General features: G+C 40.6%; 1 protein-coding gene across 1 annotated transcript; it reads right to left on the minus strand.

Annotated features, from left to right (window-relative positions):
- Positions 1–14,531: 14,531 nt before the first annotated feature.
- On the minus strand, positions 14,532–39,067 carry rtn4rl1b (reticulon 4 receptor-like 1b; the record flags this gene model as incomplete). The annotated part of the gene is made up of 3 exons (XM_083886388.1): positions 14,532–15,425; positions 18,328–18,779; positions 39,007–39,067. The coding sequence occupies 3 exons, from the start codon at positions 39,065–39,067 to the stop codon at positions 14,532–14,534; spliced, it is 1,407 nt and encodes a 468-aa protein (XP_083742514.1).
- Positions 39,068–72,089: the final 33,022 nt, after the last annotated feature.

The raw sequence follows: 72,089 nt of genomic DNA on the forward strand, positions 1-72,089 counted from the left end.
TTGACCAAAAAATTTTGGTCCAACATTTGACAAAAACGTCATACTATACTATGTCGACCAGAAAAAAAAAAAAAATTGACCAAAAGTTTTTGGTCCAAATTTTGACAAATTGAGTATAGCATGTTATAATAACCTAAGGAAGTGATTTCAATGAAAACAAAGTGAGGACCGGTCAAAATCACTCACTCTGTAAAAATGACCTCACTTTGTTGGTTAAAAACCCTCACTGGTCCTCAGTATGCTGCAAGTACAAGAACACACACACGCACGCACGCACGCACGCACACACACACACACACACAGTAGTTAAATAATGCAAACATCAACAGCAGCAGGAGGTTAAGTCTAACGCTGACTTCTCACCTGACTGCAGTGAAGTGCAGAGGTTCTCAAAGGTGGGGTCAGGGCCCCACACATGAGTCACAGGAGAGTTAATTTGGGTCCTTTGCACAATTTGTTCTTCATTTCAATCTTAATTTGAGCTCCTATCATTCAAAGCAACCTGCAGCAACCTTTGGAATTAAAATTACACATAAGTAAATTTTGGAATTGTAAGTAAATTTTGAAACTTTTAGTAGAATTTCAAATTATAAGTTGATTGAAATGATCCATTTACCCTGATGCACTTTGACAGTTAGCTGACTTTCTTCTCAAAAACAAAAAGTATCTCAGAATGACTTGAAATTTTCAACCTCCAGTCCATCGGTTTTTGAATGTTCTCGACATCACAAACAGAAGATAAGTGAGGTCAGGACAAACGACACAAGAGTTCAAAGCTGCCGCGTCTTTCACCAAAAATATAATCGTATCACACAAAAAGGTGACGACAGACGACAATAAAAGTTTCCAAATGTAATCACGACATAAGAAAAAGGTAGAACAAATAAACACAGGTGGATTCATTAAAGAGTCTTCAGTGCAGCTTAGGAAACTCCCCGCAGCACCTTTACATTTCCTCAGTCAGGTGTGAAACCTGTTTGTATGAAATTCCGCCCACGGCGAAACTCGCTGATCGCGTTTCCCTCGACTCTGCTGAAGCACAGATGGCCTTCGCAGATGTGCAGACAACATGTGGGCGAGTTCTCCGGCTCCACGATGTCCGTTTTTTCCGATCCAGTGCGAAGTGTTCGTCGCTCGGGAGCGGAAAAGATCGGCCGCCCTGTGGATTTGTAAAAGCAGCTGGCAAATCCTCGACTTCAGCGTTGACCTGTTTTCCAGCGCTGCTGTGAATCTGCATTCACAACAAACATTCACACAAACACAGCAACATTGCGTCCAGTAACTCGTCTGGTCAGGATTTATAAATAAAAGTGAGTAGAAGCGACTGAAATAAAACTGACTGACAGAGGAAATGTTAAAAATGAAAGCTAAAAGCTAGTTTTCGAAGCTCAGAGTGGAGACAAATGTTTGTCCGTGGAAGAGAGAGTTGACCATATTTCGTCTCACCTTCACGGCTCCATGATTCTCGAGCATTAGCATTGTTTTTGGTACTTTTTCCCCGACAAATCTGCAGAGCTCAAAGTTCTGGAAGATTTTCAGTGGATGTCAAGGAGAAGAGGATTGTCCCAAAACAGAAGAACTTTACAGAGCTTCTGATTTTATTGGCTGGAACGGATGAAAATGACGAAGAACTTCTTCATGAGCCTTTAGATAAAAGCAAAGCTCGCAATTTTATCCATCAGTCTACGTTCTCCAAGTCTCACAAGATCGGATACAATCGGCCGGAATGAGTTTCCTCTGCGGGGAGTCGGAGGTTAGAGTGAGGATCCTGGACATCTGGGAGAAGCTCAGGGTTAAGGGTTAGGGTCCGCATTCAGGAGAACGATCACCAATCTGTTTGCAAGAATATAGAGCAACAGGAACTTCTCTGGAAGAAGGAGGAACCTTGAACTGCGATGGGAGGCCTTGAACTTCAGTGCCGAAGAATTTATCCGAAGAAGAAGAAGAAGAAGACTGGTGGTGGAAATCAAGAACTTTCAGCTGTGATCGAGAGCTCTAAGCTGTAGAGGGCAGCATTACACCTGAAGAAGAGAGTAAAGGACGACTTCAATCCATGTTGGAGAGCTTCAAGCTATGGGTGCGATTGGGTCTGGGAACTTGGAACTGTGGGGGGGCAGCGTTAAGCCTCTTCCTCTAGTCAAGATGTCTCTGGTCTGGTCGTCTTCCTCTGGAGGTGATTCAGAAGAAGAAGAAGAAGGACCCAGGGCCAGACCAAGGACATGCCGGAGGTACAACACCTCAGTGTCCCACCTGGTGAGATGTTTGAGGCTCAGGTGAGGAGCGTCTGCTGCCTCCGTGATCTGGACCTGGATAAGCAGCAGAAAACGAAACCCACATTTGTCCACGTTTGCTGTTTCACATGTAGGCCAGGGCCCGCGGTTGGTGTGGTGGTTAGCAGAGTTAGCACTCTTGCCTTTGCAGCAAGAAGACCCGGGTCCTTCTTCTTCTGAATCACCTCCACAGGAAGACGACCAGAAGACATCTTGACGAGAAGCATAGAGTAATTTCCATCCGTCTGTGCAGTAAGAGGCGTAACGCTGCCCCCCACAGGTCCAAGTTCCACAATCGCACCCATAGCTCGAAGCTCGCCAACGCGGATTGAAGTCGTCCTTTACTCTCTTCTTCAGGTGCAACGCTGCCCTCCACAGCTCAAACTTCTTGACGACTTCTGATAAATTCTTCGGCGCTGAAGTTCAAGCCCTCCCATCGGAGTTCCAGGTTCCCCCTTCTTTGTCCAGAGAAGTTTCTGTTGCTCTATGTTCTTGCAAACAGATCAGTGATCGTTCTCCTGATCATTCTCCTTTGCAGCAAGAAGACCCGGGTTCCTGGGTTCGAGCCCCGTTTGGAACAACTTCGGAACAAGGGCCTTTCTGCAAGGAGTTTGCATGTTCTCCCCGTGTGCGCGTGGGTTTTCTCCGGGTTCTCCGGCCCAGTCCAAAATCATGCGATATGGGGATTAGGTGAATTGGTCCAGGGTGTGACCCCGCCTATCTGAGATGGGCACAGCATCCCCCGCGACCCTCTGGTGGAGGATAAAGTGGTAGATGATGGATGGATGGATGGATGGATATGTAGGCCACTTTACGCTCTTGCTAGCTGGTATAAGTTAGAGAGAGAACAAAGAAGCAAACAAAACAGAAATGTAGATTTCAGCCATGCGGTCTAAAAATACACGAGTATCTTCTACCGTTTCTCCCTGAAGGCTCGTAGCTGCAGAGTAAAGCTCCCTCGTCTCTTCCCCACAGAACTGACAAAACGTTGTGTGCTGCTCCATCACAGGGGAACTCGCGCCGCCGCCGCTGCTCGAGTTCTCTAAAAATATCCCTGCACTCTGTTTGTGCTAAGTTGTCTCCACGCCGGAGACTCGGAGTTTTCCGCGGACGCCCCGCAGCTTTGGCACAACTGGCAGAGTCTGTGGGGAGGAAGCTGTCAGAGTCTTAAAGAAAGGGGTTAAGATTATTCCATGTGCACAGCTTCACATCAGTGGTGGTGAACCAGCAACGAGATGCATCTTTAGAAGATGGCTTCACGCACGGAGGTCTGTGATCAAAGACTCGTCAGAATATTTGATCAGACGGTTGACGATGCGGTGATCTGTGAATCCCAGACCAGGAGAACCCTGTGATCGGCAGCTCCAGATATTCAGGCTCCGAGGACACGCGGGATAAACGTGATTTCACACCTTTGTGAGCTAACGTCGGCGACGCACACGCCGCCGCTGCTGCTCGTGTTCAAACTGACTACAGACAAACTCGTCCTCGCACGATTCTCTCACGTCGCCAGGATGAAGGGAATCTGGTGAGACTTCATGTTCAGGACTGTGTGAACACAGAAATCCAAACGGGTTTTTGGGGTTTGAGCCACGTTGGCAGGCGGAAAATTAACGGAACCAGTGGTGGATTCAAACTGTGGCTTTAAATCCACACAGATCCATCAATGTAACGCAAAACGTGTACTTTTCAAAATACCTGGATTGATTATACATTGATTTTGGAATACTAAGTAGATTTTGGAACTACAAATAGATTTTGGAATTTTAAGTAAATTTTGGAATTCTAAGTAAATTTTGGAATTCTAAGTAGATCTTGGAATTCTAAGTAGATTTCGGAATTCTAAGTAGATTTTGGAATTCTAAGTAGATTTCAAGTTGATTTTGGAACTATAATTAGATTTGGGAACTTAAAGTAGATTTTGGAATTATAAGTAGATTTTGGAACTATAAGTAGGAACCTTCACATTTTCCATATAAAGTAGAACCTCAGGGCTTCTTCTTCTTCCCCTTTATCCTCCACGAGTGTCAATCTCAGCTCACATCAGTGCTGGATTAAACCTGCCGCTTTAAATCCACAGAGATTGACCAATATATCACAAATACTTTTCAAATGCCTTGATTGACAAAAACACTGATAAACACATCACTCATTTTTAGCATTTTCTCTTGAATGCTAAAGACGAGCTAAAGAAGAGAATTTTCAACAGAAAATTCAATTGTTTATCATAGTTTTTGTCAATACAGGTATTTGAAAAGTGCAACGTACGAGTTTTTGCGATATACAGCTCAAATCCAGCGCTGGTACCATTAATTTTTTGCTGGTATATTCGCCTGCCAACATGGCGGCTCGTCACGTGACGTCTGGTTCAACGATAAAATGTGTTAATGCGGCCACTTTGCTCGTCTGTGATTGGCTGATACTCTGTGATTGGTTGTAATGACGGCTCATTTGTTAGCGCGTACACGTCTTGTACTCGCTCAACAACGTGGCACTAAAACGCTGCCATAGGAAGAGAGAAAAGTCTTCAGTGTTATTTGAAGCTTGTTAATTTGACGGCTCGCGTGGTAACGCTCTGCCGTCGCTCGTGAAAAACAAGACGAGCTAATCTCCGCCGATCAAATTAAAAACCGGCGTGATTGACAGAGCGCGTTTCCCTCTGTCGCTCACGTCGACGTCCTCGTCCCGTTTGATGTATTTTTTGTTTGCGTTGCTTTCGACGTTGTCGTGTGATCGGAGCGTCGTCGCTTCAGACGATGAGGCGTCGCGTTTAAATGTGTTTTAGGCGTCAGACGGCGTTGTCAGAAGTGGCAGCAGCAGCAGCAGCAGAGAGGCCTCATTAGCTGCAAACACTCACTGCGGCGGCTGCTCTTCCCTTTCTTCTTGTAATGGTTCTGAAATTGAATCGTCGCTGCGGCTGACGCTCGGGAAGTGTTTATCCCCCCCGTCTTTGTTTGGGTTTTATATCGTACAATAGAGCGACGTAATCCTTGAAATTGAGTGTGGAATATTTGACAAAAGCAGAAAGAAAGAAAACTCTCCCCTTGAATATTAAACTATCTTAGCATTGAGCACAAAAACATGAACACATTGTGCTGTTGATAATTAGACTCTGCTGGTCCACGATTAGACTCATCAGCGACTGACGGTCTTCACTGAATCTCAGGGACTGAGTCCTGTTCTGCAGATCGGTGAAGGTTGGCCTAACCCGAACCCCAACGCAGAAATTAGATGATCGTTTAAAAAAGGGTTAAATAAAGGATCTTAATTTATAAAAAGTAACTTTATTATTATATAATAAAGCTACTTAACTAGTCACTTACAAACCTAGTCACTGACCTAGCTACCAACCTTGCTAGCCACCTACCTTCCTACCCAGCTACTTATCGAGTCACCTACCTACCTAGCCACTAACTTGCCTATCTATCGTACTTTGTCAACTATCCACCAAGTCACTGATCTACCTACCAAACTACCTATCTAGCCACCAACCTTCCTAGCCACCTACCTACCTACCTACCTACCTACCTACCTACCTACCTACCTACCTACCTACCTACCTACCTACCTACCTACCTACCTACCTACCTACCTACCTACCTACCTACCTACCTATCTAGCCACCTACCTACCTACCTACCTACCTACCTACCTACCTACCTACCTACCTACCTACCTACCTACCTACCTACCTAGCCTCCAACCTTCCTAGCCACCTACCTACCCACCAAGCTACTTATCTAGTCACCTACCTACTTACCTACATAACTAACTAGTCACTGACCTAGCTACCAACCTTCCTAGCCACCTACCTTCCTACCCAGCTACTTATCGAGCCACTAACTTGCCTTCCTACCGTACTTTGAGTGACTGCAATTTAGTTTATCGCTTAATTGTTCCATGTAATATATATATTTAAAGTAAACTGAGAGGTATTTGCAGGAAGTCATTCCAACATTTATTTCTTGCCTTGTTTGTCTTTGTTCTACAGCAGCGTTCACAGATTTATATTTCACACTGAGTAATGAGGTAAAGTAATTATATTTATGTAAAGCACATTAAAGTGTTAACACAGAGTGGAAATAACACATCAGGAAGAATTTAAACAACTATGGAACATATTGTAATTAACGCAGTATTTAAATCCACGAAAGAACATTGTAATACAAAAGAACACACTTTAAAATCACAATTATGAATAAATGAATAGATTAAATTACAGTGGAAATAGAAGAGTTGCTCAGTCTTAAAATGTAGAAACACTTTATCATATAGATTTGATCAATTCTTAGTCGATTATCTGTTGACGATTATGTTTATTGTCACATAAACGTCAAATCATAGATGTGTGTACTGACATCACTGAAGTCAAGGCATTGCAATTATAGAGGGTGCCCCTCATCTGGTGTGGGCCTTTTTTTTCTCCACACCGCCCCCTGCTGACTCTTCTCTCTCTCCTGCATTGTGTGCAGCTACAGGGGGGCTCTGCATATCCAACGCAGAATGGATAATTCTATCCGTGCCGCATGTGGCCGCGTGTCTGAGACTACTGATCTACATTCTACAGTTTTAAATTACATTTCTGAACTAAAAAGTCACTAAAATACAATCATTATCATTATTATTATTATCTTTTTGTGCTCATTGTCTCTGACTGGAGGTGAAACACGGCGTCTCTGGTCCACAGACGGTGGACGTGTCCTCGAGCGTCTTCAGTTTTTAAAAAATGCAACGTTTGTAGAAGTGGTCACGTCTTTCTGCTCCGGGGGAACTTTAAGCTAAATAAATAGACAAAATAAAAGCGCTGGAATCAGAGAGGGGTTTTAGAGAAAGAGGTGATATTAGCTTTGTGATTGAGCAGGGACGCGGGGACTCACAGGAGGCGTGAGGACGTCTTTTCGCCTCTTAATTATCGCGTGTCCTCCGTCCTCACTTTCCAGCTCAGCCACTTTTCCTGCGGCTCCTTTTCAATTTTCTAATTGCTTGGTTTTAATTAAAGCCGCAGAGTTGTGACAGCGAGTCAATTAAAAGGCAGGAAATAGCACAGATAGCTCTGCTGCTGCTACTGCTGCTGCTGTTACTGCTACTGTCACACGCTAAGTGTTTTAGCCACTGTCCTGTTTGACACCTGAGGACGACAACACAACACAACACAACACAACACAAAACACAACACATTAAAAAACACCTAAATATACAACAACAAACCCTTAAATCCAGAAAGAATTGAAAAACACCGGTGATCAAAAGTGTAGAAAACATAAATCTGTGAATGTTTAGTTTTCTGTTTTAATAAAGAGAAGAAGAAGAAGAAGAAGAAGAAGGAAAAGTGGTGGAAATCAATCACGTTAAACTGTGATGAGAGCTCTGAGCTGTAGGGGGCAGTATTGTGCCTCTCAATGTACAGGCTGCTGAAAATGATTCATAGAAGTAGAATAATTATTTTTTTTCTCATCTAAATTGCACATATTTACAGACGCACTTTGATGATAACAGAATTAAATTAGATAAAATTAAATTAAATTAGATTGGGTAAGATTATATTAGATTTGATTAGGTTATGTAAAATTGGATTGGATTAGATTAGATTAGATTATTGCTAAAAATACAAATATCAGTTTATAATGTTTTGTATAAAGATTGTAGATTGGATTGAACTGGATTGGATTAGATTGGATTAGATTTGATATTATTGGATTAGATTGGATTAAACTGGATTAGATTCAATTGGATTGGATTAGATTTGATATTATTGGACTGGATTGGATTAAATTGGATTGGATTAGATTTGATAGGATTGGATTAGATTGGATTAGATTTTATATTATTGGACTGGATTGGATTAGACTGGATTAAACTGGATTGGATTAAATTGGATTTGATTAGATTAGCTAGGATTGGATTGAATCGATTAGATTGGATACAACTGGGTTAGATTTTATTGGATTTGATTGGATTGGATTGGACTCATTTGGATTAAATTAGATTGGGTTAGACACAGTTATTGACACTCACACAACATTGATAATTACAGCGAATAACAATGTTTATGAAGTTGAGTAGATGTCGTAAAGTAAAGTAAATTCAAATCACGACAAACTGAATTTGGAGGGAGATTTAACTGAAAATGAGCAAAATAAGTGTTTTAAACTTCATCAGTGACTCAACATTGATCAAATATAATGTACATATATATAATACAAATATAATTGTGTTCGTGTTTTCTTTTTATTTAAAGGTTTAACACAATGTGATGGATGTCGCTTTATTAAATGAAGAATATTGAACTTGTTTTATTTGAAGTTAAATCCACACAGAGACAGAGTGTTCGTTCCAGCAGAATCCAGAGCACTTTTTTAAATTTAAATTTAAATATAATTACACAGGACGCTCATCCATATAATCCACATATAAACGCAGTGAATTCACTTGCTCATTTATCATGTAAGTGAATTTGAGAAGAAGGAGAAGAAGAAACTCTGTGTAAATCAATTTCTATCACAGTGAAGGATATTTAGAGAAAAGGAAATAAAACGATCCATTAATAATAATCAGAGTAATAATAAAAGCTGTGGATCTTTCACACTTTCTCTCTGACACTTTCATTAATATCCTGATGATTTATCGAGCTGCACTTTCTCTTCTCTCTGGTGGTCGGAAATTAGTTCCTGTCACACTTTTATTTTTTATTTTATTATGAATTTCTCTTAGTAGAAAACATTTCTCCACTTATTATTTGTTGTTTCCTTTATTATGTTTTATGTTTTGTTCACCGTGTATTTAAAGTGCATAGGAACTCTAAAGACTTCAAACCAGCGTCAAAGTCACCTTTAAACACACTTTTGCCTTTTCATTTCTGCAATATTTGATCCTTTTAATGCATATTGTTGAAAATGTGTGGCAGGTTGTGCAGTTTTGAGTGTATTTTTAATTTTTTTAGTCTATTTAAATCAGCGTTAACTAAAATACTCACACTAAAGTCCCTACGGACAAAAACGTCCTCATTGAAACTCATTCAAATAAGAGTTTCTTTGATGTATCGTGACAGAAATCTTGGTATTTTAACAGTTAAAAACAACAAACGTCATAAATGTGTGACGACTGATCATTTATAATATCTGATAATAATTATTTTATGCAGTTTTTAAATCTGCCTCCAGTGTCTTTTTACACCAGTAAATTAAACAATATATATATATATTTTGCTATTATTTATTATTCAGTAACACACAGGTGGAACTTTTGTTTTTCATCTCACTGATGTTTGTTCTGTGGCTTCATTATTTATGCATTTGATGATGTTTTATTGTATTTTTTTATGAATTCCTTTGTTTTGGAGGCTCCACATGTGTCTGAATTAAACAAAGACTGACGATAAAAGAGTCAGTGGATAAACTTTATGGATTTAGCCTTTAACATCTTAGTCTTTGTCTGGACTTTAAAAAAAACCCAACGTATTTTAACCAGAAAAGGAGCAGAAAATGTCCTGTAACTCAGTGTTTTTGTCTATTTTTTACAGAATAATGTTCAATATCTGGCAGCGATTATGTTAAAATAGTGCAGTAACATTTTTTTCAAATGAAGAAAAACAAAAAGTTTTATTTAAAAACACTGTAGTTGTACACAAACACCAGATTGTCAAATCGGAAATTTGAGCAGTTTAAAACCTAACATTTATTTTCAGCGCAAGTGAAATTACCGTAAAAAAAACAATTCTTGACCTGAGTTGTCGCGTTTGTAACGTTAACCCTTTAACGCCTAAGCCTCAAAATGATCGTCTGGACTTTTTTTTGTGCTCATTTTAAAGAGAAAAGGCCCAGAAAATGTCCTTTTGTCTATTTTTACAGAATAACTTTCAATAAGTGGCAATTATTTACATTTTACTGCATGTTAAAACAGTGAAGTAACAATTTAAAATGAAGAAAAAGGTGTTAAAGTGTTAAAATGTAATTATTGTGAATATTTATGACTGATATTTTAGTTATTTCTTTCATTTCTGATCATTTTTATTCCAAATATTACAGTTTAGTGTCAACAAAATCAGTATAACTTCACTGGCTTTTTGTTGATTATCGTACATCATGTATTTACAAAGAGAAAATCATACTTTCTCATAATTTATGGGATTTAAAAAAATAATAGAGTAAGTTACTGTAAATGTAGGTGTTTTACTTTGTAGACGGTCCCTGCCTTCACTGACTGCTGTTTAGATGATTGTTGACTTTAAATTGGTGGGAAAAGTGTTAAAGTTGTAATAATTGTGAACAATTATAACTGATATTTAGTTATTTCCTTTCAGTTAAATGTTTAATTAAATGTCTGAGATCTGAAACAAACACCAGACAAAGTGGAAAAAAAAAAATCAGAATTTTCTGACAAAATCAGTTTCCGGTTTAAAGGAACGACCTTTGACCTGAACCCACTTTTTATTTCCTACCAAATAATATTTATAATAATAATAAAAAAAACACAAAATGCAGCAATAAACAGACTCAGACTTCGACGGTCGACATAAGAAGATATAGATTTTAATATCTTTATAAACATTTTGTACTGATTGTGTACTGAACATTTGAAATATGGCGACAACAAATATGAAAAAAATCAAAAGGGTAAATAGGTAAAGTAAATAAATGTTGGTGAAAAGTCAAAGAGAGGGAAGAGGAAGAAGAGAGGGAGGAAGAGAAGGAGGTGAAGGTTTGTGTCTGTACAAAGAAAAGATGTAAAAAATATAGCATGAAAAAAACGCAGCAGAAAACCCTGTTTTTGTGGTAGTTTTACAGTCGATGATTAATATCAGCTCTGCAGTAAGAAGACGTTTCCTCTGTTTGAGACACAGAAATGTCCTCCACTGTCTCACTTTGTCCTCGTCCTTTCACGAGCGATCGTCTCGCTCTCAGATCCGCGGACCGTCGCTCTTTTCTCCGTGCTCCGTTCAGAGTTTGTTATTTTTTTTAGTTGATTTATTTTTAAATCTTTTATTTTTTTTTTTTAAGTCATTGACACATTTTCCCCCCGTCGTCATCGTCTTTTTTCTGTCCCTTTGAAGTTTGAAAGTTTAAAGTCAGAGACGAGGGGGAAGAAACAAAAAAACGGTTCCTCATCAGTTCACAGTCACGACCCCCGTGACCCTTGACCTCTAAAAGCTCCCGTTGGTCCATGTTGTGTCTTAGAAAGAAAAACAAATCGTCGTCAAAATTAAGAAAAGAACAACATTTGACACGAGATATAGAGACGGACTCGTGGATATTCACAGCTTCATCATCTTCTTCTTCTTCTTTGTTTTTTATTCCAAGCAAAAACAAAACAAAGGAAAATGGCTCCTCGTCACTCGTCGTCGTCGCCACGGAAACAGAAACAAAACAATGAGCAGGAAATGAATCGGTTACACAGAAGAAGAGACGCGACGTCTGTGTTTATTGTTGTTGTTGTAACGTAAACAATCAGCAGTGGAGCCAGGGACCGTCTACAAATTGCAACACAGGAAAAAAACAAATGTTTAATATCTTTTTTTTACCAACGGTAAAATATCATGAACCTATTGTTATATAATTTACAGCCATATTTTATTTGGTAAATGATTTAAAACGTACAAACATAAATTTAATTTGTTTGGGGACCCAAAGAACTTCTCCCACGACCCATCTGTGGGTCCCGAGCCAGTCTTTAGGAAACCTATTTGGAAGAAAATCGTATTTTTTCGAATTGTTTTGCTAATTTTAATTCAGAATATGAACTAATATCGTCACAATAATACAGAGAAAGTGACTATAAAATCACTATAGACGTCACTTATCACTTATCTCCTGTAGATTATACGACAGCATATTTTTTTAGAAAGTAAAACATACTTTTTCATAATTTCTTAGAATTTTTATTGATTTTATTTTATTATTAGTGTCCATAAAATCTGTATAACTTAACTGGCTTTTTGTAGATTATCGTACGTCACGTATTTACAAAGAGAAAATCATACTTTTTCGTAATTTTTTGGTCATTTTAATTGAGAATATTAACTAATATCATCACAGTAATAGAGATAAATCACTATAGATGTCACTTATCTCCTGTAGATTATACTACAACATATATTTTTTTAGAAAATAAACCATTCTGTTTCATAATTTCTGAACTTTTATTCCAAATATTAAAATTTAGTGCCCTGAAAATCAGTATAACTTTTTGTAGATTATCGTACATCGTGTATTTACAAAGATAAAAACATATTTTTTCATAATTTATGGGAATTTTTTTTATCATAAATTAGTGCTTATAAAATAATTTTTCCTGTAAATGTAGATGTTTTACTTTGTAGACGGTCCCTGCCTCCACTGGCTGCTGTTTAGATGAAAACAAGGTTGTTGCTGATTGTTGTTGCTTTACATTGGGCGGGAAAAACAATAACTCTCATTATTAATGTGATATATTATGGTTTCTCCCACAGATGTCGCCTCCCGCGCTCCGTAGGAAACAGAGTTATACGAGATATAAAATCAGCTTTTACAGTTCCGGGGGAAAAACAGTGATATGTTGAGAGAAGTTGTTGTGATTTATTTTACGGCTTCAAACCACGGAGCAAAATAACTGGCTGCTGCTGCTTTTTACGGCCTCGATACGTCTAATAATTACATTCGTACTGTTTTGTCTTAAGCCGGATTTATTCTCCGTCGCTCGTCACACGCCTGGTGTTGTGGACGCCGTCGTCATTTGACGCAATTTTTTTTTTAATGCTATTTTAATTATATTGTCATATTTTCTTCAGTAAAAGTCACTTCCGCCTCGATTCAATCAACAACTTCATCGAATCCCTGGCTTCAATCGAATTAAAAGAGAAGACGCGGCGCAGATGTGGAAACAAATAAAGACGTAAACTGATTACGGTGACACGGGAGCTGTTTGGTTGCCGCGGAGACGCCGCCGCCGAAACTTAAGCGTGAAGTGAAAACGTCGCCGCGTTCAAGTCGTGAAGTTTTGTGGCGTGACAGAGTGTAAACAAGGCTTTTTTACGGTTTTCCTTTTCATGAGAAACTGTGGCACCGGAAAATACATTTAACAAAGAAATGTGAAGAGTTTTCAACGTTTGTTTTGCCTCTTTTTCACAGACTGAGGTCAAAACTGAAGCTGACGACCAAACGTCGCGCGTTACGTAAAGCGCCGTCGTCGTATTTTAGGCCTGGTTCACACTGGATGCAGGTGCAACGCTTTAAAAATCATTAAAAAAAATACTTAAATTAGTGCCGGGCACGTAAATGGGGGTTAACGGCATTAACGTTAACTCGCGTGACGCGTTTCCATGACGACTGACCGGAAAAATGTCATGTTTCCGTCATGTTTGCGTGACTCCTCGATTGTTAAAATGAGTCTCTAAAGCTAACGCTAACCTTCAAAAACAGAGGCACACATACGCAGTGCACAGGTACGCTAGTTATTTGTTTATCTTTAATAAACAGACTGCTCCAGTTCCACTGTAGGCTAACGCTAACAGCGCTAAAAGGAGCTTACGGAGCTAACTGGTAATCGGTGCCTGGACTCTGGTGCCGCGGCACGTACACATGACGTCACATGTCTTTTTCTGGTCAGTCGTTGTGGAAACGCGCCATGCGCTAACGTTGACGCCGTTAACGTGCCCAGCACTAACGTAAACATGCTCCAAATACTCATCTGTGCTCGGCTAAACACAAGCGTTAGCGAGCTGTACATTCACGGAGCTTCGACTCTGAGCGATTTTACTTTGAAATGTCTTGCGTTTGTGACATTTGGGACGGATTCAGAAGCTAAAACTGCGGCGAAACGATCATTTTCACCGAAACAACAAGCAGTAAAAATAGTCGAGACGTCCGTTAGCCCCCTGAAAACACCTCGGCGCCTGAATGTGCGTCTAAATCAAATGTGTGACGTTCCCGCGGCGCGGCAGCATCCAGCGTAAACCTGGCTCGACTATTTTGGTCTTTTTTCTTTTTTTTTTCCTCCACCTCCGTGTTGTTTATCTGTGCTCAGGAAACAGACGATACATGAAATAAAAAATAAAAGCAGACAAACGCAGATGGAATCTCTCTCTCTCTGTCTTCGGTGGCAGTGCGAGCTTGGTCCGTGTTTCACTTCCTCTCTCGACCTCCAGGTCTCGAGCTGTGAACGTTTCCCACCGTTTGATAACGCCCTACACAACATTTACACATAGAAGCACATTCACACACACACATAAGACACAGGCCTCGAAGTGCGGGAGCAAACAGAGTCCGAGGGTCTTTGTTTTTGTGACGGTCAGCGGAGGATGAGGTCCATGTTTGTCGCTATCAAGGCCACACAGAGGGCGTAGGCGTGCAGCGAGGACCGGGCCGGCGTCGCCCCGTTGTTGGCCTGCTGGACCCCGCTGGGGGGGCGAACGGTGGTCCGCGCGGCGCACTTGTACTTCCTCCTCGTGACGGTGCCGTCCGGCGACGTGTGGTCGTGTTTCCCGCCGTCGGCGAAGTCCGGCGAGGAGTCCTCCTTGTCGGCCATGACCTCCTTGGAGTGGTGGACCTCGTTGTCGCCTTTGCCCTTGCTCGCTCTGCCGCGGGGCTTCGTGCAGTTCCGCGGGCGGCCGGGCCTCGACGGCTGCACCACGTGGGTCCGTCCCCCGGAGCCCGCCGCCACGCCGCGGTTCATGGACGGGTTCGCCGTGCCGGACAAATTGTTAGTCTGCGCTCTGGACTCGGAGCTCGGGACGGTGGGCGAGCAGTGGGGGAAATCCTCTCTCTGCAGCTCCTTGACGTCCTTCCCGATCATTTCGGCCGGCGACTGGCAGCCTACCGACGACGTGGAGCCCCGGAAGCGTTTCAGCCACTCCCACAGCGACAGGGCCTTGCAGTCGCACGCCCACGGGTTCTTGTTGAGGCGCAGGTACTCCAGGGCGGGCAGCATGTCCAGGCACTGTCCGGGCAGCTGCACGAGGGAGTTGTTGAACAGGTAGAGGGTTGTGAGGCGCTTCAGGTCGTGGAAGGCCTGGCGGTCCACCCACTCGATCTGGTTCTGGTGCAGGAGCAGCCGGTCCAGGGCTCGCAGGCCTCTGAAGGTGTTCTCGTTCAGGCTCCACAGGCGGTTCCCGTGCAGGAAGAGGTGGCTCAGGTTGTGCAGGTCCATGAACGTGTCGTCCTGCAGGAACTTCAGATGATTATCCTGACGAGAGACATAAACATCGCACAGTCATCAGCGTATCGTGTGATCCGTCGGTCAGATACGACCTCATTCGAATAAATGTGGGAACAAACTAAACTTTTAAAATTAACTCGGACCGCTGGTAGGACTCGCAGTCATGATCGGACCCTCGCAACACGCAACAGAAATTTCATGTAGCTCTGTTTACGTTAAAGCTTTCAAAAACTTTTAAAGTAGTTTTCTTTCCATTTTAATGCAAAATTTGTGGGAGTGCTGAGGCCATGCATTTTGAGGTAGAGAAAATCCGTTTAATCATTAACTTGTCTATGAAATTTGGACCGAGTTTAATGCGGCTAGCGCAAACGTGCTACGACGAGTTTGTTGAAATGCGTAGACTAGCCATTTTTGTTTTGCCAAAATTGCTGACATCTGGGTGGGCGGAGCTAATTGAAGTACATTGGAAATTTGTCTGGAATCAGGAGAGCAACAAGGGTAGTAAGTTTGGTTAAAATCGGAACGACTATGTGCAACTTAGACACGATAGAAAAAAATCCAAAATATAGCATTTAACGCAATTTTGGACATTTTCTCTTGTGTCAAAAATTCCCCAAATTTATTTTTATTTTTGCAAGATTTTGTGGCGCAAAAATTTTATTGCCGCAATGTCGGAGCCGTTGGAGCCATTAATTAAAAGTTAACCCGTGACAAATACGTTGTTGGCCGTTACTACAACGCAGACAATGTTTATTTCTAAGCTAACACCAGCCGTCAACCAAACGCATTTCCCAGAACTTTGTCCAAACTTTTAGCCCAGATTTATACGTGCGGTAAATTTGAACGGACTCGTTCATTTTCCACCTCTGGTTCCTGCTATAAAAACCCCCCACAATTCAGCAGCCAGACATGAGTAATGGATGCCTGGCTCGTATAAAAAGCCTCCAGACCGCGCACATGTAGCATAAACAGTACATGTTTCCACGAGCACATGCATCAAAGTTTATCTTAGAAAATAATAATAGAAGCAGCTGTAAAAAATTGTCATTAAATTAGTCACAAATGTGCTGTGGTCATGTGTCATATTGTAAATCGGGTCACAGTGGTTTGTCATCTTGAAAGAGTGGGTCGTCGTATAATGAGTTTGTGACTATTTATGGTAACACAACGCAGAGTGGATGCTAATAATAATATCATGTTTGAGTTATGTGCGGAAGGAACTGTATTTTTCATCACACGAGGACATTTTATGTCAGATTAACACGTAGAAGTGAAGCTCTTTATTTAGCGCCACGATCTTAGCGACGAGCGCTAACGAGTTTAACAGGTTCCGTTCTGTTCTAACACTCTCGCTCTCGAGAGTTTGGCTAATTTTAGAAAAACGGCGTTAGTTTTTTTTTCTCTGTTTGACGTCTGTTTGTGACGTCGTCACATTTCTTCACACGAAAACAACCCGACGTGGAAAATCTCTCTCCTCATTGGCCGACAGGTCTTCACAGTTTCTGTTGTATCGCCACCTGTTGTCGTATCTGTTCGTGTTTTCAAATATGAAACAAAGGTTTTTCATCTTTCTATATTTGAAAAATACAAACAAACGCAGAGATGAAATTGTTTTTGTCTGAATAAGTGGCAAAGAAAACGGGATCTCCAGAGATGACCTTGATAGAGCGTGGAGATTAATTAAAGAGTGAACACAATAACAGGTCATTTGTAATTTGATCTGTAATCTCTGTCTTTGTTGTGTGTAGAAACTGAAACTTAACTTTTTAATTTTACTTCTTGATTGATCGATTCCTTGTTTGGTCCTAAAATGTTGGAAATATATCGATCAGCGTTTGTCAAAAATAATAAATGTCTTGTCACACATACGCAGTACACAGGTACGCTGGTTATTTGTTAGCGCTGCTTTTTTCCTTTCATAAAGCGCTAACGGCGCTAAATGAGCTAATGCAGCTAACGGAGCTTACTGGTAAACGGCACCTGGACTCCGGTACTGTGGCACGTAAACATGTCATCACAAGCGTCATTAGCGCGATTAACCGACATTAACGCCGTTAACCACCATTAATGTCGTTAGCACTGTTAACCGCCATTAACGCTGTTAACCGCCATTAACGATGTTAACCGCCATTAACGCCGTTAACCACCATTAAGACCGTTACCCGCCATTAAGGCCGTTAACCGCCATTAAGGCCGTTAACCGCCATTAATGCCGTTAACCGCCATTAACGCCGTTAACCGCCATTAATGCCGTTAACCGACATTAACTCCGTTAACCGCCATTAACGCTTTTAACGCTGTTAACCGCCGTTATGGCCTTTAATCGGCATTAACGCTGTTAACCGCCATTCACACTGTTAACCGCCATTAACACCGTTACCGCTGTTAACGGCCGTTAACGCTGTTAACCGGCATTCACGCTGTTAACCACCATTAACGCCGTTGACGCTGTTAACCGCCATTAACGCCGTTAACGCTGTTAACCGGCATTAACGCCGTTAACGATGTTAACCGCCGTTATGGCCTTTAATCGCCATTAAGGCCGTTAACCGCCATTAACGCCATTAACGATGTTAACCGCCATTAAACGCTGATAACCGACATTCACGCCGTTAACCGCCATCAACTCTGTTAACCGACATTAACGCCATTATAGCTATTAACGCTTTTAACGCTGTTAACCGCCGTTAACGCCTTTAGCCGCCATTAACGCTGTTAACCGTCATTAACGCTGTTAACCGCCATTCACGCTGTTTACCGCCATTAACGCCGTTACCGCTGTTAACGCCGTTAACTGACATTAACGCCGTTAACCGACATTAACGCCGTTAACCGCTGTTAACAGCCATTAACTTTCTGGGTCCTGACCCAGCGTTTTTGAACCCCTGTTCTATAACAAAGTCTACTTGTGTGTGTGAGTGAGGTTTACCTGCAGGTAGAGATACTGCAGGTTTCTGAGGCCTTGAAAGATGTTGTTCGGGAGTGAACTGAGTCCACATCGGTACAGGTGGAGAGCGTTGAGGCGACTCAGGCCGCGGAACGTGTCCTCGGCCAGCGAGCGCAGGTGTCGGTTGTCGCCCAGGTCCAGCTCCTCCAGCAGCGCGAAGCCGCGGAACGTGGACGGCTCGATGTACGTGATGTTGTTGGAGTAGATCCACAGCGTGACCGTGTTGGCGCTGAAGTGGCCGCGCAGCAAGCGGTGGATCTTGTTGTTCTGCAAGAAGATGCGCTCGCTGTCGGCGGGGATGCCTTCGGGGATGGTGAGGAAGTTGTGGGCCTGGCAGGAGACGGTGCTGGGCGCGCTGTAGCAGATGCAGTGGAGAGGGCAGGACCAGGACAACTCCAGACCACAGAGGAGCAGCAGGAACTCCAGCCCACAGCCTGCAGGCAACAAGAGACCATCAATCAATCAATCAATCAATCAATCTTTATTTGTATAGCCCACAGTTTACAAAACATAGTTTGTCTCACGGGACTTCACAGGGTTGGTAACACCCTCTGTCCTTAGACCTTCGACCAGGATAAGGAAAAACTACCAGGGAAAAATCCCTTATAACAGGGAAAAGGGTAGAAACCTTAGGGAGAACCACAGGTGAGGGCCACACATCATTCAGTGTGATTGGATAAAAGTTAGATTTAGTGCGAGGAACCGGTTGTTTTCCTTTACATCATAACGTGCATAAGATCAGGTGTGGCGAAAAATTCGATATTGACATAGTGCCCGGAATCAAGGGCTCTATGGCGCCCCCCTAAAGTGAAAACAGAGCCAAAATTGAGTTCCACCGAATTTCCCGAAACTTGGTGGCAAGATGTCATAGCCCAAGACGAACAAATAAGTCAATCAGAACCATGGCCTCAACTCGATAGGAAGTCGACCATTTTGAATTTTGGCATCCAGTTTTGGACGCCAAAACATCAAGCCCGACCTGAGCCCGTGCACGTTGTGTCCGAGCCCGACACATTTACAGTAATAACGAGCCCGAGCCCGACATTTTTTTTTTATTATATGTGAGCCGTAAATGTACAAGTACGTCCACGTCCTGCCCATAACAGGAGCTTGTTGTACCTGCTGCCACAGGCTAATTTACAGATTAATTTACAGAGCCGCTGAGATCCGCTCCCATGTTGCTAATGACGACACGCTTCCTGGTATTTAAATGATGCGTTCACGGCCGCGGGTTTTTACACCTTCACATAATAGGACGTGCTGTGACATACCACGCGAACACGACGAGGGAGGAAAAACACAAATGCTTGATTGAGGGCCCGACCTGGCCTGGCCCGAGGATAGTGGTGGGAAATAACGGCGGGCCCAGGTTGGGCTCGGGCTCCAAATTGCAGCCCGGCGTAAATGAGCGAACTTTTCTGAACACGTTTATCGTACCGACATTAAAAAAAAAAAAAACGTACAAGACAAATCAAAGGCCAAAATATGTCAAAGGGTTTTGCGGATTCAAGAGGGCGTGGCCGCGTCAACCATCTGCGTTTTTGTTGTCGAATTTTCGACCATTGGCAGCGAAACAGGAAGTGCCCGATAACTTCGGTAACGTACACTGACCGATCGCCTCAAAACTTCGTACGTGACACGAGAGACCGACCCCGGACACGTCTACGGACACAAACTTGACCCAGTAAAGAATAAAGGTTAGACAGTGACGTCACTGAGCTGCTAGAGACTTGGAAATGTTCCCGATGTTTGCTGTCGATAAAGTTCTGTGCAAAAAGTCAAACTCTGATCTTTGTCACTGTGTGATGTGAAGTATTTTGACCTCTGGACTTTATTTTGCGTTCCTCTTTAACGTTTTACTAAAAGGCTTCGGCTCTGCCGTCCGGAGAGAACTCCGCTGTCGCAGCTCTTTATCAAACTAAAGTCGCGCATTCGCGGCGCGTCAGAAAACCAATCAATCCCAAGATGGATCGAGTCGCAAATGCAATTCTTCATCTCGTTATGATTGATTTCTCCTTTTATTGAGGATGTGATTCCTCATCATTCGTCCACTCTGCGTTCTGTCGCCGTCGCGGGTTTCCCCCTCCAATATTTTCCGCCACCTCACAGCGCTGCATTATTAACGGTCCGATCCGTTATCCGAAAACTTGCCCGAGAGCGGCTGCCGCCATCAGTCAGGCTCAACCTGTTCAACGGGGCCCGCAGGAATGCTTATTTAAAGTTGCGGTACGTAAGCCGCTCTGATCCGGCGAACACGATTCCCTCGCTCGGAGACGTGAGATGCGACTTATCCAGCGACTCATCTGTAAAACCAGCACATCGCTCTCTCCTCAAAGTGACAACTCCTGCGGCACAGAGTCCTGATTCAGGGCTGCTAATCGATACGACGCCGACGCCTTTGAACTCGCCCTCTAATCCCCCCGTCTTTTATGCTGCAAATCCAGCAGCCGCAGATTTACCCTCCGCCCGGAGAAGCTTGTCGCTCTTATCTGAATGCATTTTCTGCGTTCAGTGTCTGACTCCGCTGACCTTTAACAGTAATTCCGTGTCTGGTCGCGTCACCTGAGCAGGCGAGCGCTTTTAATCCTGTTTGTTAAGCGCTGCCCACCGCGCTACGATGGAAACGGACGCGTCCTCGTGAAACCAGAACTGTGTTTGCTAAATGAGGTGATTATTCACGGTTCGCAAGACTTGAGGTGCTGAATGTTTTTTTACTGCAGGGGCGGGAAAAAAAAATGTCCTCAAGCTGAGGTCTAGAACTACATAATTCATTCGTTTTCTCCCACTTTATCCTCCACGTGAGGGTCACGGGGGACGCTGGAGACAATCCCAGCCGACACGAGGCCAAAGGCAGTGGTCAACACACCCTGGACAACAACCATTCACTCTCAATTTAGAGTCAACATACACACAAATACACACAGAGAGAGAACATGCTAACGCCACACAGAAGTCTAATAGACCACACTACCATTCAAAAGTTTGGGCTCACTATTTTTCCAATGAATCTAACATTAAATTAATCATCTCTATACATTGTTAATGTAGTAAAAACGTCTGGTTTTTAATAGAATATGTACATAGGTGTATAGAGGCCCATTTCCAGTGTTCTAATGGTAAATTGTGTTTGCTAATGGCGTTAGAAGACTATTGGATGATTAGAAAACCCTTGAGCACAGCTGAAAACAGTTTTGCTGGTTCTTTGACGAAAGCAAAGTCTTGTCAATGTCTTGACTATATTTTCTATTCATTTTGCAACTCTTTTGATGAATAAAAGTTGTAAAATTGTAGAGGTGAATATCTCTACATATATGCATCAACGTGATCTGTGTCGTCTACAAGAAATTCACCTGGCACCGTTTACCAGTGAGCTCTGTTAGCTGCGTTAGCTCCTTTAGCACCATTAGCGCAACTGGAACTTGTTTTAATTCAGTGAAAATTATCTTTTTGCCGCAGTTTTAGTCCCAAATGTCACAAACACAGGACATTTCATAGTAAAAGCGCTCAGAGTCGAAGCTCCGTGAATGTACAACTCGCTAATGCTAATAATCAACGTTAATGCACATTAACTCATGACACGCTTCCCTGACGACTGATCGGAAAAAGACGCGTGTGATGTCAAGTTTAGCTGCGTTAGCTCCTTTTAACGCCGTTAGCTTTAGCCTAACTGTGGAACTGGAGCGGTCTGTTTATTAAAGGAAAAGAGCAGCGCTAACAAATAACGTTAGCATGCCTGTGTACTGCGTATGTGTGCGTCTGCTTTTAAAGGTTAGCGTTAACTTTAGAGACTCATTTTAACAATCGGGGAGTCGCGTAACCATGACGTCACGCGTCTTTATCCGGTCAGTCGTCATGGAAACGCGCCATGCTTTAATGTGCGTCAACGTTAACGCCCATTAACGCATGACACGCTTCCATTACTACTGACGGGAAAAAGACGCGTGTGATGTCACGTTTGCCAGTTAGCTGCGTTAGCTCCTTTTAACGGCCGTTAGCTTTAGCCTAACTGTGGAACTGGAGCGGTCTGTTTATTAAAGGAAAAGAGCAGCGCTAACAAATAACGTTAGCGTGCCCGTGTACTGCGTACGTGTGCCTCTGTTTTTAAAGGTTAGCGTTACTTTAGAGACTCATTTTAAAAATCGGGGAGTCCCATAAACATGACGTCACGCGCGTCTTTATCCGGTCAGTCGTCATGGAAACGCGTAATGCCGTTAATGTGCGTCAACGTTGGCGCCGTTAATGCACATTATCGCTGATGGAAAAGCAGAAAAAAGCCGAGCCGTGCAAGATACTGTATCGTGGAAAACACCGCGATTCATCTGTCGCCTGTTGGACGGTAAACAGACGGCCATGATAAACCATAAGAACCTGCGAGAAATGGCTTAATTTCACTTTTTCATGCTAACGCTGTGACCTATAATCTCTTCTAAACCCACGTCAGTCGCCCTGTGAGGTCACACACGAAAACCCAGGGAATCTTTTTCGCTCTATTTGCAGAACGGCTGAGAGTGTTTTTCACTGATCATATAAATAAACGAGACCAGACGCAGAACATTTTCCCGACACTCTTTGCATTAAGCGGCCGCCGCCTGAACGCAGCTTTCTTAGTAATTGCATTTGGTATCGACGCGTTTTTTTATTATTATTATTAGACTATGAGAGAAAATTAAATTTGTCTTTTGCTTTTTCATTTCTGCCCGAGATGAAACGATAGCTGCTCCAATCACCTGCACTCGCAGGAATTCATCCGGGAGATTGTGTTATTCATAAAAGTGATCTTCCTCTCACCAGGAAATGACATTTTTCGAGGCCTTAAACTGTCTCCATTAACTGCTCACTTCATGCGTGTCGTTAATGGAATTAGGGATCGGATTCCTAACGCTGACATTATCAGGGAAAAGACGCGCGGCGGCGGCGGAGAGCGAGGACGACCGGGAGCGTAGATGCTGCTCAGATAGTGAGACCATTTGAATTTGCTCGTCAGCGTCTCTGACGCGGCGTCGCCGCTCGCTCTGCTCAGGACAAAACAGCGATTCTTTACTCTGATAAAAAACAAATATGAAGACTCTGACTCCACATCTACGACGGTACTTTATTCAGTGTTTTATTCAAAGCACACGGGGATAAAAAGGCGATGTTTTTGCTGTTTGTTATTCTTGTTTTCATTTGCTGTTTTTTCGGTCCTCCTGAGAAACGAAGGAATTATTCCCTTCTACAATAGTTATAATAGAATTATTTTTTCTGCTGGAGCAAAGAAGACAACAATTCCCATGATCCAACGCTGCCTCCTGACATCATCAAGCAAGGTCTTTTGTTGTTGTTGTTTTGATTGAGTGACATCTTGTGGCAGAAGAGCAGCATGTGTTTGCCAGAGCACCAGTGCAATAATGGCAAAAAAAAACCAATCTAATAACACTTCACTGGTTTTCTAAAGAAAATGGCCGACGTCCTCGTGCTTTATTTGCAAAAACAAATAGGTTGAGAGAAACTCCTGAACTAAACGATGTTGATATCGTATCCTTGTGCATTTGCAAGTGGTTATACGCAAATTCTGCTCCTGCGTATCACGTAACACTAACACTAACCCTAACCACCACAGCGTTGTCTGAAACCACCCAAAATGACTCTAAATGCTGAATTGTAATATACGCCAGGCCTGTATGTGGCGCTGTAACGCTGCTGCAGCAACACGTCAATGACGGAGAAGAAGAAGACATGGAGCGTGTGCTTGAAGCTTGTTAGCCGCGTGCTAACGCCAAACACAAGAAGTAGACGACACAACGCCATAGCATCGATAATAACCAATGTATCTGATGTCTACGCTCCTAAAATACTGGTTCTATGTATGTTTTTGTTACCAAAACTACGTTTGTAAACCTAATCCTTGGCTTCAGAATAAGTGCATGATACTGTGTGTATTTCAACACAACACAAACATCCCTCGTTCTCAGCTTCACTGAAGACTTTTTTACCGTAGGTTCTGTTATCATCTGCGAATGTTTGACCCACTGTTCGCAACTTCCTGTCTACAGTTTTGGACCGATCGATCTGAATGTTTTCTCGTGGGTAGGTGATCACCCGAGTATGCTCCCACTCAAGTTCCGTAAGAATCTATCCAACGATGATGTTACGAAACATTAGAACATTTTCAAGAAATCCCATAATATAATGGGCAAAACTGTAAAAATCATCAAAATCGGATTTGAAATGTGGTGCTTTCATCCGACTAGAGATTTTAAAGGTAACTTGGTTCAGTCCAATTGAACAAGTTCTGATGGTTCTCAGCAACATCTAAACACGTCAGGATCAAGGGTCAATTCCAATTCCTATCTTAATCCTCAATCTCAAAAATGTTCTCCCTCTAGTCCAAGTTCTGTCCTGATTCTCAAAAAAAATTAAGTTGAGGTCAAGTTTAAGGGCTGTATCGCCCTCAATATTGAGATTTTCCGAGACCACCCTTGGGAGCAAGGGCTACCCAGAATGCATTGCGTGTTTTCACATAACAAAGATGGCGTCGAAAGCAGCGAAACGAGTACGATACAAATGAAGTATTTTCTTTGTTAATAGAGATATAAAAATGATCTTAGTTTAGGCCCATATTATGGATTACTGACTTCGTTGTTGCCTAACATTTATTTTTATTTGACCATCTTTTGTCAATAGTCGGCCGGTGTGGTTTACTTTTCAATAAGTCGTGGTGTGTGGTAACTGTCAGCTGAATATTTGTATCATCTTATAACTAACTGACAACCTAATAACTTGACTGACAAACGGATCAGAATAAATAATCCTGACGTAAATGTCTTCTTCTTCTTCTTCTTCTTTTTTGGAGTTGACAGACTGGACGCAGCTTTGGCGTTATTCTGCCCCCTACAGTCTGAAGACGTATCTGCATTTAAGGGGTGTCCCATTTCTAAGTGACAAAATAACCCTCAACACTTTTTTGAGTTTTGAGGCCAGTTAAGATTAAGGGTTGAGCTTGAGGGTTAAGATAGGAATTGGAATTGGCCCGAAGTTTGTCATGTTTACGTAAAATGGTTATATCTATAAGGAGGTAAAGTTCTCTCCAGATTCAGATCCAGTGGATCAAATATAAACAGTCTTGTTTGAGGTTCTCTGACTGATCTCATGTTCTTTTACCAGGTCTTTTAGCTGCTACAACATCATCATGTTCCTCCAGTGGACACTTAAAGCCACAGGCAGCTCACTGATCCCGGCAGCTGCGTGTTGACGTCACCAAACGTGTCCGGTAAAGTAAATATACACATGCGTTCACACGGCAGTGTCACAAATAAGACATCGTCCACCAGACAAAAACCACCGCTGATGCTTGTTTACGCCGCTTTGAATAATAAACAGATTGGTTTTCGGCACAAAGGGAGAAATAAGTATTGTGAGAAAAAAAACACTGTCCTTAAATGAAATGTAGGAAAATTAATGTGTGTCGTAAGCACATTATGCGTCTGCACAACGAGCCATTCAGCTCAAATTGCCCCATAAAAATAGCTTTTGGACGCGACGGCGCTCGTACGTACGCCAATGGTGCCTCCTGGAATTTGGCAGGATGAAGGAAGAGGCTCTGTGAGAGAGATAATGGCTTTTTTGGAAAGGAAAAGGTGCATCTATTCCTGTCAGTGAGTCTGGACCATGTTTTAAGACTCTAACAAGTGTTTGGCCTCCGAACGGTTCCCTCTGCAGCTTTACATCACCTGCTTTTCTTACCGATGACACACGCTACACTGCAAAAAACAGCCCCGCGAGAAACGGGCCACATATTCTTAAATTGATTCAGATCTTCTTGTTTTTAGGAGAATCTGCCAATGGGGTATAAGTACATTTTACTTGGCAGACACTTTTATACTGTAATGTTGTTTAAAGCGAAGAGAAACGGGCCAAAAACTAGACAAAATTAGTGTTATTTTTTTTTTTACTTTGAATGAGAATGTATACCTTAAAAGTTCTTATATTGGTAAACACACCAATCTGTGATCGTGATTTCTACTTCTGTATTTGATAAAATTGGGAAAAGCAGAATCTCCATCAAATTGTTCAGTTTTTAAATAAGAATAAATAAGTTCCTCAGTTGGGATTTCATGCAAACTATTGTTTTAGCTCGTTACTAATAATTAAAGCTCGACATAAGCTCTACACTGCAAAAACAGCTCCACTAGAAATGCGTTATATGCTCTTAAACAAATTTTGATTTGCTGAAATTCTTCAAACTAACTTGTAAATCTATCCAATTCAAAACTGTGATGTGAAAGTTTATATTTTCTTGCAAAACATAATTGACACGGTTGTTTGTTTCTTTTTTGGCAAAAAAATAAGAATAATTTCCCTAAATCAAGGCTTATTTATGTTCTTGAAAATAATTTTTTTTGCAATGTAATATCTTGTTAGGTTAAAAATAGATAGTTTAAAAAAACAAAAAACAATTTGAACTATTTTTGTGCAAGACACCATTATTGTTGTTTTTAGGGAAAAAAGTAAACCTTATTTGGAAAAAGTTTGAAATTTCTTCTTAAAATGTGTTATTTTTCTCATGCAAAAACATCAAGAACAATTTACTCAATTCAAGACATATTTTACTTTGTTCGAATTCCATTTTTACAGTGTAATATCTTTTCAGAAGGTTATACATTTCTTCTTAAAATTAGCTTCTTCTTCTTGTGCTTGCCAAGGTTATTTCTCCTTTCAAATTGTTCAGTTTTTAAATAACAATAAATAAGTTCCTCATTTGGGATTTCATGCAAACTATTGTTTTAGCTCGTTACTAATAATTAAAGCTCGACATAAGCTCTACACTGCAAAAAACAGCTCCACTAGAAATACGTTTAATGTTCTTAAATATTTATTTAAATGTTCTGTTTTCAGAAATACAATCTGTCAGTAGGGTAAGCAAATTTTGATTTGCTGAAATTCTTAAAACGAGCTTGTAAATCTATCCAATTTAAAACTGTGATGAAAGTTTATATTTTCTTGCAAAACCTGACACGGTTATTTTTTTTTTTCTTTTAAGCCCTAAATCAAGGCTTATTAATGTTCTTGAAAATGATTTGTTTACAATGTAATATCTTATTAGGATAAAGATAGATAGGTTTTTTAAAATTAGAACAATTTTTGTGCATCATTGTTGTTGATTTTAGAAAAAAAAAAAAAGTATTTGGAAAAAGTTTGAAATTTCTTCTTGAAATTAGCTATTTTTCTCATGCAAAAATATATAGAGAGAACAATTTACTCAATTCAAGACATATTTTACTTTGTTCCAATTCCATTTTTACAGTGTAATATCTTTTCAGGACGTTGCACATTTCTTCTTAAAATTAGCTTCTTCCTCTTGTGCTTGCCAAGGTTATTTCTCCTTTTTAGGTAAAACAAAAATAAGAACACTATCTCCCAAACCAAGGATTATTAAACTTTCTTAAAAAAAAACAATTTTTGCAGTGGAAGCTCTTTACAGTTAGATCCACGTTTGACTCCAGGACCTCGACTTTGCCAAAAAACGTCTTCTGCTTTGTGGGACGTTGAAAGAAAAAGGATAAATAGATGAATAAAACAGAATGGTGCAGCTTCCCTGGACGGACAATGAGAAGTGACTGGGTAGAATATCAATGAACACATAGTTGACTGTAGATTTGCCCTCATGAATAACACATCTGTGCTAATAGGAGGGAGAAGCCGTGTGACCGAGGCCATCATTACTCTGGACAAACTCAATTTCCTGTGTCTCTACAAAGAGCCTGAGAACCAGCTCCGACACAGTGTTTACCGTCATGTTCACGCTCACGCGGCTGCATCACGGTCGACTCTGCTGAACTTTCACATTTACATTTATATTGTAATGTTCCAGTAAATGTTAGAGAAGATTAAAGTGACGCGTCCGCGTCTTTGTATCTGACGCGTTTGCTAATGTCACCGCAAAACTCGAGTGTTTTTGTTTTTTTCTTTTTTCTATCTTTTTTTAGTGACATTTTTAAAGATTATAACCATAATTCTACAATAACCTTTTAATTTGTTTGAAAAATGCCATTTAAAATGAAACGTGTAAACTAAAAAACTGTCTAAAGTGATTCATTTCTCCTGATTCTCTCTGTCATCACATCTCTCTCTTTGTCCTGCAGTAAAAATGGATCAATCTTAGCCTTTTAGCACTTATTTATTCATATATTTATTTAAATTTTAACTATTTAAATCACCTAAATACATTATCTCGCTAACAGCTAGCCAGTTAAATTAAATTTGACCTAATAAGCTAACTAAATGCTAGCTTTTAAGATAGCTAGTTCGGTAACTATTTAAGCTAGCTAACTACATTATTTATCAAACAATTTAAGCTAGCAAGTTAACTGGCTATTCTACCTAGTTAGGTAACTATTTTAACCTAGTAAACAAAATATTTAAGCTAGCTAACTACATTATCTATCTAACCATTTAAACTAGCTAGTGATTGCATCAATTTAAACCAGTAAACTAACTATTTAAGCTAGCTAACTACATTATTTATCTAACCATTCACGCTAACAAGTTAACTGGTTAATCTATCTAGTTAGGTAACTATTTAAGCTAGCTAACATCATCATCTATCTAATCATTTTAAACAATCTAGTTATTTCATCAATTTAACCTAGTAAGCAAACAATTTAAGCTGGCTAACTACATTATTTATCTAACAATTTAAGCTAGCAAGTAAACTGGTTTATCTGGGTAGGTAACTATTTAAGCTAGCTAACCACATTATCTATCTAACCATTTAAACTAGCTAGTTATTTCATTAATTGAACCTAGTAAACAAACTATTTAACCCAGCTCACTAATTATTTATCAAACAATTTAAGGTAGCAAGTTAACTGGTTTATCTAGTTAGGTAACTATTTAAGCTAGCTAACCCCATTATCTATCTAACTATTTAAGCTAGCGAGTTATTTCATAAATTTAACCCAGTAAACTAACTATTTAAGCCAGCTAACTGCAATATTTATCTAACCATTTAAACTAGCAAGTCAACGGGTTGATCTATCTAGTTAGGTAACTTTTTAAGCTAGCTAACCACATTATCGATCTGACCATTTAAGCTAGTAAATTAAGTAGTTAATCTATCTATTTAAGCTATTATCTATCTAACCATCTAAACTATCTAGATCTATCTAATCTCCACTGACTCTTAACGTAATGAATGATCAGGTTAACGTTTATTAAATATCTGTGAAACGTGACATTGATCAAACTCGAGCATCTTTCAATACGATTAAAATCAATTAGGCTAAAGCTAAATATGACAGATGGACAGAGAGTAACACATGGTTTTGACTGTATTTGTTTTTACGTCCACACACTTGAGTTTGTGTTTATATAAGATTTAATTTCACAGTGAACTGAGCAATGTTTCCAACAGATTCTGACATTTCCCGTCCACGGGTCAACGGCTGCATATTTATTTTAATTAGCAATTTTCGGCAGAAGAGCTGAAACGCAAGTATTTGTTTCCTATAGAATAAATAAGCAGAAAATCCGCCCGCAGGCTGTGTTTGGTACAACGTGTGCAGAGTGTTTGCCGCTGGTTAAGATCGCTGATTACTTGTTATTATTTGTTTGTTGACTGAATGCAGACTGTAATAGATATCGTCTCCTTTGCCATTCGAGCGTCAATAACAACAATATCGTGTCACGAGGTTCAGGATTCAGGATTCTGCTGCTGAACGAAAAGAAAATGAGGGAGAACAATAACGTCGTCTGTGAGAAACAGCAGCAGCAGAGAAATATCTCACAAACGTGTCGTTTTGCTGTGATTCTCATTCTGCTGCAGATGAAGACTGCACCGGCTTTGTTTACCAACACTGTGTGTGTGTGTGTGAGTGTGTTCTTGTACTTGCAGCATACTGAGGACCAGTGAGGGGTTTTTAACCAACAAAGTGAGGACATTTTTACAAAGTGAGGACATTTTGTCCGGTCCTCACTTTGTTTTCATTGAAATCACTTCCTTAGGTTGTAAACATGCTCAATTTGGTACAAAAACACGTTTTCCAGCCCCTGGTGGATTCACACACTTTTTGCTCTGGGGTTCCACCTGCAGACATTTGATGGTACTGCACCCAGTCGTTCTTTAAAGATGTCATTCATGAAGTAGATATTTCGTAATTGTGTTGATTTATACATGTGGAAATGCTGGTCGTCAGTATGCAGCAAGTACAAGACTGTGTGTGTGTGTGTGTGTGTGTGTGTGTGTGTGTGTGTGTGTGTGTGGGACCAAAAGTTGGATAAACCATATGAAGTAAGGACATTTTGGGAAAGTGAGGACATTAAATCTGTTCCTCACATTCTATAAAAACCCACAATGGCTGTTAATGGGTTTAAGACTTAGAATTAAGTGTAAGTTAAGGGTTAAATTTAGTATTAGTATGCTGTGCAAGAATGTGTGTGAGTTCTTGTATTTGCAGCTTTGTGAGGACCAAAACTTGACATGAGGACATTTTTGCTCGTCCTCACATTTTAGACCTGGTTTAAGGGTTAGGATTAAGCATGTAGTCGTGATGGTTAAGGTGTCCTTAGTAATACTGCTGCACAAGAATGTGTGTGTGTACTTGTATATGCATGTTTGTGAGGACCAAAACCCACACAGGAAGTAAGGACATTTACAATGAGAACATTACAATGGCTGTTTATGGGTTAAGACTTAGGTTTAGGTTTAGGTTCAGAGTTGGGGTTTGATTGCGCGAACATACACACAATAATGTGTGTGTTTCTTCTTCCCTGTATGTGTATGTTTGTGAGGACCATAAACCCATATATATATCTTATAACGTATTGGGGACATTTCGGTTGGTCGTCACGATCTATCAAACCTTAAAAGGACTGTTAAGAATAAGGTTTGGTTTAAGGTTATGATAAGAAGCTAGAGTGAGGGTTAAAATGCTGTCCAATAATGTGTGTGTTCTTGTTTGTGTATCTTTGTGAGGACCGAAAAAAGCATGAAATCCATAGGGAGTGAGGACATTTTGACTGGTCCTCAGAAACTTAAAGGGCTTTTTGAAGAGTAAAGATCTGCTTTTAGACTAGGAATGATGTCTGTGAGAGAATGTGTGTGTGTGTGTGTATCTCCACTGCATCACAGTTAAAACAGAATAGCATGAAGGTGTAAAGAGGAAAAAAGAGCTGCAGGCGCGAGTATCTGCCTCTAAATGTAAGAAAGTGGAATTAGCATCTACTAGATATCCATTAAATCTCTTAATTAAAATGTAGGAATTAAACATTTGTGGACGGTTGAGTGGCTCCGCCTCCGTGCCTGCAGCAGCCTCTCAGCATCATCCACCTGCACACACACGCACACACACACACACACACACACACACACACACACTTCTTCTTCATCTATATTCTGCTCGCGCTCTGTGCTGCAGCTTCTTTGGAGTTGGAGTTATTTTTAGTTGCGACCTGAGAAACGCTGCCGTCACTCACATCATCTCTGCCTCTCTCATGTTTGACTTCCATCTTTGCTTTGCTTAATGCGCTGGTGTGTGTGTGCGTGTGTGTGTGTGTGTCGGAAAAGCACTTGAAGCCATTTAGTGCAGTTTAAAGTGTCAACATGTTTTTGTTTATTTTGTGTCCATTTCACAATGTGACGACAGACGGAGACAAACCACAAATATTAAACGACATAAAGTCACCGTTTTGATGAAAAACATGATGGAAAATGTTGATCAGTGTTTGTCAAACCTGACAATGACATGACTCAGTTTTAATGATTTATTTTTTATTCAGAGCAAAGAAATATTCCCATTTAAGAAGCTGAACAATCACAGAAACTGGCCTACAGTCTGTTGGTGCATATAGAGAACAGCTCACTATTTGGCATTCAGTCTGTTGGTTGATATAGAGAACAGCTCAATATTTAGCATTTAGTCTGATGGTGGATATAGAGAACAGCTCACTGTTTGGCATTCAGTCTGTTGGTGGATATAGAGAACAGCTCACTATTTAGCATTCAGTCTGTTGGTGGATATAGAGAACAGCTCACTATTTGGCATTCAGTCTGTTGGTGGATATAGAGAACAGCTCACTATTTGGCATTCAGTCTGTTGGTGGATATAGAGAACAGCTCACTATTTGGCATTTAGTCTGTTGGTGGATATAGAGAACAGCTCACTATTTGGCATTCAGTCTGTTAGTGGATATAGAGAACAGCTCACTATTAGGCATTCAGTCTGTTGGAGCATATAGAGAACAGCTCACTATTTGGCATTCAGTCTGTTGGTGGATATAGAGAACAGATCACTATTTGGCATTCAGTCTGTTGGTGGATATAGCGAACAGATCACTATTTGGCATTCAGCCTGATGGTGGATATCGTGAACAGATCACTATTTGGCATTCAGTCTGTTGGTGGCTATAGAGAACAGCTCACTATTTAGCATTCAGTCTGTTGGTGGATATAGTGAACAGCTCACTATTTAGCATTCAGTCTCTTTGTGGATATAGTGAACAGCTCACTATTTGGCATTCAGTCTGATGGTGGATGTCTACAATAGCTCATTATTTGGCAGTCAGTTTCTTGATGGATGTTTCGAAATAGCTCATTATTTGGAAGGCAGTCTGATGGTGGATGTCTGGATAGATCACAATTTGGCAGTCAGTCTTGGTGGATATAGATACCAGCTCACTATTTGACAGGTAGTCTCTTGATGGATATCGATAAGGGCTCATTATTTTGCACGCAGTCTGATGGTGGATCATTATTTTGCAGTCAGTTTCTTGGTGGATGTCTCAAATAGCTCATTATTTGGTGTGCTTTATACAACATGAAAGATATACATAAGAATGTGTCCAATATTAACCTAAACATAACATTAAAAAAGAGTTCTATATTTGTTTTCTGTAAAGAATAATGGTCGTATATACTTCTAAACAGAAGTCGTAAAAACAGCACCTTCATTTTTATATTATTATTGAATTTAATAAAAATTTGCTGCCAAAACAACAGACCCTGTGGTCCTTTTTTAATTTTGATTAATTGATGTCACAAAATGAAAATTCTAAAAAGCAAAATCCATTTTTTTTATTTTTTAATTCCCGACATCGATTTACGAGCAAATCATTTTAATGTCTCCCATTCTTTGTATTTGTTTCCTAATCCCATGACACAGAGGAATCAAAATAGTTTTTCATTACGCCGAATTTAGACAATTATACGCAAAATATACAATGTTAAAAAGCTCAATGTAAAACAGACAGTGTGTACATTAAGATACAGTATTTACATTAAATGTTGTTTCCCTGCTCTTAGATTTCTTCTTCTTTAATTACACGAACACTTTGATTAAACACGGCTGAACACAGACGTTAATTAATGAATACATTCTTAATCGGTTAAACGCTTTACGCCAATTATCCGACAAACACTTAATCGTTAACGTCCTCGCACAAACTGTACGCTCACAATTACACAATCGGCGCCGTGTGACAACGAGATAAAGGATGAGAGCAGTGAACACACACAGCGTTCCTCAGTGTTTTATCACGACCTAAACCTCATTCTAACCCTAAACCTGAGGACTCTCCAACATGTCCTCACTCCATGAGGTTAGAAATATACAAACAACACACTCACACATTCTCGGACAGCAGTCTAACCCTAACCTCATCATAATCTTTAAACTCCTCACCCATAAACAGCTCTTTTAAGGTTTAAAAGATGAAATATGCATAATATACAAGCACACACACATACACATTTACCAGGCTAACGGGGACCATCGTTCTACGCCAGCCAACATTGGACCTCAGTTTCTGGTCCTTGTTAAACAATAACAATGAGAGAAAAGGTCCTTTAGAGGTAACAAATACAAGAGTGAGCATGCGTGTGCACACACACTCTCTCTCACAGACACACACACATACACATTTACCAGGCTATTGGGGACCGTCATTCTACGCCAACCAACAGTGGACCTCAGTTTCTTGTCCTTGTTAAACAATAACAATGAGAGAAAAGGTCTTTAAGAGGTAGCAAATACAAGAGTGAGCATGCGCGCACACACACATACATATACACATTTACCAGACTAACGGGGACCGTGATTCTATGCCAACCAACAGTGGACCTCAATTTCTGGTCCTTGTTAAAGAATAAAAATGAGAGAAAAGATCCTTAAGAGGTAACAAATGCAAGAGCGAGCACACGCACACGCACACACACACACACACACACACACACACAAATAAACATTTACCAGGCTAACGGGGACCGTCATTCTACGCTAACCAACAGTGGACCTCAGTTTCTGGTCCTTGTTAAACAATAAAAATGAGAGAAAAGGTCCTTAAGAGGTAACAAATACAAGAGCGTACACGCACACACACACACACACGCACACACAGACACACACATTCACGTTTATCAGGCTAACGGGGACCGTCATTCTATGCCAACCAACAGTGGACCTCTGTTTCTGGTCCTTGTTAAACAATAACAATGAGAGAAAAGGTCCTTAAGAGGTAACAAATACAAGAGCGTACACACACACACACACATACACATTTACCAGGCTAACGGGGACCGTCATTCTACGCTAACCAACAGTGGACCTCTGTTTCTGGTCCTTGTTAAACAATAACAATGAGAGAAAATATCCTTAAGAGGTAATAACTACAAGGGTACACACACACACACACACACACACACACACACACACACGTTTACCAGGCTAACGGGGACCTTTCTTTTTAAACATTACTTATAACATTTTATATACATGTTTAAATGATAATTTCCGTCAGAATAACAGAATTATGGAGGCAAACGACCAGGATTGTCTTATAAACTCTTATTCATGGTGAGTAGGGGGTTGTACTTGGTTGTACTTCGGTGTCCAGAGGGTTTGCACTGGTGCTTTTTCATGATCGCTCTGTGATCTACAGCGTTCACTGAGGATCAGCACCTCTGAAGCTGAGGCCATGCTTCTCTGCAGGAAACAGATGGATCGTCTGCTCCAGTTGGGGAACGAGTTGTTGTTGCACACACACACTCTGGCAATTAGCGATAGTGAATTTGACCTCTGCATTTAACACCATTAGTGAACACACACACACACACACACACACACACACACACACACACACACACACACACACACAGCAGCAATTATCTGAGAGAGATTGCCTTGCTCAGGGGCGACCCAGGGCCGTGGGTCTATCCAGGATTGAACTGGCGACCCTCCGGTAATAAAGTTCCTAAGGAGTTTAAGGGCCAATTCCAATTCCTATCTTAACCCTCAAGCTCAACCCTTAATCTTAACTGGCCCTAAAAAAACCAAGTGTTGAGGGTTATTTTGTCACTTAGAAATGGGACACCCCTTAAATGCAGATACGTCTTCAGACTGTAGGGGGCAGAATAACGCCAAAGCTGCGTCCAGTCTGTCAACTCCAAAAAAGAAGAAGAAGACATTTACGTCAGGATTATTTATTCTGATCCGTTTGTCAGTCAAGTTATTAGGTTGTCAGTTAGTTATAAGATGATACTCATACAAATATTCAGCTGACAGTTACCACACACCACGACTTATTGAAAAGTAAACCACACCGGCCGACTATTGACAAAAGATCGTAAAATAAAAATAAATGTTACGCAACAATGATCCATAATCTGGGCCTAAACTAAGATCATTTTTATATCTCTATTAACAAAGAAAATACTTCATTTGTATCGCACTCGCTTCGCTGCTTTCGGCGCCATCTTTCTTAGGTGAAAACACGCAATGCATTCTGGGTAGCCCTTGCTCCCAAGGGTGGTCTCTGAAAATCTCAATATTGAGGGCGATACAGCCCTTAAACTTGGCCTCAACTTAATTTATCTGAGAATCGGGACAGAACTTGGACTAGAGGGAGAACATTTTTGAGATTGAGGGTTAAGTGTGAGATTGACCCGAGGTACTGCGTTCACTCCACCGCAGTTTTTGTGACGAAAAGGGAACGGATCGATTGTACCGGTCCAGCTTCGTTCCTACCCTCACTTATGGTCCTGAGCGATGGGATGATCATCATTGAAAGAATGGGATCGCGGGTACAAGCGGTTAAAAAATGGGTTTTTCAAAGCTGCTTAGCTGTGATTGGTATCACTAACAGCTCATATCATGTGGCTGACTGGAAAAATAACCGGGAGTTAGAAAGAGCGTGTCGCGATTCTGTTTTCTCACATCGCGACACGGGTTCGTGGCGTATCTGAGTATCGCGATTTCGATACGCATATCGTAACAGCCCTAGTGTCCAGGGAAAGGGAAGTCCGGAGCCGCCTCTGCTCGAGCTGCTACCTAAGTGGTTGATGATGGACGGACAGGTGGTACGTCGTACATCAACACCGAATGGGTTTGTGTAGATCCGGTCATTTTTTGGCAGTGAAGGACCAACGCACGGACACTGGCCTGATGTCAACGTCCTGACAGTGTGACCGCATATTTAGCAGCTACAGCAGGACACGGACGCCGGTCAGTGCCAGCCTCTGTGACGCTGCCAATCACGGTGAGTCTCTGTCACAGTAACAGCTGACTCTGTGTGTGAGAGGCAAGAGAATCAAACCTCCTGTTGAGAGACACACTGGTGGAGAGGAGGAAGGAGGACGGAGACGTGAGATAATTGCACTCTCTCGGCGAAACACATCTATAGCCGTGGTGCCGTCGTTACTCCGTGAACCAAATGACCCGGATACAAGGCGTGTGTCAGCGAGCATCTGTCTTATGAGGAATCAGCTGCTGCTGCTGCTCATGAACGGAGGCTGCAGAGTTTCTGCTGCTGCTGCTGCAGAGGCGGAACAAAGTGGTGAAATCTCCCCAAAGGAGTTGAAATAGTAACGCAGTGTTTACTATAACCAGTGCAGGGCTGCAGCCAGGAGTGGAAAATACTGCACTTTAGACTCGCGTTAGGTTGTTAAAGCGGACCTAGACAGGAAGTTACAATCAACGCTGTTTTTTTTAGTGTGTATCTGCGTCATTACCTTGTTTTTACGAAGCCCTGAAGGTTCTAAACAAACAGCTAAGAAAGCTGTGTTTTATTGTAATCTCAGGCTCAGCGAGATCTCTGAAAAAACCCGGTCCGGTTACGTAAACAGCGGTTCTCCTGAACAGCAGATCCTCCTGCTCCGGGCACTTGTCCGGGCACATCCTGTTGCGTACATTGAACCGCAGAAGAAGAATAACGTCCGTTGTGGAGGTGTTTCACGAGCGACAGTGTCTTCTGACTCTGGGTCTGACTCCGGGTCAAAGGTCGTCAAAGGGACTGAGGCGGGGAGTCGTGAAGAAGCTATTTTTAAACACCGTTAAAACAATGTTTTGATAACGAGGAGCAGTGCATCCACCGTTCCAGAGGGGGGCGCTGTGCTTCTGAGAGCTGGTGTGCTGAATATGCCACTTCCGGGTATTGGCCAATCACAAGACACTCTGTCTTCTGGGTGTGAGATTTATGTCTGAAATGTCACGGCTGAGGAACAGCGTCAGTAAGGAGATATTTCTATCGGCTCGTTTACAGCAACTAGGAGGCTTTTGAGCATAAAAACAAGTTAATGTATGTAAGTAGACCTCCATAACTAACATATATGTGCAACAGGACCACTCTATGTGACCTTTAAAAGATGGGAAACGTGGATCCAGAAGATTTCTTTCTGGATGTGGATAGAACTTATATCACCATCTCGGCCTAAACATGACAAAAATCCATCCAGATCTGTTGAGATGTCGCTGAGATATAAACATCTGAAAATCACACTAGTGTGAGGTGTGTGGACTGGCCAACCTGGTATCTTGATTTGTAATCGTGTGTTCCAGGGTTCTCACACCTGGGCTGACATCACATTTCCAGGACCAATTCCCTCAAAATCCCAGGACTGAATGCGCTGATGTAAGAGCTCGTCTTGGTCCATGATGGCGTCCACTTTTATTGACTTGCAGCAACGCTCTGCGTCTGAACAAGTGATTGTCCTTAAGATGTTAGTGTTAGGGTTATCAAGCAACACAGGGAAATGAAACAGTAGGTGGCGTCGTAACAAATACCGGAGACGTTTACCTTTCAATGACCCATGTCTATTTAGATCGTTTTTTTTCTAAAATTCACAAACCTCCAAGAATTTCAAGGACCCATGGGAACCCGTGGTTCTCAACAGGGAACGGAGCGTAGATTGTGCACATTCCTGTAACGTCAATTCGAATTATGCGAGAGCGTCAGTCTTTGTTTAAAGGTGCATTATGTGATAAATCATAAAATCCTCCTAATATGTCACAGAGACTCAGGAATAATGTTCATATAACAAACTGAACTCACCAACAACAACAGTACAGACAAAATATTTGCGTTAAAAACAAATATTTTGCAGACTGCAAATCATGTTTATGTTTTGAAATCATGTTTTGGCGTCATGTGGCGCCACCTACCGCCGTCTACCAATCATTGCAGTCAGTAGAGTCTCAGCTGCCGAGCAACCACGGGTTGCCAGTTACGTCAGAAAACGAAACCTAAAAGACCTCGGTGTTTTGAATTTGATTGTAGTAACTGTTTTTGGCCACATTCTTACATATGGCGCGAAAGTGCCACTTAGAAAACACCATCGCGTTGACCTTTGACGATTCTTCTCTGGCTTCAGAACATGTGACTCTCCTTCAGATGAATGATTTAGCAGGAACTAACAGGTCAGAGCAGAGTTTTCCACTACAGTGGTCACCACCTCCATCACCACCTCCATCACCATGTTTCTCTGAGCTGAAGCTCCTTCACCTTCTTCTTCCTCCTCACATACAAACCTCACACGGCCTAGATTCAACTCATCAATTATTCACAGCAGGTGAGTGTTTACTGCTACATGTATGTAAAAGTACACACAGAGATATATGAAGTCTGACTATGTGAGTTACTGTATTTATTATTATATCTCTTTAGGACCTTTTTCTGTCATAAACACTGACCCTGTCAGGACCAGTAGGTCCTCATGGAGACCAAAACCTGGTCCAAATGAGGCACATGCTCAACATTTGAATGGTGGTTATGGTGGTTATGTCCAAATGAATGGGAGTCAATGCAAAGCTGCACAGTGTATGTATTTAAAAAAAAAAACGAAAAACTAAACATGATCTTATTCATTCAGAAAAACATATAAACATCATAATATATTTTCTTTTCAGGAAAAAATTATCTCAATTCAAAACAAACAAAGCCATTTTTTTCTAGGCAATTATCAAATGAATTCATAAAAACAGAGCCATTTCAGAGTAAATATATATATATACGTATAAAAACTGAGCTGATTTTCCCCCAATAACAAAAAATATCAAATTGAGCCCATTTGTTTTTGGGTTTTTTTCCAGGAAAAAGTATCTTATTATTTTAAAAAATAGAGCCAAGTGAATGCAATCAGGGACCTGGAAGAACAATACAAAGGTTTAATTAAAAAGAAAGTACTTTTGTAAGATTTGGCAGATGTATTTACTGAAGCATCAGTCAAAAAGTAATTAGTGAGTCATCGACGTATAAACTCTTCGCTTCTTTACAGTCGGGCGTGTTTGTTTGGTGTTTGTTTTGAGCGAAGAGAGAAAAATGAGGAAAGTGAACGACGAGGTGATGACGACCTTGATCTGACGAGATCAAGGTCAAGGTCTTTTCATGACGTCCTCACGTTCAGACCCTGAGAGCTGCAGCATTGATCCTGGTGCGACGCTCATTCATTAATATCCCGGCTCTCTAGCGCCTCCAGTGTAACGCGCTCACGCTGACCTCAGAATTCACTTCTTATCAAATCAAATTTTATTCCCACTTGGTTTCCATCTTGTTTATTTTCCCTCCCTCTGCTTGTTTTTTACGCTCCGTCTTCATTTTCTCCGTCTCCGGTTTCATAAAGTCCGTCTCCTGCTGGAGATGAAAAACATCATCACGGTTTCATTCGCTCGAGCCTCAGCAGAGCTTCTTGAGTCGACGCTCGCGCGCTTGGCTCCGCCTCTTCCTGGACAGGAAGTGATGAGCGCCGAGTGTGACCTGCGACATTTGCATAAATGTACGAAGTCAACGTCTCGTTCAAACTGCTGCTGTTTCCCCTCTTTTTTTTACGACCACGTCTCCATCGCCATTATTTACTGCTCCCCTCCCCCGCCCCCCCCTCTGCTGTTTAATTGATTCTGCGGCTCGTTCCCTCGAGCGACGAAAGCAGGAGGCTTCGCCGGATGAAACGCGCTCGCTGTCTCGTTGTGATTAAAGAAAGAAAAAAAAAAAAAAAAAAAAAAGGAGGCCGGTCTGGCCGTTAGAGATACTATAGCAGCTTATGTGGGATTTAGTGAGACAGTGAAAAAGCACAAACGCCTAAAAAAAAAACAAAGATTCACTTCAAAGCTTTTCTTCCCCCGAAACCTTAAAGACATTCAACTGCGAAGCTGTCAATCAAGTGAGAAGAGTTAACTGTGATTAATCACATGATCGTCCATCGTTAACGGGAGATTCATTGCATCTGTTTTAAATGGACCCTAAAGGGAAGTTTTCAACTTATATCGACATGGCAGTTAAGTTAGGGTTATTATTATTATAGCTCCACACTCTTAGAAATAAGGGTTCCAAAAGGGTTCTTCTACAAGGGCTGAGGTTCTACCTGGAACCATCTGCTTCTGAAAAACCCTTTCCCAAAGGAAGGGGTTTTTCAAGGGTTCTTGGTAACACTAATGGTTCCAGTAAGAACCATTTTGATCCAGAGAACCCTTTTAAAACCCCTTTCCTGAATAAAGGGTTTTAAAAGGGTTCTTGGTGACACACTAAAGCCCCTTTTCCACATATGGTCCCAGCTCGCCACGGCACGGTTTAGGTTGGTTTTCCACCACAAACCTGGAGTAACAACCCGATGTGGGCGGAGTCATCACTGCACGGCTGCATAAAGCTGCTTTTTCACTTCAAAATACAGCTTAATACACCGGACTCCTCTGTTCAATATTGACATTTTAGACATTTCCCTGGTGATTGTTGGCAATTAAGCCAAGTTTTTTTTAGGAATGTTTAAGTCATTTTAACTGATCTACAGTTCGGCATCATTGGCTTGATTCTTGTGTCGGACTTTTTGCTCATGGTGGCGCTCTACCTAATCAGTTTCCGGCAGTCTGGTGACGTCACTCATAGTGTCGCCTCGCCAGATTACCGGGTACTAAATAAAAGTACCATTACCACTTCTGTGCTAGTCGAGCCGGTGGGAACGCGCCATAATGGTTCCAGTAAGAACCATTTTGATCCAGATAACCCTTTAAAACCCCTTTCCTGGAGAAAGGGTTTCAAAATGGTTCCAGGTGGAAAGGTTCCAACTGGAGCCAAAAAGGGTTCTCTTATGAGGACAAGCCGAAGAACCTTATATGGTTCTACTCGGCACTTTTATTTCTAAGAGTGCAGCAGGTGACGCTACACAACCAAGGTAACCTCACCTCTATAGACGTAGAGTATATACTGGACGCCACGTAAAATGGTAAATGGTCTGTATTTATAGAGATCTATAGATATATAGATTTATAGAGATCTATAGCCATTCACACTGCTATCACACACGCTTTCAAACCCCTTTCATACGCTGTAAAGACACTTAACTTGGGGTTAAGTGTCTTTTCTTCTGATGGGAGGACAACTTCTAAGAGCTCGTCTTCGTCCATCCATTCATCAACCAAGTGATTGTCCTCAGGATCTTGGTCAAAGTCAGTCTTTGGCCCTGTCCCGATACCTCCTCCCCTAACCCTACATTCAAGACATAGTGAGCTCTGGTGCGGGCTTAAAAAGAAGTGGAAGATGAAATTACCCATGATGCAGCTGATATTTTTCAACAAAGATGGCGGACCACATCTGCCGAGGAACATTTTCGTTGTAATATATTTTCGCAAATAAGCGCGTTACAATGTCGAAGTGTGTTGGAATATGTTGGTTTGATATACATCCAAAGGACCGCTGAGCTTTGAACACTAATGTCAGAAAATAGGTGACCATTTATGAAAGCAGCTAGCTAACTAGCTAGCGAGCGGCTACCCCGCCCAGCTCCCTGAGAGAGACGCCAGCTAGCTCTGCTACATGTGTGTAGTTTTGTCAGTGTGTGGATGTGTGTAGCGGCGTTCACTTGAACACGAATACTCTGGACTTGTCAGATTTCAATCACATTCGTGATTTAGCGTTTACGAGGACGGGGAAAAACCGGCGTTGACGGAAAAAAACCAAACGGCTGTTCCGTCGGCATTTTTCCTGAATGAAACTAGTAGCACGCTCCACCGGTAGAACTGTCAACATGTGACGTAGGTTAGCACGTTCGTTACGTTCACTACGCTAATTTGAATGTCTTTTGTCTTTTGTCGAGACACAGATCTTGGAATTTTCCATTTCCCAGACGTGACGTCGTCATTTTCGCGCTCTCTTGTCTTAACTTTACTCGCTCGTTGTTCTGCACGGAGTCTCGCGTCAACGGCGGAGACAGAGAGACAGTGTCCACAACACTTGCTAGTAATTATGAGTCCACGTACATCGAGCAACGCAGGGCGTGAAACAGTAGGTGGCGTCGTAACAGACGAGGAAGACATTTACCTAAAGTATCAACTTCACTTTGAACGACCCAGGTCAGTTTTGTTGACTTTGCTGTTTGGATATCTGGGATAAGAAGTGTAAGAGCTGTCCGTCTGCACGCTAACAGACTCACATTCACTGTTTGTTGCATCACTGTCCAATGATTCGTTTGACAGGCGTCAAACTTGACAAGTGACCTGTGAAGGACGTCGGTGTTCGCAGCAACGAATTTCACACTTTTAGGATGAGAAATGCGAGAGATATCGGTAGAAATGTGACGGATATGTCGCTAAAAAACAGCCATTTCTGCCTCGTCGTTATGTTTTCACTGTTGTTGTCGTTACATCTTTATTGCAAAATGAAATAATACACGATTATAACACATGAGACGATACATAATCTCCATAATTACTGCTCTCTTGTTTTTGCTTTCAAACCAATTCACTTATCAATTTAGTGCATACAAAGAAATCAAAAGATTTCTACGAATGTAAAGAGAGTTTTGACAAATAAAAACCATCCGTCTCATCATTTGCAGACATTTTGATGCATAATTATGTATTTAAAGTCATTAAAATTCCAGCTGACAAACTTGCTAACTTTTACACAGCTGATGAAACTGCTAATTTGTTTCGTAGCCAACAACATCGCTAACTAGCATCATAGCTAATGACGTTGTTATCTTGTTTCATAGATGACAACATTGCTGACTTGTATCATAACTGATGACATTGCTAACTTACTTCGTAGCCGATGATGTTGCTAACTAGCATTCCAGCTGACGAAATTGCTAACTTTTTTCAGCGCTGACGAAACTGCCAATTTGTTTCGCAGCTAGCTAACAGCATTGCTAAATTACTTCATAGCTAACAACGTCACTAACTTCTTTCACAGCTGTTGACATTGCTAAATTGTTTCATAGCGAACAACATTGCTTACTTGCGTCATAGCTAATGGTGTTGCTAACTTCTTTCACAGCTGTTGACATTGCTAAATTGTTTTGTAGCTAATGATGTTGCTAATTTGTTTCATAGTTGACAAAATTGCTAACTTGTTTCAGCGCTGATGAAACTGCTAATTTGTTTTGGTTTTGTTAGCTAACAGCGTTGCTAAATTACTTCATAGCTAACTTGTTTCATAGTTGACAACATTGCCAACTGATTTCAAAGCTGGTGATGTTGCTAATTTGTTTCCCAGCGACAATGTTAAATTGTTCCGTAGCTTATGATGTTGCAATGTAGCCTGGCAGCTGACAAATACTTTTTTTTTGAGTTATGTCCTTCATGATACTTGTTTTATCAACTTTACTGCAAAAATATCTGTTAATATAGTATAGATTTAGCAGTATTTTCCTGTATAAATACAGCATTTTAATGTAGCTGTACGTAACATGTGATTTAGCAGTATTTTCACAATAATGACTTCCTGTCTCTAATTACCTCGCCCACACTCGCCGTCGTCTCATTTACCCGTAACCGTGTCAAATCACTTGATCTTTCCTGCAGACGTTTCTCTGGTGTCGGAGGCGTGATAGGGGCGTCTTGCATTTGCTGCAGCGCTGCCACTTTCACTCCGTGTGTTTTTGTTTTCCCTGCTCGCCGTCGTAAAAAAAACTCGAGCCCTCGGAGGCGAAACCGCACAAAACTGCTCGGCTTTCTCGGTGAGTGCTCTCCCCGCCCTCTCGGTCGGCGTTGCTGCAACCACCGCCGCCGCTCACTGCTGTGTTCTGCAAATCCCCGCTCTCCTCATAAAGCTAAGAGCCTCTGCTGCAGACGCTCCACAGATAAGTGGTTTATTTTTTTATTTCCCCCCCCTCCACAGTGAAGACCTGAGACTAATTTTCATTGCACGTAATGACCCCCGGTCCCTTGAACTTTCCCGACAATTGACCAAAACAAGGAAAGAAAAGAAAAGAAATCTTCCTTTTAATATTTGCTCAGAGTCCCGAACAACGGCGGCGTTCAGACGAGCCGAGCTGAGAAAGAAGATGTCAGGATCCATCTCAGTTCATGAGGCCGGATGATGAAACACGATTCCCTGCAGCCACTTTACCCTCATCTCTGCTCGCAGACGGATAACGAGAAGTAAAAGTCAAGGACGGGGAGACGGAGGAGCAGAGAGACAGTGAGGGCTTTGTTTACGCAAGAAAAATAGCGAGAGTGGTGTTTCAAAAAAGACGGCAGGAAAAACGAGGAGGTGGACGAGGAGCGAGGCTGATGTGGAGCTGCAGGAGGAGAGGAATCCAGATTTAGAGGAGCAGCAGAATCTCAACGTTCTAATTCTTGTTTTGATATTTCACCGTTCAGAAGCACAAACTGTGATCATTTAAACTGTGAAGGTCCATATTTTACACATATTTAGCACGAACAGGGACGTAACGTTGAAAAATGTCACGATATGATAACAACACGCTAACGAGAAAAGAGGCGAGTGAGAGTCTGACCGTAACTTTAGCAAGTTAGCGTTGTTGTTAGCTACAAAACCAATGAGCAGCTTCATCAGCTCTGAGCCAAGTTAGCAATGTGTAGAGCTGTAATGCTAGCTAGCAACGTCATTAGCTACGAAACAAGTTAGCAATGTCGTCAACTGTGAAACAAATTAGCAACGTCACCAGCTTTGAAATAAGTTAGCAATGTCGTCAACTATGAAAGATGTTAGCAACATCGTTAGCTATGAAGCAATTTAACAATGTTGTTGGCTAAAAAACAAATTAGTAGTTTCATCAGCTCTGAAAAAAGCTAGCAATTTTGTCAGCTGGAATGCTAGTTAGCAACATCATCAGCTACAAAGTAAGTTATCAATGTCATCAGTTATGATACAAGTCAGTAATGTTGTCATCTATGAAACAAGATAATAACAACATCTTTAGCTATGATGCTAGTTAGCAATGTTGTTAGCTACGAAACAAATTAGCAGTTTCATCAGCTCTGTAACAAGTTAGCAATTTTGTCAGCTGGAATAAAAGCTACAAAAGCAACATCATCGGCTACGAAGTAAGTTTGCAATGTCATGAGCTATGAAACAAGTTGGCATCATCTTAAGCTACGACGCAAGTAAGCAATGTTGTTAGCTACGAAACAATTTAACAATGTCAACAGCTGTGAAAGAAGTTAGTAACGTCGTTAGCTATGAAGTAATTTAGCAATGTTGTTAGCTACGAAACACATTGGCAGTTTTAACCAGTCAGCAATTTGGTGAGAGCTGCCACGTGGATTTAGCATCAGCATCATGGTTACCCTCAAAGGACCAGATGTAACTCTCATACAGAATAAATGTAACTAAATGTAAACAAATATAATGTTAAATAAAGGTAAATACTTCGTAAAATATTGCTTAATAACTTTCTGTATTTATTACTTATTCAATTTCATTCGTGGCGTGATGCATTTTCAATGATACACTGCGATCTAGTGGGTGCGTCACTTTGTGAAATGGGTAACACAATCGCCATGCATTGTGGAAAATGTAGTTTATGGTCAACGCACGCCTTAACAGATTTTTAAGACCAATTAACCCCTCGCAGGGCCACATAAAATGACGTAGCGGGCCACATCTGGGCCCCCGGGCCTTGAGTTTGACACGTGTGATTGAGGTCGTTAGATTCAGCTCCAGGTCCGAGTGTTCACAAAATCAAAGAAGAAGAAGAAGAAATCTCACAATCTGGACACAAAATGAACATCCGAGCAGAAAAACTGCTCCTTAACAGTGAAAAGAAAATAAACAAACTGGCAGAAAATCAGTGACACTGAGAGTGTGACCACAGTCTGGACCATGGAGGCTGGAGCGAGTCCACATCACCACAGAACAACACCGTCACTTCTGCCAAGACAGAAGAAGAAGAAGAAGAAGAAGAAGAAGAAGAGAGCAGCAGGAGACGCCTGACCAAAGCAATGACTTGTTTACAGAAAGAAAAGAGGAATTCTCTTGACACCAAAACCAAATTATTCACCACTCACTACTTATGAAAAACTGCTATTGCCATAGAAACTGCGAGAAATGTGTCAGAACACATCACAGCCTGAGGGAAATCCAGCACAACACGAGGAAAACCTGCTTCTTCTTCTTCTTCTTCTTTCACATTAAACCAGAATCACAACATGTACAAACAGGAAAGTCATTTATTTATCGCCGCGATGTCATTAGAATACACTTTACTGTGTTCTGCTCTGTGTTGTTGTTGTACGGGCGTTTCAGAGAAGTACACGGTCAGTAAGTACCTCCGTGTACTAGACCTTCATCTCCACAGTAAATGTGCTATAAATACTTAAACACATGCTGTGGGTTGTACATTTTATATCGACTCATATTTGAAGAGCAGGAACCACAAGAACACGGTGAAGAGACGGCGTTTTTACCACCGCGTTTTCACTCTGGACGCATTTAAATATTCTTTAGAAAGTGACAGTGACTGTTTACGTTTACAGCCGTCAAACTTATGCATTTTAATTTACCTAAACACAATATATGAGTGTGATTTAGCAGGAGTTTCCCTTAAAAAAATACTGTATTATTCACAGTAATGTACACAGTGTTTCACTTTACATTTCCTAATGTTTTAGCAACTTTACTGCAATAATATCTGCTGATATAGTACTGACTTAGCAGTAGTTTTTTGTATAAATACTGCATTTTACTGTAATTTTACAATAGTTGTGCATAATATGTGATTTAGCAGGATTTTCATGTAGTGATGTAGTTATTCAGTACCTTTTTTAAAACCAACCAACCAACCAACCAACCCAACCATAGGCTGACCCAATCAACCAACCAGAGGCTGACCCAACCAACCACCAACCAACCAACCAACCCAACCAAGGGCTGCCCCAACCAACCAACCAACCAACCAACCACAGGCTGCCTCAACCAACCAACCAACCAACCAACCAACCAACCAACCAATCCAACCAAGGGCTGCCCCAACCAGCCAACCAACCAACCACAGGCTGCACCAACCAACCAACCAACCAACCAACCAACCAACCAACCAGCCAACCAACCAACCACAGGCTGCACCAACCAACCAACCAACCAACCAACCAACCAACCAACCACAGGCTGCCCCGACCATACCATGCATGCTATTCTATATTAATATGTGATTTTCCAGTGAAAATACTGTGTTTCATTGTAAAAATCACTTTAAAGGAGTTCCCTGTGATTGGGACAATAAAACACATGCATACAGCGTATTATATTGTACAATATACTGTGAATTATCACGGCCGAAGCCTGTGAAATGATGCTGTTGGGCGTCATAGTAAAATAATTTTACAGTCAAACCCTGTGAAATCCTGCAAAATAACACACATTGGCGTCGTATACGTGGGGTTTTCACGCTGAGCTGTGGAGCAGTAATGTGCTTGTTTACTGCAGCGGCCGCGCCAATAAAGCACAAATAAATCCAGGAGCGAGAAAAACAAGTGAATAAGTTAAATGTGAGTTTTTCCCACCGGTGTGTGGGTGCAGCGCAGGGCTCCTTCACAGCACACTGACCGAGCCTCATAAACCACCGCTGCCTTGCATATCTGCCCATCGGGGGTTATTATCTTCACACCTCTGTGCGCTCTGCAGCAGCAGCATCAGCAGCATCAGCAGCAGCAGCATCAGCAGCATCAGCAGCAGCAGCAGCAGCAGCAGTGCTGACGTTTCCTCAGAGGTTAAACTGTTGTCACTCAACCATGAGCAGCTGTAACGGCAAAAGCCCAAAGTCAAACACGTCAAGTTTGCCAAAGTGATTCTTTCTGTTGGCTTCACTTCTGCGCCGACTAAATAACAAAGTTGATGATGTGTGTGTGTGTGTGTGTGTGTGTGTGTGCGTGCAGCACTCTTTTAAAAAGCCACAACGTGTACTTTGCAAAGAGCGGCCGAGCGTCGTAAATTATTTAATGTAGAAACAGAAATTACAATATAATGCGTTCACAGAGACTGGTAAACAACAGCCGTGTGTTTGTTCTGTTACCGCCACGATAAACTGAGAAATACATCATCGCTTATGTCCAGGCAAATATACTTATATATATATATATGTATATATACACATATATATACACACAGGTGAATATATATGTATATATATATATGTATATATATATATAACTGTGGCTCTGTTTCTACGGCACATTTTTGTCCCTAAGGTACTGAAAGTGTAGTAATCGTGTAAAAACAAAAACAACAATGATTTTTCATTATCACTCCAAAGGAAATGTCATATTCAGGTGATATATGGAACACGTAGATGCATATTTTGTGTTTTAAATACTCCAATGTGTGTAGTTGTGTTTGAAAAACTGCTATTTTATGACTTTTTTGTGTGTCAACATGCTATAAAATGCTATTAAAAAAAAATATAAATAGTCACCAACTTAGAAAATGACTCACAATTAATGTTGGTAAAAAATAAATTCATTAATTGAAAATGAAAAATTACTTCTGTTTAATAGACGTTTATTTGGACACTTTTGTTCTTAAGGTGCTACAAAGATAGTTTTTCTAGTAATAATGCAGAAGAAGGTTATTTTACGTTATTGGTTACATAACAAGGTTATTCCCAGGCTGTGTAATCCATGCAATGGAAATGTAATTTTCATGTAAAAATAAATGCATATTTTGTGTTTTAAATGATAACAAATTAGTGTTAAATAGCAGTTTTAAGGCGGGTGCAATATTTGAACTCCAGCTAGAAAAGATTCATTTTTAAAATGTTGCCTGAGAGTTAAATAAACCACACAATGTTGTAGAGGATTTATTTGAATCTGTCTGTTCCCTCACAGTTCTGTTGCTGCAACATTCAAACACCTGAAAATAGTCCTCGGCAAATTCATTATTTCCTTCCGTTTGAGTAATGAATGCAGTATTTCACAGCCATTTGTAAAGGTTAATGTCTACAGTAATGAATGAGCTGCAGGCAAAACGCTGATGGGAAGTCAGAAAGTAGCTGTGAACTCATACATTGTTGGTTTGATTTATTCATGGGAGTTGTTGACAGTAAGAAGAAATATTCAATAACTTCATTTTTACCTGTCAAGGTTAAGGGGAACTCATGGTCACCGTTAAAAAAGAAACGTATTTTTGTGAGACAATAAAGCGTCTGCACGCAGCAGCAGTTACACTCACGCTATTTAACAACAGCTGCAGCAAATGTTTAAACGTGACCTTGGAACAAATGGTTTCAGATATGATTCTCATGAATGAGTGAAAATCCATCGCTGCATTTCAAATGTCCTCCAGTTTTCAGTCCAAACCATTTTTATAACTTTACTGAACAAGTACATTTGTTAATCAACACCTTCATTTAGTTTTGCGTTGTTTAATCCACTTGGTGACACTTTTTGTGTTTGCAGTCAAAACCTACGGTGATCTGGAAGAGCAAACCATGATTACAAAAAAAAGAATCAATGGGGATTGGACTGGAAATCCTCTGTTTACAAGACAACTTCCTTTCCCACTTGTCCATGATATAACCCTAACCAACCAACCAACCAAACAACTAACCACAGGCTGCCCCAACCAACCAACCAACCAACCAACCAACCAACCAACCAACCAACCAACCAACCAACCAACCAACCAACCACGGGCTGCCCCAACCAACCAAACAACCAACCACAGGCTGCCTCAACCAACCAACCAACCAACCAACCATGGGCTGCCCCAACCAACCAAACAACCAACCACAGGCTGCCTCAACCAACCAACCAACCAACCAACCAACCAACCAACCAACCAACCAACCAACCAACCAACCACAGGCTGCCCCAACCAACCAACCAACCAACCAACCAACCAACCAACCAACCAACCAACCAACCATAGGCTGCCCCAAACAACCAACCAACCAACCAACCAACCAACCAATAAACCCAACCAAGGGCTGACCCAATCAACCAACCAACCAAACAAACAACCAACTACAGACTGCCCTAACCAACCAACCAACTAACCAACCAACCAACCAACCAACCAACCAACCATGGGTTGCCCCAACCAATCAATCAATCAACCAACCAACCAACCAACCGACCGACCGACCAACCATGGGCTGCCCCATATATAAAGCATTTGTCACTTGCAGTTACACATGTTCACCACTAGCTGCATTATCATTTTTGTTTTTTAAGTTAATAAACAGCACTTCTATGAGACCCAGACACTGAAATAATTGAATCAAAGTTACAAATTACAAATCTGCTTGATTATTTAAAGTTGTGTGTGTTTTTTTTTCCTGAAAGTGAAACAAAGTAAATTCTTAATGTGAAACAACAGCAAACTTTCTACGTTTAAACAATTGGTCCAAAATTTTACAAAAACGTCATTCTATACTATGTCGTCCAAAATTTGAAAAAATCTTTGACAAAAAATTTTTGGTCCGAAATTTGACAGAAAAATGTTGGTCGAAAAAAAAAAAAAAAAATTTGGTCCAAAATTTGAAAAAAAAAATTGGTCCAAAAATTGACAAACACGTCATTCTATACTATGTCGTCCAAAATCAGATTTTTTTTTTGTGAAAACAAATGAAAACAAAGTGAGGACCGAACAAAATGTCCTCACTCCGTAAAATTGACCTCACTTTGTTGGTTAAAAACCCTCACTGGTCCTCAGTATGCTGGAAGTACAAGAACACACACACACACACACACACACACACACACACACACACACACACACACACACAAGCTAATTAATATTCTGCGAACACAAAGCAGAGAAAGTTTCACACCCATGGCTGAGTGGAGCTGATCTGGCAGCTGCACCAGGAAACTCAGCCAAACCAAAGTGTCAGAGCGGCGTCTGCTGCCAGAGTCACAATCAGCCTGATTTGGCTCGTGTTACCTGGGAACACCTGAATCCGTCTATTTCTGTCCGCAGCAAACAGAAGAAGCACAGCTGCTTCGTGAACCGCGGGAGACGACGTGATTGGATCCCAGAATATGAGTGAACGTACGGCGTCTGAGCTCTGCAGCTGCATCTGACACGTCTTATCTTCGCTAACATCTCCGGATATTTATAACGCTCAAAGTGTTTCTCACAAACCAGATTCCCGTCATGTGACCTGGTTTACGCTGAACATTCAAACCAGATTTTCACAAAATCTTTGGGTGCAAAACAAACAACGTCAACATCACAACGTGATGAGATAATTACGCATAACAATTACGCATAATTTACAGCAAATGAAGTTAAGAAAAGAACATATTCTAAAAGAATAATAAGAATAGCTTTAGGGAGACAAAGTTAACAGTTAAGCTAACGGGTGAGTCAGCAGTTTTGTCAGATTAGCTATTAGCGCCATGGGAATTGAGGTTAGAGCTAAGCTAACAGGTGATTTAGCAGATTGGTTTTCTTTGCTGTTAGCTTCAACAAAGTGAAGTAAAGGTTGAGCTAACAGATAAGCCAGTTTTTTTTTTATCATAACTCTTCCTCGAGAGAGGTCGCGGTTAAGCTAAGATGAGTGTCAGCATATTTGTTTTCGTAGCGTTTAGCTACACAGAAGTGAGGTCACGGTTAAGCTCACAGGCGAGTCAGCAGTTTTGTTTTCTTAGCGTTTAGCTACACAGAAGTGAGGTCACGGTTAAGCTAACAGGAGAGACAGCAGTTTTGTTTTCTTAGCGTTTAGCTTCACAGAAGTGAGGTCAAAGTTAAGCTAACACGTGAGTCAGCAGATTTGTTTTCTTAGCGTTTAGCTTCACAGAAGTGAGGTCACAGTTATGCTAACAGGTGAGTCAGCTGTATTGTTTTCTTAGCTTTTAGCTCCATAGAAGTGAGGTCACAGTTAAGCTAGCAGGCGAGTCAGCTGTTTTGTTTTCTTAGCTTTTAGCTCCATAGAAGTGAGGCCACATTCAGGCTAACAGGTCAGTCAGCTGTTTTGTTTTCTTAGCGTTTAGCTTCATAGAAGTGAGGTCACAGTTAAGCTAACAGCCGAGTCAGCAGTTTTGTTTTCATAGCGTTTAGCTTCACAGAAGTGAGGTCACAGTTAAGCTAACAGGTGAGTCAGTAGTTTTGTTTTCTTAGCGTTTAGCTTCACACAAGTGAGGTCACAGTTAAGCTAACAGGTGAGTCAGCAGTTTTGTTTTCATAGCGTTTAGCTCCACAGAAGTGAGGTCACAGTTAAGCTAACAGGCGAGTCAGCAGTTTTGTTTTCATAGCGTTTAGCTTCACAGAAGTGAGGCCACATTTAGGCTAACAGGTGAATCAGCAGTTTTGTTTTCTTAGAATTTAGCTTCATAGAAGTGAGGTCACAGTTAAGCTAACAGGCGAGTCAGCAGTTTTGTTTTCTTAGCGTTTAGCTTCACAGAAGTGAGGCCACAGTTAAGCTAACAGGCGAGTCTGCAGTTTATTTTTAGTTTGAACGTTTCCTGTTGAGTTTCAATAAATCTCCACGTTTAGGATAAAAATGAAAAATGACGCTGGAACACACGAGCAGTCAGAGATGGATTTGAAACAGTTTCGTCAAAATCACGTTTCCTCAAATAAACCGTGAACGAGCGAACAGCGAGTTAGAGAGTGAAGAAAAATGAAGTCTGTCGTGTTTCTCTGTGATAAATGTTTTTACAGCTGAGGTTTGTGTGGAGTCTCTGTCTTCACTGTCCTCACTCTTTATCTTATTTAAACGTCAAACTTCCATAAATCTATAAATCTTGAGCGTTTGTCGTTCAAAAGCTGAACAAATTATTTCGAATTTTTATGTCAAACTTTTCCTGACGTTTGTTCTTTTTTTTCCCCTGAAACAAAGACGAAGCTCATTTTCAACAAATAAAGCAGGAAATTAACTTTTCATGAATTCTTAATGTTGTTGATTTGCTTCACTGAATTATGTAAATCTTTAAAATCCCTTTTTAATTCGACCAAATCGCTTTTATATAAGACAACAACATTTTGTGTGTAATTAACATCTGCGAAACCAACGGAAAAAAAACAATTAACAAATGTCTATAATTGACTTTTAATGTCATTTTCTTCTGTATCACAACAACACATTTAAAATGTATAATAATAACAATTATAATATTAATCATATTTATGACCGAGCAGAAAACAACAAGACTTTTAGGCCAAAAGAACTAAATCTGAATATGAAATATTAGACAAAAGAGATCAGAGTAAATCAAATAATATATGAATAAAAACAAGATAAACGGGTTAAATTGTTCACATTTTGTGGTTGACTTTGTGTAATTTGATCACATGACGAAATGATGGAAAAGATGTTAATATTAAAGGAAGGAAGTTCTGTTTTGTTGTGCTTTTATTTTGCAAATTCTCTCTCTTCGAGATTCACTTCCTGTAGGAGTCAGTGACCTTTGGGCTGTACCATGCAATCAGGTGAAAGTGGGGGGTGGATATATTTGTATTTGTTGTTAAGTTTAATGTTTTCTGACGTTTTTAATTTTCTTTAATTTACCAGGTTTGTGGTGTTTGTGTTCGTTGTTTAAATCCATACATTGTTCAGCGTGTGTGTGAATATTTGAATAAAGTTCCATTTTGAATCAGCGTTACCTTTGCTTCGCTTTGGTTCAGACCAAAGTGATTTAAGTCCAGTTGGAAACAGGTGACGGTGTTTGAAAGACAGAGGTCAGGTTTTGAGTTTGTGCTTCTTCTTCTTCACGGATCTGAAACGTTGAGGTAAGAACTGAGAAAAGTCTTTGATTTAAACGTTTAAATGTGAAGAAAAACATCGATCTTTGACCTCGACGTCGTCATGGTTTCATCCTGTGTTTGAAAGAGTTCACAAACAAAGGACTTTTACTTTGAAAGGTTCACAGAGTACAGTTTGAAATACCAAACATTTAGTTATTTTAAAAGTCACCAAGTAAAGAAACATTTCAAACAAACTGAAGGGCAACAATGAAACTTTATAAATGTCGACCACACAACAGTTGTAAAGCAAAATACAAAATAAGAGTTGAGTGCATTTGTTTACAAAAGAGAAATATAAATATATATGAGTTAAAAGTTTATAATGAGTGTGATATTTGTAGTTGTAGAGACAGTAGAATCCTCCTGTGTCTCATATTTATCTCCTAAAACATGGTCTGTTGTCTTTTACGTCCTTATATATTGATATTTGAACCTAATATTTTCATATTTTATTCTATTTTAGTCATTTTCTTTGTTTGTCTTCTTTTAATTAGGACTAGATCTGGTCAATGTGTAGATATTATATCTGTATACGGTGACATGAGACGAGATCTTGTCATACGACGATGGTTTTAAAGGCTGTTGCTTTGAAAGTCGTCATATTTATTACATTAAATATATTTGTGAAACAGACAAAATCACTTATATATTGATTAAAATACATGTACTCTCACACTTATTACATTAAATTTAAATAAAAACATTGAAAAAATAAGTAAATGCTCCTCCAGTATATATATATACGTATATGTATATACGTATATATATATATGTATGTATATGTATATGTATATATGTATATACATATATACATATGTATATATATATATATGTTTACATATATATGTATTATATATATATGTATATATGTGTACATATATATGTATACATATATATGTGTATATTATATATATATGTGTACATATATATATGTGTGTACATATATATGTACATATATATGTATGTGTATGTGTATATATGTATGTGTATGTGTATATATATATGTATATGTGTACATATATATGTATATATATGTGTACATGTGATGGTGGATTTTTCTCATTAGCATCTCGAGCTACACAGACCGATAACCACTCTGCTAACGTAGCGTCGACTGAAGCCCCGCCCCCACCCAAACGTTCTTGCATTTTTGTGTCGGGAAACATTTTAAAGTGAATTGTTTGTGAACGCGATGAGACTCAGAGTTAAATATTAGAGTCGAGATATTTCCAGAGACTTAAAACCTCGGCGACAGCAGAACATAAATGATTCTGTCTGACTGTGACGGCGGCGTCTTTATGGACTTGTTGAGCTTTTTGTTGTCAGAGTAAAATGGTAAATTATCCTTTGGTGACTCAGTATTTACATTGACGTTCATTTCTCAGTCTGTGTGTGTGCGTGTGTGTGTGTGGGGGCTGTTTGTGATTCTATTTGTTGCTCGGTAACAGACGGTTACCGGTAACTAACGTTCACGCGTAACCAGGTTTCAGGAATCAGGAAAAATAGACTCTTCTTTTCTTTTCTTTTTTTCCTCCTTTTCATTCACACAAAAGGTCACGGAAAATAATTTCTTCAAAAGTTTGGCCAAAGTCGAGCTCTGGGAACAACGATGTGGATTTTTACTTTGGCTCTTGTGTCGGCAAAGTATGTCAGGACCATGGACAGCGCTCGGTCAGAGCAGAGGAGCTGTTCACTGTCACGTGGTGCTGAAACGACCAATGACTTCACAACAGCTCGCCTGTACTTGATACATTATTGTCTACTTTAATGTATTTATCGTTTGGGGAATTAGGCTCGTAACTGTGAGGTCGCTGGTTCATCCCAGGACGGGCCAAGGGCTGCGGTGCCGCTGAGCAAGGCACCCAATCCCCCATTGTGATTGTGTGTTCACTATCACTAATCTGTTGTGTTAAAAAACCCAAATTCAATTCTGTTTATTATGACATATGTTACGTTATAATGATAATAATAACAGAAATAAGCAAGCAGTCGTTTAGTATTACGACTGAGACTGAAGTGAGTGTTGATAATACATGAAAATAAACGGCAAACACAAACCGATCCAGTTGACAATTTGCATAAACCTCATCAAATGATGATTTCACTGGAGAAATGTGTAAAATGTAGATGGTGATTTCTTAAAAATGTGATCATGGAGTCTCACCAAAATGGAATGAGAACATGGTTTATACGTCAAATACTGTGCACAGGAAGCTGCTAACGGAGGGTCAAACTTACGCTGATGATAACGGGTAATAATGCATTTCTGCTGCACGTAAACAGATCTTGTGTTTTTCTTTTTTCCTCATAATACTAAAAAAAACTAAACACCTTTTTTGTTTCACACCTCATAAAGCAGCGAAACCTGTCTGTGGTTAGCAAATAAAAGCGTTTCGCGGGAGGCGACGTCACTCTGAGGAGAGAGAACCTCCTGTTTGACATTGAGCTTTAATGAACTCCTGACGTGTATTTAAAGGCACCATCTGCTGGGACGTCGTGGATGATTTGCCTCCGTCGTTTATGATCCTTCGATTTTTTTCTCTGACCGCTTTTTTTTCCACGACCGTCATCTGCAAAAACTGCCACTCAGGAAACTGTAAAGGAGCGACTGTGTCCGTGTTGAGAGTGGGAGTGTGTTACTGAATGACATTCCGCTCTTCAAGACATTTCACAAAAACAAAATCTGCATAATTGCCGCCCTAAAATGCGACAGCCTGTCATTATCGCCGGACAGCAGCCTCCGTCTGAGCCTTTTTATAATTATATATATATTTTTTTTTTTATATTCATTAAAAATATCATGTGGCTGAAATAGAGTGGACACAAAAGCACAGTCTCTGTGTTTTTATCCTGGGTTTCTCTGTCGACCCCCGCGACACTTAAAAAGCTGCACAGCTGCCGTAATAACAGCCAACAGAACTCTGATCGTCTGCCACGAGTCGGATATTTAATCTCATCAGAAGCAATCGACGCGCGGAGCAGCTTCCATCTGCCCGACCGCAGTCTGTCACTTCCTGTTCTTTACTTTGACGAGCATTATGGCGGATTTTTTGGTTTTTATGAATGACGTTGTCGGGCCTGAGAAAATGGCAGCGGCTGCGACGAGAATAACAGATCTCAGCTGAGTAAAGTGAAGACCTTCACTGTCTCAAAAACACCTGAACGAACGTAAGAAATGTCTTACGACCGTCATGATGATCGGGATGTATTTAGATTTTATGGCTGTAGAAAGAAGCGAGTGAGTTCTTCTGCTCCTTGAAGTGACTTTCACTTTCCATATCTGGCAGTTTTTCAACTGTTTAAGAATTTGAGCATCCAGAGCGCCGCAACAAGCGTCTAGTGTCGCAACAAGCGTCTAGTGTCGCAGTGTCGCAACAAGCGTCTAGTGACCCAACAAGTGTCTAGTGTCGCAACAAGCGTTTAGTGTCGCAACAAGCGTCTAGTGTCGCAACAAGCGTTTAGTGTCGCAACAAATGTCCAGAGCGTCGCAACAAGCGTCTAGTGTTGCAACAAGCGTCTAGTGTCGTAACAAGCGTCTAGAGCGTTGCAACAAGCGTCTAGAGCGTTGCAACAAGCGTCTAGTGCGTTGCAACAAGCGTCTAGTGTCGCAACAAGCGTCTAGTGTCGCAACAAGCGTCTAGTGTCGCAACAAGCGTCGAGTGTCGCAACAAGCATTTAGTGTCGCAACAAGCGTCTAGTGTCGCAACAAGCGTTTAGTATCGCAACAAGCGTTTAGTGGTGCAACAAGCGTTTAGTGTCGCAACAAGAGTCCAGAGCGTCGCAACAATCGTCTAGTGTCGCAACAAGCGTCTAGTGTCGCAACAAGAGTCCAGAGCGTCGCAACAAGCGTCTAGTGTCGCAACAAGAGTCCAGAGCGTCGCAACAAGCGTCTAGTGTCGCAACAAGCGTCTAGTGTTGCAACAAGAGTCCAGAGCGTCGCAACAAGCGTCTAGTGTCGCAACAAGAGTCCAGAGCGTCGCAACAAGCGTCTAGTGTCGCAACAAGCGTCTAGTGTTGCAACAAGAGTCCAGAGTGTCGCAACAAGCGTCCAGTGTCGCAACAAGAGTCCAGAGCGTCGCAACAAGCGTCTAGTGTCGCAACAAGCGTCTAGTGTCGCAACAAGAGTCCAGAGCGTCGCAACAAGCGTCTAGTGTCGCAACAAGAGTCCAGAGCGTCGCAACAAGCGTCTAGTGTCGCAACAAGCGTCTAGTGTCGCAACAAGAGTCCAGAGCGTCGCAACAAGCGTCTAGTGTTGCAACAAGCGTCTAGTGTCGTAACAAGCGTCTAGAGCGTTGCAACAAGCGTCTAGAGCGTTGCAACAAGCGTCTAGTGTCGCAACAAGCGTCTAGTGTCGCAACAAGCGTCTAGTGCGTTGCAACAAGCGTCTAGTGTCGCAACAAGCGTCTAGTGTCGCAACAAGCGTCTAGTGTCGCAACAAGCGTCGAGTGTCGCAACAAGCATTTAGTGTCGCAACAAGCGTCTAGTGTCGCAACAAGCGTCGAGTGTCGCAACAAGCATTTAGTGTCGCAACAAGCGTTTAGTATCGCAACAAGCGTTTAGTGGTGCAACAAGCGTTTAGTGTCGCAACAAGAGTCCAGAGCGTCGCAACAAGCGTCTAGTGTCGCAACAAGCGTCTAGTGTCGCAACAAGAGTCCAGAGCGTCGCAACAAGCGTCTAGTGTCGCAACAAGAGTCCAGAGCGTCGCAACAAGCGTCTAGTGTCGCAACAAGCGTCTAGTGTTGCAACAAGAGTCCAGAGCGTCGCAACAAGCGTCTAGTGTCGCAACAAGCGTCTAGTGTTGCAACAAGAGTCCAGAGCGTCGCAACAAGCGTCTAGTGTCGCAACAAGAGTCCAGAGCGTCGCAACAAGCGTCTAGTGTCGCAACAAGCGTCTAGTGTCGCAACAAGAGTCCAGAGTGTCGCAACAAGCGTCCAGTGTCGCAACAAGTGTCCAGAGCGTCGAAACAAGCGTCTAGTGTCGCAACAAGAGTCCAGAGCGTCGAAACAAGCGTCTAGTGTCGCAACAAGCGTCTAGTGTCGCAACAAATGTCCAGAGCGCTGCAACAAGCGTCTAGTGTCACAACAAGCGTCTAGTGTTGCAACAAGATTCTAATGTCACAAAACAAATGTCCAGAGCGCTGCAACAAGCGTCTAGTGTTGCAGGAAGCGTCGAGTGTCTCAACAAATGTCCAGAGTGTCGCAACAAACTGCTGGTTCACCTTTTTTAAAAGGTAGAAATGCACCTTGTCTCCGCCCGCCCCCCGCTCTGCTGCTGTATACACACAAACGCTCCCTCTGTTTTCAGATAAAGGACAGAACAAACGGAGAATGTGACATCGTTTCTGTTCATGAAGAACAAACGGATTCATTAATTGGACAGAATACTATTTTTTACGGTCCTTAAAGACACATTTGTCCATTTGCAGAATAATAATAATTATAACTGAGATATTTTAGATTAAATCCAGAATCTCTGAGGTAAATCTCTAAGTTTCTTGGCGGTCGTGCAGCGAGAGAAGCGTTTATTTCGCCGCTCGTCTCCGGAGCTTTGACTTTGACGGACTCGCTCTGTAATTACCGTTAATTCCATGTTTCCTGTTTCATGCCGAAGTTTACATGTGTTTTTTTTTTTTATGGCACCATTAAACGATTCCTGAATCTCTGTTGGTTTTGACAGCAGCAGAAATAATGACGGTGATTTGTCGGCGTTTTGCTAAGAGCAGCGAATCACGCGAAGGCTTTTAGTGTGAAAGGCTGTTTCCTGTCGTCCGTCTGCTCAGACACGGAGATTTCTTTAATTTATTTGACCTTAATTTAACCTGGAATCAAAGTCAATGACTCCTTTTTGTGTCCTGGCCAAGATTTAATGCCATAAAAATCATAAAATATACATAAAAATCTACTTAAAATGTACAAAACATATAATTGGCCGTTTTTCAACAAAATCAGCTCACGTGCATTCGTGCAAAAACATCTCCAGCAGACGTTTCTGCTTCTAAATCATTAAAAAAATACTTGAGACTTTAGTTTCAGGAAGTAGAATCTGCAAATTTACACTATTATTAGTCGCTATGTTTCACTTATTCCACACTTTATCAGTTAAAAAGGTGTTTACTGTAAATGTACAGCTTCTACTTCCTGAAACTAAACTAAAGCATGAGATAAATGTGAAGAGATGAGATTACATGAGATTAATGAGATGAGATTACATGAGATAAATGTGATGAGATGAGATTACATGAGATAAATGTGATGAGATTACATGAGATAAATGTGATGAGATGAGATTACATGAGATAAATGTGATGAGATGAGATTACATGAGATAAATGTGATGAGATGAGATTACATGAGATAAATGTGATGAGATTACATGAGATAAATGTGATGAGATGAGATTACATGAGATAAATGTGATGAGATGAGATTACATGAGATAAATGTGATGAGATTACATGAGATAAATGTGATGAGATGAGATTACATGAGATAAATGTGATGAGATGAGATTACATGAGATTAATGAGATGAGATTACATGAGATAAATGTGATGAGATTACATGAGATACATGTGATGAGATTACATAAAATAAATGTGATGAGATTACATGAGATAAATGAGATGAGATAAATGTGATGAGATGAGATTACATGAGATAAATGTGATGAGATTACATGAGATTAATGAGATGAGATTACATGAGATTAATGAGATGAGATTACATGAGATAAATGTGATGAGATAACATGAGATAAATGTGATGAGATTACATGAGATAAATGTGATGAGATTACATGAGATAAATGTGATGAGATGAGATTACATGAGATAAATGTGATGAGATTACATGAGATAAATGTGATGAGATTACATGAGATAAATGTGATGAGATGAGATTACATGAGATAATTTATGAGATTACATGAGATTAATGTGAAAAACTTGGATTAATGAGGTGTTGTGAGACATGAGTTCACTTCATAAACAATGTTGGGTTTTTCATGGACAGACGGTCGTGTCTCTGCACACGATCTCAGCTTTAGACGAGGACACATTCTGTTATTTGTTTGAAAATCAATCGCTGTTCAATTTATATCATATTCAGTGTGTTTGTGTGTGTGTGTGTGTGTGTGTTCTTGTACTTGCAGCATACTGAGGACCAGTGAGGGTTTTTAACCAACAAAGTGAGGTCATTTTTACAGAGTGAGGACATTTTGGCCGGTCCTCACTTTGTTTTCATTGAAATCAATTCCTTAGGTTGCTATAACATGCTATACTCAATTTGTCAAAAAAAAAAAAAAATCTAATTTTGGACGACATAGTATAGTATGACTTTTTTGGACAGTTTTGGACCAAAAATTACAAACAAAAAAAAAACATTGAAAAAGTTTTCCAGCCCTTTTTGCTCTGGGGCTCCACCTGCAGACATTTTATGGTACTGCACCCAGTAGTTATTTATAGATGTCATGCATGAAGTAGATATTTGTAATTGTGTTGATTTGGAAATGCTGGTCCTCACTTTGTCTGCACTTTTACCTGGTTCTCAGTATGCAGCAAGTACAAGAATGTGTGTGTGTGTGTGTGCTCTGCAGCTCGTGTCTCCTCAGTGATGATGATGATGATGATGAGAATATCCAGCACAACAGGAGCTCATTAAGAGGAAATAATTGGAATTTGTTCAAAAACAAACCAAAGAGAGAGAGACTGAGAGAATACGTGTTTGTCCACAGTTTAGAAAACACTGTGTCCTTCATCTGCCCGGTAACACACGACATGATGTTTCATCATTTAATTATCACTTATTTTAGTGGTTGTTGTGTCCACGTGTCTTTAATCTGATTTGATGATGACGATAAAATCAGCCTTTTTACAAACGTTACGACGTAAAAACTGAATCCGTTTCTGTTTCCTCGTCGTTTTTAACGTTTCACATGAATTCAAACTCATTTCAATTTACCCACTTATCTCCCGTTTGCTTTATTATTTGTTTATGGTCCGTTGTCACGATAACGGATAATTGACACATTATTTCCCGCCTTTTTAAAAAACCTCAGTTTAACAGCGAAACATAAAATAAGCGTTTCATTTTCTCGCTGAAGCGCAGAAACATTTACATACTGAAAACCTTTAACCTGCACAAACAAACCTTTTACTTGTCAAATATTCATGTGTTTTTTTTCTCTATAAAGTATTTTTGTTGTTGAATTATTCAAGTAAAACTACAGACGGTGTTTCCTTTAAGGTTAAATGGAAACAATGTGCTGCTACATGTGAAACTGATTCATTTTTAAAAAAATGAAGCTTTTTACAGACATATGAACCTGACTAGACACAGATTACAGCACTTTGACACTTTCAGTGTTACCAAAACCTAAAAAAAGCCTCAGTTCTGCCCTGAAAACTGTCTCAACCAGAGGAGAAAAAACCAGGATCTGCAGTGAAAATGAGACTGAATTCATTTTTTTTCTTTTTTTACTGCACTGGCCCTTTAATTTATCGGCTCATGTGAAGATCGTTAAAACAGAGTTTTAAGAATCGTCCGATTCAGCCAAAAACTGTGAGAGTAATGAATGAAGCAGCTGTGAAGAGTGGACTCTGCTGCCAGAACACACACACACACACACACACACACACACACACACACACACACACACACACACACACACACACACACACACACACACACACACACACACACACACACTGACCTTGATGTCCAGACTCTCAGTTACAGCAGAATGAAGACTGACACAAATGTAATGAAGCGTTTGAGAATAATCTCAGAATAATCTCAGTCGTTTTCACTGACGCTGACGTTTACGTGAGAATATTTTTCCATGAATTTGCCAAAAGAAACCTGAGACTCAAAGTCAACGCGTGTTTATGTCCACAGTTACACTGTAAAAACTCTGTAAAAACACTGTAAAAGTCACTGTAGAAACAGTGTAAAAACGTCTGTAAATCCACTGTATAAGCCATGTAAAAACTGTAAAAACAACTGTAAAAATCATTTAAAAACTCTGTAAAAGCCCCTGTAAAAACCACCGTAAAACACTGTTAAAAAAACTGGAAAATCACTGTAAAAAAACCACCATAAAACCCCTGTATAAATCATGTAAAAACACTGCACAAACACCGATAAAACCACTGTAAAAAAAACTGTAAAAATTTGTAAAACTTCTGTAAAACTTCTGTAATAACTTTGTAAAAAAAGACATAAACACCAAACTCGTCAGCAAATGGTTTTCCTGAGCAGCCTGTAACTTTATCCCCATGTCCACACTCACACACACACACACACACCCCCCCCCCCCACACACACACACTCTCAGTGATATCAGTGACCTAAATCCAGACAAATCCATTTGTTCACCTGCAGCTGCTGCAGAAAAAACACAAACACACGACGACGCAAAGGCTGAAGAAGCAGCAGACGACGGCATAGACCTGATCAATGTTATCAATATCATCAATATCATCGATATCATCGATATCATCAATACATCTGATCTGCTTTTAAACACTGTGACCAAAAACATGCGATTAAGACGACAAATAAGGTTTGTTGGCTGTTAAGGTTAATATTATTATTATTATTGTTATTATTACAACATACTGTTCTTTTGTACTTTTATTCTGATGAAGATTAATTAAATATGTGAATATGGCAAATTCTTCCTTTGAAATCCTCACAGCAGCTTAGGAATAAACTTTATTATATTATAATGGATTTTAAATTAATCTTAATATTAACACAAGTGACCTTTCATCCAAATATCATTTATTTTATTAAGTATGCATATTTCATCAATTATTATCAGACTGAAATTAAACAAAAGTAAAGCAACAATTTACAAATATTTTTCTCATTGAAGTGAAAGTTTAAAAACTCTGTAAAAACCACTGTATAAACCATTGTAAAAACTATGTAAACGCCCCTGTAAAAACCCTGTAAAAACCCTGTAAAAACTGTAAAAAACTAGAAAAACACAGCTAAAACCACTGTAAAAAAATGATTGTGTTTAAGTTTAACAGATAACGGCTGTAAATTCAGTCGCTAAATTCTGCACCAATTTGCTCTCGTCACAATTTATGTTGCGATACAAGTCACGATTGTTTTCCAACTTTAAAAAGTGGATCATCAAGAGATGAACTATGACCTCAATATTTTAAATTCAAAAAAAATTTTTGGGGCTGAAATCTCCCATGATGCATCTGTGGGCTGTACAGTTTAATCGTGAACCGTAAGCAGTTAGTGTGAACGAATACCACGAAACACACAAATGTTATCGACCGACATTGCGAACATTTTGGGGGCGTGGTCACTCCCACTTCCCACTTCCCACTTCCTGTATAAATTGAACGCACATAGGCGTTGAGCTTTAGCCTGTTGCTTTTTCTATCACTGATTTTTATTTTTATGCTAACCCTACTTTGTGAAATATAAACCAAAGAGCCAGAGAACGACAGTTTCCCGGATTTGTTTTGGAGCAGAACACGGATTGTGGAGTTTTTGCCGGCGATAATGATGATGTTGTACGACACAGACTCTGCTCTGCCGCCGCCTTTAAGTCGGGACTGAAGTTTTTTCAGGAACCGACGACGCTTTCATCCGTGTCTAATTCAGCTTCGTCGCAATGACTTTCCCTCGCTGCTCATTTCATTCCGTCCGCGTACGAGTCACGTTTCCTAATGACTCCGCCTCCTGAAAATTCTCCGCGCTCGTCCTCTCCGCTCTCAGCCCGGCGCCGTGGCGAGATACGGTTTCACCGGCGAGAGTCGAGGGGAGTGAGAATAACACTTCACACGCCTTCATCTCCATTTATCCGTCCCTGATACATTCTGCATTAATGCTAATATTTGTAAATCGCGGATGAAATGTTGAATACATTGAGCTCGAAGAGGAAAATGGGAAAGAGGAGAGAGAGAGAGACGGAGATGGTGTCGTGAAAACTGAATCTAACACAAACGCTCAAACTATATTCACAAAATCTGCTCCTGATATATTTTAGAAATGTGTTCACGTCTTGACGAGAATCTTTTTCCATGAATTTGCCCCAAAAAAACAGTGAAGAAACTTCATCTGAGACTCAAAGTCAACGCGTGTGTTTATGTCCACAGTTGCACTGTAAAAACCACCGTAAAACACTGTATAAACTCTGTAAAAACACTGTAAAAGTCACTGTAAAAACAGTGTAAAAACTACTGAAAAACCACTGTATAAACCATGTAAAAACTGTAAAAACACTTTAAAACCACTGTAAAAATCATTGTAAAAACTAAAAAAAATAAAGCTACGTAAAACACTGTAAAAAAGATACTGTAAAAACTGTAAAAAGACTGAAAACAACTAGAAAACCACCGTAAAACCCCTGTAGACACAAAAGGTCAAACTATATTCATAAAATCTACCCCTGCTATATTTTAGAAATGTGTTTACGTCTTTATCTCACCGTCAGACGAACTTTTCCAACAGGAAACTGAAGTTTGTAAACCACTCACTCTCCCACACCAAAGTCCATAGAGAAAACCAGTGATTTTAGCTCACAGGGACACAGGAGCTGCTGGTCCTCTGCTGCCTCGTGTGGTCACTTTGTGTCACTGAGTTAAGTCTAAATGAATTATTTTGAAAGCTGAATTCACTAAAATCAGTCATTGTAAGTTAGTGATGGAGGCAGCAGTGGATCAACAACTCCTGTGAACTCCTGTGTGCTGTGATGTTAAAATCACTGGTTTACTCTATGGACTTTGGTGTGGGAGAGTGAGTGACTTTGGTGTGGGAGAGTGAGTGACTTTGGTGCGGGAGAGTGAGTGACTTTGGTGAGGGAGAGTGAGTGACTTTGGTGTGGGAGAGTGAGTGACTTTGGTGCGGGAGAGTGAGTGACTTTGGTGTGGGAGAGTGAGTGACTGGTGTGGGAGAGTGAGTGACTTTGGTGTGAGAGAGTGAGTGACTTTGGTGTGGGAGAGTGAGTGACTTTGGTGTAGGAGAGTGAGTGACTTTGGTGTAGGAGAATTAGTGACTTTGGTGTAGGAGAGTGAGTGACTTTGGTGTGGGAGAGTGAGTGACTTTGGTGTGAGAGAGTGAGTGACTTTGGTGTGGGAGAGTGAGTGACTTTGGTGTGGGAGAGTGAGTGACTTTGGTGTGAGAGAGTGAGTGACTTTGGTGTGGGAGAGTGAGTGACTTTGGTGTGGGAGAGAGTGAGTGACTTTGGTGTAGGAGAGTGAGTGACTTTGGTGTGGGAGAGTGAGTGACTTTGGTGTAGGAGAGTGAGTGACTTTGGTGTAGGAGAGTAAGTGGTTTACAAACTTCAGTTTCTTGAGGAAAAAGAAGCAAAGGGAAGTCAGCTGATATTTAAACCACTGACATTTTACTATATCTTTTACATAATATGACCAATTTTTTCTTTTTGCACACAGAAATGTAACGTGACCATTGAGGTCTTCTTAAGGACGGACACTGATGTGGACTCGTCCCTGTATGGACTGGAGTCTGGACTAGAGTCTGGACTGGAGTCTGGACTGGAGTCTGGACTGGAGTCTGGACTGGAGAGTCTGGACTGGAGAGTCTGGACTAGAGTCTGGACACTGCCGAGGCTTCATCCTGGTCTACCGTCTCATCACTCAACCCCAGGATCGTCCACATCATCTGGACCCAAAGGTCAGACGCTGTTTGTTTTATTGCCGTATCTTTAACTGTCGTGCAGTTAATATGATTGAAGCCTCTTCACAAGTGGTAAAGAGTTGGATGTCAGGGTTCAAGATAATCAAGAAAACAATCATCATAACTCATTATCACTCCTTAATGATCTTATTGTCGAGTGAGATTGAAATTCAAAAGGTGGTGGAGAACCACCTAGAACCACCTGGATCCACAGAAAATAACCTTTCATCCTCTTACATTCAGCTTCTTCTTACAAATGATTGTCACCAAAATAATTAGTTATTGTTCCAAAAAGTATGTTAATTATGGAAAATACATTAGATGTTGTACACGTGCTGTAGTAGTAGTACCATCTGGAACCTGTCTAGATCCTTTAAAGGTTGGAAAATGCAGAACTCACCCCCCAACAAATGTAATTAAATACTTCAATTAAATTATGTTTTTTATTTTAAGAGCTTATATTTCTGCTCTTATCTAGAAATCAAACTCTTTATCTTTGTTATTGTTTTATTGTTGAATACACTTGAAATGAAGTCTAAATCTGCTGGAGTTCCACCTGGAACCTGTCGAGATCTGCTATACATTTATGAAATGTGGACACCACAAACATTTAAATTACATTTTTTTTAATTGTATAATGTAAAATAATATATATATGTATATATATATATATATATATATAATATATATATGTATTTATGTATATATATGTGTATATGTACATGTGTACATATGTGTATATATATATTTATATACTTATATATGTATATATATGTGTGTATGTGTATATATTATATATATATATATATATATGTATATATATATATATATATACTCATATATATAATCACCAACATAACATCCTTATCGTTCCCTGGTTATTACATTAGGAGTTCCACCTGGAACCTGTCGAGAAGTTAAATAACGAGTGTAATTTTTATGTAAGAAAAGTGGAAATCATATTTCAGAATATTGTTTCAAATCCTGATTCGACTTCATCATCATGAAGTTTTTCTCTCCGTCATCACAACAATAATCAACCATCGTTTCAACGCTGATTTCTTTTCTCGGCACAAAAAAAAACAAACAAAAAACACTTTTCTCTTCTCTTTATTCCGCGTCTGCGTTTGAACGAGTGTTTGATTCTTGTTGTTTTTATAGTTGTTTCACTCTCACAATCACTGGACTGTGATATCTGTTCTGTTCTGTCATTGATTTGTTTCCATTGTTTGAACGAGAACGACTCTCTCTCTCTGAGTCTTTGAGCTTTGTCTCGTCTCTGAGTCGCAATTAAAACGGCAACAATGAGATAATAAATAGAAGTCGTTTGCTTTGATATCACATGGTTTTCCATGATAGAAATGTGAGTGAATGATGATGATGATGATGAACATGGTCTGTGCTGACGCTGCAGTGTGTGATAGATAACGTCTGATTAGTGACACTGGAGTTTTCTGTGTCACTCTTTTATTACACTGTGCTTCACTGTCATTTTATCTCATCGATATTTGACCTTTTCCGCTTGTTGCCTGGCGGTGCAATAAAAGCACAGAGGTAAAAATAACAGGATGCTCCTTCCTGGGGGGGCGTCAGGTCGCCCCCTGGAGGCAGACCGACCGACAGAGCAGTCATTAAAAATGAAACAATGAAGTAAAAGAACTGAAATCTGACTTTTCAGGATAAACAAACCGTCGTGAACCGTTTAAAATGACTCCACACAGTCATTCAGTCGTCCTTAAAGCTCACATAGAGTGGTCCTGTTGCACATATATGTTAGTTATGGAGGTCTACTTACATACATTAACTTGTTTTTATGCTCAAAAACCTCCTAGTCGCTGTAAACGAGCCGATAGAAATCTCTCCTTACTGACACTCTCCTCAGCAGCGATATTTCAGACATAAATCTCACCCCCAGAAGACAGAGTGTGTTGTGATTGGCCAGCCAGCGTAGAGCCTTCCCAACTGTCTTGTGATTGGCCGATACCCGGAAGTGACATATTCAGCACTCCCAGCAGCTCCCCCCTCTGGAACGGTGGATGCACTGCTACTCATTATCAAAACATTGTTTGAAACAGTTGAACCTTCAGGGCTTCGTAAACGAGGTAATGACGCAGATACACGTTAAACAACAGCGTTAATTGGAACTTCCGGTCTCGGTCCGATTTAAGTCGAGCTTAAGCTTTGTAGCTGGACTACGTCGCTAATTTGGTTCCGGGGCTGCGACAACTCATCGATTGTTACTAGTGCTGGGCACGTTAACGGCGTCGACGTTAGCGCAATGACGCGTTTCCGTGACGACTGACCGCAAAAAGACGCGTGCGTGACGTCATGTTTCCGTGACTCCCCGATTCATTAAAATGAGTCTCTAAAGTTAACGCTAACCTTTAAAAACGGAGGCACACGTACGCAGTACACAGGTACGCTAGTTACAGACCGCTCCAGTTCAACTGTAGGCTAGCGCTAACGCCGCTAAAGGAGCTAACGGAGCTAACTCGTCAACGGTGCCTGGTCTACTGTGTCGCGGCACGTAAACATGACTTCACACGCCCTTTTCTGGTCAGAACGCTCCACTTCCACTTTAGGCGCACTAAAGGAGCTAACGGAGCTAACAGAGCTAACGGAGCTAACTGGTAAACGGTGCCTAGACTCTGATGTCGTGGCACAAAAAACTGCTTTACTTCTGACTAACTTTACACGTTAACGCGCCCAGCACTAATTACTACATGTAACGCCGTTATCAGTCTCAACTGTTTTGCGTTTTTTTTTACAATAATCGAAAGAAGAGTTTTCTCATTTATCAGCTTCTTTATCGATTGAGACGAAGAAATCGTGAAAAAATTTCGAGGTTCAGGAAAAACTGATCCACGTTTTTCAGTATTTTTTTTGACATTTTACAGACCAAACGGTCTAAAAATCGTTAGTTGCAACTCTTTGTTTGTAAGTATTTGGTGGTTTAGCTTGCGGCTAGTTGTTGTTAGCATGTTGAGCTTCATTCTGAGTCATTCAAAAACATTATTAAACCAGTGTTAATCTGACTGACTAAAATCTAAATCTGATATCTGAAAACATATTCAGTCGGTCGACCGTTTTACATTTTTCCTCATGTTTCAGTTGCACAAACAACATTTTCTTCTCCTTTAAATCTCTTGTCGCCCCCGGCAACATTCCAACACTGCACACAGGAAGTGATTTATTTATTTATTTGCATCAAATCATCATTTATCACCAGATGAAATTGATGAAACTTCATCCTCTCTTATGTCCTGCAAACATTTCCCACTGTTATTACCAAGTTATTACTTGATTATTACACTAAAAAAAGATAATATACTGTAATATACCATCCATATTGTGACTTTATGACTGTATTATTATCATATAAAGAGTTTCCCTGTCATGGTTTAGTGTGGATGTTGTAATCGGGCGTCGTGTGATCTGAAACACCTGAGGAAACCTGACTTTTCTTCGCTCGTCGTCGAAGCCTTTCGTCAAACGGCCGATATCGCAAAAATCAAATCTCGCACTTATCGCAATTCGTCGGCGGTAAGACGACTTTGTCTGAGCTGCAGAAAGAGAAAAAAGAGAGAAAAGAAATAAAATCTGCAGCATCACAACAAAGAGACGCCGCTGTAGTGAAGCAGATGCATAACAATGATGTCGTCTGAGAAGGTAATTAAGGAATAAATAATGTCTGTAAACGCTGTGTGTGTGTGTGTGTGTGTGTGTGTGTGTAAATATTTATCTGTACACGAGCTTCCCCTGATTTATTTTCTGGCAACAACATGAAAACGGCAAAAAGCTGCTGCTGCTGATGATGATGATGAAGCTGCTGCTGCTATTTATGACTTTTTTTTATGATTCTTTATTTTTCTCGCTGCCGAAAATGCAGCAAAAATAATTAAAATCCTAAAATAGACAAAGAATCATGTGATCAGATCTGCTCACATGTCACCGGAGACTGTGTGTGTGTGTGTGTGTGTGTGTGTGTGTGTGTGTGTGCGCTGTCCCTGTGATTAATGACACAATAACGTTTACAGCCTCCGTCCACTGAACTCCCAGCTCTTTCACCCGCGGATATATTTGACTTTTATGTCTTTTCTCCGTCTCTGAGTTATTTGAGAGACGAAGAAGAAAAAAGACACGAAAACCACGAGACAGGAAATTCACTTCCAGGTCTCTTCTTCATCTCTTTCTTACATTTCCTGAACGAAAGCATGTAATTGATTGGGGGGCTGCATGTGGCCCGCGGGCCGGCAGTTTGACACCTGTGCGATAAACGATCGCAAAAAAGAGCTAATATTCAGAGCAGGGGTTCTCAAAGTTTTGATACCTGAGGGCCAATTTAGGAACCCAACATTGGACTGAGGGCCGCCAAAGGAAAAAAAAAAATCCCATTTGTAATAACTATGACGTCCAAAATTTGACAAAACCAACATACTATACTACGTTGTCCAAAATGTGAAAAAAAAATTGAAAAAAAAATGTTGGTCCAAAATTTGACAAAAATGTCATACTATACTATGTCGTTCAAAATTTTACAATTTTTTTGGGGAAAAGTTTGTGGTCCAAAATTTGACAAAAACGTTGTACAATACTATGCCGTCCCAAATTTTACAATTTTTTTCAAAAAAAAATCGGTCCAAAATTTGATAAAAAAAATGACATACTAACTATTTCGTCCAAAATGTGACAATTTTTTGGGGAAAATATTTAAATGCCAAAATTTTACAAAAACGTCATATTATACTGTGTCACTATGTCGTCCAAAATTTGATGACATAGTAAATACAGTTGTACAGTTTACACTTATTGGTCTGTATCCAGTAATGTCCAATAAACATTTAACAAGTTTAGTAGTTCCTGGATTAAAACTATAATGGAACTGTAATTCATTGCGGGGCCGCCAGAAATGTTTCT

Source organism: Microchirus variegatus, assembly GCF_963457635.1.
Source record: "Microchirus variegatus genome assembly, chromosome: 3".
NCBI classification, from domain to species: domain Eukaryota; kingdom Metazoa; phylum Chordata; class Actinopteri; order Pleuronectiformes; family Soleidae; genus Microchirus; species Microchirus variegatus.